At 37.1% G+C, this 72089-nt stretch overlaps 1 protein-coding gene and 1 pseudogene across 1 annotated transcript; both read right to left on the minus strand.

The window, feature by feature from the left end:
• Positions 1-20798: 20798 nt before the first annotated feature.
• Positions 20799-21780, minus strand: LOC149159574 (omega-amidase, chloroplastic-like; annotated as a pseudogene).
• A 176-nt stretch (positions 21781-21956) lies between these two features.
• LOC149159575 (protein DEFECTIVE IN MERISTEM SILENCING 3-like) lies at positions 21957-22583 on the minus strand. Its single transcript, XM_089434345.1, has one exon. It carries the CDS (start codon positions 22581-22583, stop codon positions 21957-21959), a length of 627 nt encoding a protein of 208 aa, XP_089290471.1.
• Between the last annotated feature and the right edge of the window lie 49506 nt (positions 22584-72089).

Below are 72089 nucleotides of genomic sequence, written 5' to 3' on the forward strand. Positions count from 1 at the left end.
CTGAAGCACAAAAGGTTTTGCAGGAATTACATGATGGACCAGCAAGAGGACATTTTGGAGCTGACACAATAGCCCACAAAATCATTCATGCTGGATATTATTGGCCCACCATGTTTAGAGATGCTCATGAATATGTAAGGAAATGCCGAAGTTGTCAAACTTCTAGTGGAAGACAAAGAAAGCCAGCTTTCCCTTTGCAACCAGTCAACATTGAACAACTATTTGAGCAATGGGGATTGGACATCATCGGAGAAATCACTCCACATTCTTCCAAACAGCATAAGTATATCCTTACTACCATGGATTATTTTACTAAGTGGGTTGAAGCAATTCCGTTAAAGACAACAAATTCTGAGGCAATAATAGGATTCATAGATCAATTGATCATTACCAGGTTTGGTGTCCCAAATGCTCTTGTTTTTGATAATGCATCTTATTTCTCAGGCAATGCTATGTTTGATTTCGCTATTAAAAGAGGATTTAAATTGAAATATTCTGCTAATTACTATCCCCAAGGTAACGGTTTAGCAGAATCTACCAATAAAAATCTAATCAAGATTATTAAGCGAACTATCAAACAAAATCATAAAAACTGGCATAAATCTTTAATATTCGCACTATGGGCTGATAGGATAACACAGAAAGCTTCCATAGGTTCGTCTTCATTCAATCTTGTGTATGGAAAAGAAGCAGTGCTACCAACAAATCTTGTCCTTCCTTCTCTAGCCCTAGTTCAGTTTATTGAGGAAAGCCCTTCTTCTTCTATTCAACTTAGACATGATCAAATCCTAAAATTAGAAGAGGAAAGAGAAAAAGCCAAGGTTACTCATGCAAAACATCAGCAAATTATCAAGTCATCCTTTGATTCAACCTCATCCGGTTCAAAACAGTTTCAAGTCGGTGATTTAGTTCTGAAATGGGACAAAGCCCATGAGGATAAAGGAAAACACACCAAGTTCCAGAAAATGTGGCTTGGGCCATTTCAGATCTGCGAGAAGATAGGCCATTCGACCTTCATATTACAAGATTTATCAGGTTTGAGAGATTCTCTCCCTGTTAATGGCCTTATCTTAAAGAAATTCTTCAATTGAGGAGGTAACCCCTTCTCCTTTTTAGTTTAGTAAAATTTGTAGTTTGTAGGACCATTAGGAAATAAAGTTGTAAGGTATCTTCCATTGACCTTTGCTATATGAAAAAGTTGCTCAAAGAAGTAGTGTTGATATTTGCTTTTAAAATAATAGAAGCCTTAGACAAAAGGGATAATTTCTAGGAAACTAGGTATAATTGCATTCTGAAACCACATTTCAATTTTTGTGAACTCTTCTCAAAATTTAGAAGTATTGTAAATCATTTTATGTTTTCAAATTGGTCACAAAAAAGGTTATCAATATCAAAACAAAAACTAATCCAATTTCAGCATCTTCAACTCTTACCCTGTCATCCATTCTCTCTTAAGGAGAAAATTGTCCATCCCATTCATCGAAGTTTGAACTACTCAAAGTGTAATTCTAAAATATTTGATATAAAAGATAAGGGGTCTTATTACAAGCCTGCTTACCATGATCATCGGGAAATAGTCTAACCGACATTACCAACACTGCATACCAAAATAGGGTAATGGCTTAAAATTATAAGACAAGGGGTCTCATCACGAGCCAGCTTGTTCGGTTAAATTACTACCAGTGAATGGCATTGTCACTCAGCTGGCCACCAAACCAGGACAATGACTTTTTATCTTACAAAATAACAGAAAAGTAAAAGAAATACAAAATATGAAAGCATGTTTTGAATTCATTCTGTTAATCATACTCTGAAGTGGATGGGATAATGGACAATAATGTGGTTAAAAGGTATCCCTATCGAAACTATGAACGTTTGCTGGCAGCAGAGGCTCTACCTATGACAGACGAGTCAATTCTAAAAGCTGATTTGGAAAGGTTTTCTATTTTATCATTATCAACCAATATAGGCCAATTTAAAACTTAGAATGTATCTAAGTTTAAACAAGAGAGGAAATTAGCAAAGATAGTTTTATTTTATTTGGAATGCATATATACCTAATTATATTAGAATTTTCCTCTTTGATGAGATTCCTATTTAAAGAAAGTTTAAGTATTTCAGTACTTTTCAGAGATAATTGTTCCTTCCAGCGAATCGCCAATTGTTGTGCTCTACAACAACCCCCCATTTCATACAAATTTTATTTTCATAACTATAATATGAAATGGGTCCCTTTTAGAATTAAATTGGTATCAACTTAGTATTTTTCAAAAGGTCCAAAAATAAATAAAATATTATAAACCTTTTGATAAATCACATAAGCGGTCTTATAATAAAAAATGAATAATCCCTTATTATTGCGATAAAGCGATCGCAAGATCGCATATCGCAATAACAAAGGATACATAACAAAAGGCCCATTAAGTTTTCCCTGATGCGACAATACACGAATGGTTATCGGATATCGGCAATGGCAAGCTATCATAACAAAAGTCCCTTTTCGCTCCGATGCGATGCGATATCGCTATCAGCGATCGGGGATGTACCATGCATGCATTTCAAAGCCCTCATTTAAAACTCCCGATGCGACTTGGCGATATCGCTATCGGCAATCGGGGATTCCGAAAGGAACCAATATAACAACTTAAGCTTTCCCCCGATCGCCGATTGCGATAAAGCTAAAAGCGCAGATTTCAAAAAAGATTGGTAAAGCTGGGATATTTTATGGTTATCTAGTATTAATGGCCTTTCTTTCCCGATAGCGATTCACTTGCACTCAACCGCCAAAACATCAGAGCCACGCTTAAGTGAATCATTTGGCCAATAAACGACATAATGAGCATTTAAAGGATTGACAGGTTTAAATGGCCATTTAATGAAACAGTAAGTCTAAAATCTCTTCGGAGATCGCATTCGTGGCCACCTTAATTTAAATCCTCCATTATTCATTGATTGATATATCTCGTTCTTCTTTGGTTTGTGCTATCAATTCTCCACATTACGTTCATTTTCACTCCTGTGCAGAGCTCTTCCGAAGCAGTAAATTCAAGCAGAATGGGGAAGAAATCTAAGAAGACCGCAACAGCTTCCGCTTCGCCAGCTACAGGGCAACCCACCGCCGATCCAGGAACAAACAGAAAAGGACTGATATCCGACACTACATGTCTAGGACTCGACAAAACTACTTGGCTAAGCACCTATAATTTAATTGAGGCCGAAGGGCCTGAGGTAACAACAGTGCAAGCCACAACAGACACGACTCGGAAATCTGATGCTACTCTAAAGGATTTAGCCGACTCTTTCCTTCATCGGATAGCAGCCCGGGAACAAATTCTCCCATATACAGATGTGGTGAAGTGGGCAATTGAAGAAATCCCAATCACAAACAGAACATTTTGCACCATGGATGGGAGAATCTTCGGTTCATTTCAACCTGATGATTTGAGGCAAATGTACCATTTTCCTGTACCGGAGAAGAAGTACAACAAGGCCTTCTTGGAGAAATTCAGAAATGAGAACGAAATTGAATCTGAACCCATTCGGGATTGGAGGCAAAACCCAGCAAAACACAAGCATGAGTCTTCGGGTAAGTACTCTGTCGATTCTTTGTGTTCTCCTTATTGTTATGCCGGGATAATGATGTGTAGATTGTGGGGGTTACATAATTCCGCAAATTTCACTATAGAGATGGTTCCTTTGATGGAGGCAGCATGTAATAGTGAAATAATGGATTGGGCAACTATATTGTCTGATAAGCTAGCTGACCGCAGTCCTTGAGTTTAGAAACAAATCCCGCATTACTGAAAGGGTCATTCCCCCATTCTACTATAGTGCCTATATCTTGGACACCCTGTGTTTTAATTCTGAATTTCCTGTGCTTGGATGGAGATGGACTCCACAAGACCCCATGCCCATTCATATATACCATCAGAAGTTATGGAAAGCTCACTATAAGCACCATTTATATCAAGTTTGCAACGGTTTTATGTTACCCATTCACTATTCCATTTTTGATAAACCTGCTCCTAAGATTTCCTACCAAGCGGGGGTTGACTTGACATCCGTAGGAAGATGGTTCAAAGAAGAAAAATTCACCTATGTAAGAGTTTTCGGCAGCCAAGCCAAACCTCATGTCCTCCCTTTGTACATACCTGATAAACTGTTAGCCAGGGAGGTAGCCTATCAGATTACATCCGAAGGAGTTACACAAACTCTAAAGAGCACTGATAAAATCAAGATACTAAGTCTACGCTCTGCATGACTTTAAACATGCAGAGAAAGAAGCTGATAAAATCAAGGCACTAAGTCTAGCCACTCTTCCTAATAGGCGATTTGATCCAAACAAAGTCGCCTACAATGCACTTGAACAGGAAAAATTAACTAAATTTGATCATAAAGAAGATATGTTTGATGACCTGTTCTCCTCAGCCGAGTCAATATTCCAAGTTAAATCGCTGGCTAGAATGAAGTATCAGGATGACGGGTTAGTTGAATTTAACAGACTTAGAGAACAGAGGTTGCAAACTCTGCCTCTAGATCTGTTAGCAACGACCCCAACGACAGAATCAAGCGAGCCTGAGCAGCGACTCACTAAGGAACCTCCTGCTACATCAAAAGAGCAGGAGGAAGTGCATGCAAAAGAGCAAGAGGAAACCCAGGGAAAAGAGCAGGAACAGAGCAGCACAGAGGTGAATGTAGATGCCCAGATTGACCCGAAATTGCTCCAGGAATGGCAGCAATTCGACTCAATCATAAGCAATCTTGAGAGCTCGAAGGAAGCCGAAACATCAAAAGCGGCTGACACACAGGAGACAACATCTAAACAGGTTCCAAGTGGAACCAGTGGCCTACCCAGTTCTACAGGAATAGAAATAATTCCTAAGGATCCCTCCGATCAGATTGTTTTGCAAGTAGAAGAAATTCCTCCCTTGGATGTCTTTTACAGCCCAAAGCACAAGGCTGTAGTAAAACGACAGCGAAAAAGGAGAAGGACTGATCAACCTTCCCTATTCCCTGAACAAACAGTGACGGGCAACGTGGTTTGGAAGGAGGAGTTTGATCCCTCTGATGACCTAACAAAACTGTCCCAATATGTTGGAGCCTATTCGGCAGCCACCATAGACAAGGCATCAGAGGTGAGTAATCTATTAAAAGGAAAAGACCAGGAAATCATTTTGCTACAAGCACAACTATCGGAGGCACAGCAGAAGGCAGAACAAGCAGAACGACAATTGTTTACACAGCAACAAATAAATAATCAATTGAATAAACAATTGCAGGAAGAGAAATAGAGAATTGATTCGAGTGCAGTTCAAAAGCAGAAAGAGCTGTCGGAAGCATTGGAAAAACTAAAAGCAATGAATGAACAAATGCTGAAGTCGAAAGATGAGCAAATTGCTCAACTATCAGCCCAAATAGAGAAAACCAAGAATCTTCCACAGCCAGCTGAATTCAGAGCAGAGGCATTACAGATAAACAAGGCATTGGTGACACAGATAAGGCTGTTATGTCAACAAATCGCCCAAGCAGAACCTTTATGTGACTTAACAGCATCAATAAGTGATAAATCGGCTGATGCTAGAACAGACTTGGAGCAGGCCGATGAGACCTTGACTAATTTTCTTGAGTGGCAAGACACTGATGAGGGATAGGCAGCTAATTTGCCAAAAATCCTAGAATCGCATAAAGAGATATTATTTATGGAATGGCAGTCCCAGTTAATGAAAGCAAAGAGAGCAGTTTCCAGATGCAAATTAACCACAAGTAATTTGGTTGAATTGATTAATGATACTCTCTACTTATCTAACATGATCTCTCAATGTACCCCAGGTAAATTGCTATCGGCTAAAACATTGGAGCAGTCATGTTATCAAGAGTTGGAGAAAAATGGGAGATTAATCGCAGGAATTAACAGTTTGACATGGGACACCTATTGGTTGTTCTTAGTCAAACCATACAGCCAGAGAGCCGCCCTCAAGTGCCTCACAGATGCAATCGGGTGTATCATTCCTGATATACAAGATGCCACCTATGCTGCCCAACTCAATTCTCGTCTCAACCGACCACCAGAAGTGGAACCAATGCTTGCGATATGCCAGCTCAGGTCTAAAGGAAAACAACCTAAGTGATGAATCATGCTGCTGACTGCCAGATTGCCGTGAGGAAGATATTCCGAATCAAGTTGTACCAATTAAGTAGGATTTTAGTTTCATAGTTAGTTAGTTTTAATCAAGTATTTATAGACCCTTTCATGTATTTAGAAAGGGTCGTAATTTTTTGTATATGACTTAAACTTGAAGTTGCACTACTGTACTTCAGGCATATTCTTTTATAAAGACTGGGCCAATTATTCCAATTTTGATAACGAAGCTTTTATGTGAATGTGCACTACTGCCTTTGTTTAAAAGTGTTTCTGCGTCGGAAGAAGGAATCCAAATAGCGATTGATATTGGGAGTGATTTGCAGCTCATATGGTACTACTATCTATGTCTGAGTTCATTCCTTTTATGTGAATTTTTGTTTGATCGCTCTTGCTATTATCAGATATATGCATGTGTTTTAACATCATTCTTTATACTTTCCACTATTGGATGTTTACAGCATGCTTTCCTTTTAATCATACATGTATCGGTAATATAAAAGGATAGGTGTAACAATGTGTTAATCACTTTGTTCAACTATTTGAACAAAGTAATCATTAAGTAAAGGAATGTCTATGTTTATTGCTTAGAGTCATCTATATGCCTATCGATGAACAGAGATCATCAAACGTTGCACTTTAAAGAATAGAAGCCTCCCGGGATAGAATAGTTATTTATATTTTCGCTGATAGATTAAGTCATCCATTCATTATCATTTATTAGAAATCAATCACTCATCCATCCCCTTTTATTCATTATTGGGAAACTGGTCCCATTATATCTAGTCGGAGCCACCATTCCAAACGGAAAAGGAGTTGTATTAAGGTTCGGACTGGGTGGTTATCCCCCAATGTTGATACAATGATTTTCGGGGCATCAACATTTTTGGCGCTAGAAGGAGGGCATGAACTATGAATGGCGAGAAAACCCAAATCTACAGACCATTCTCAGAGTAAATCTCCCTCCACCTCACCTCGTACTTCCCAATTGCATGCTGGTTCTCCAATATCCAAGCAAGAAGAAGAGGAATCAACTACCACTGCTCTCAGCCACAATACTCCAGAAAAATTAAGTCCCGAGTCCCCTGAAGTTCAGTTACTCATCCAGAAACTTCAAGGCTTCTTGATAACACCACAAAAATCTGAAGTATCTCAAAGCAATGAGACTTCGCAGTTCAATCTACCTCATCCCCTCACTAGACTTCAGAGCAGAAAGCTCGGTATTGAACCCACTGAGTTCCCTTTACCTAAAAGGAAAAGGGCCAAGAAGAACACTGAAGGATCTGACAGTGAAGCACTTTCATCCACATCCTCCATCTCATCTTCCCCTGTGCGAAGTCAACCATCCACTCCCTCATTACATATTGTTGTTCATCAGGGATTAGGAACTTCAACATCCCAACCTGCGCAATCCTCAATATCAACTCCTTCCCAAACATCTGGAATTTCAACAGTAGTATCATCCACTACTGGTGTTACAATGGCAGATCCATGGACCAGGCCTGGTGCGGTCAATATGCCTGCACCATTACATGCATTACCTGATGCTCCTGAAAAATGGCTACCCAAGTTTAACCCAGATGATGGAACACAAGCTAAGGAACATATTAATAACTTCATGTTATCAGTTAATCTCAAAGGAGTAACTGAGGAAGATGTTGTAGTTAGGCTCTTCCCTTATACTTTGCAAGGATCAACAAGATCCTGGTATTTTTCCTTGCCATCTGGTTCCATTACCAGTTGGACCACTTGCCAAGAACAGTTTCTCACTAAGTATGGAGATGATAGATCTTTAGCCACATTAATAAATGATCTCTCCAATCTTAGGATAGAGCATAGGGAACCAATTAAAGAATTCAATGCACGATTTAATAAACTATTGAATAAAATCCCAACGGCCTCCAAACCAAGTGAACAAATCAAAAGCGAATGGTATATAACTGCCCTACCTGCCAATATAGCTATTTTTGTAGACAAGGCTGCAAAGCCAACTTTAGCTGAAAACATGAAAGAAGCACTTGCTTTGGAGAAACGTATTAATGCTCTAGAGAAGAAAGCTGCTCTGGAAGATAGAAAAGCCAAAAAAGTTTCTTTTAAAGATGATTCAAAGAAGAAAACATCTAAAGATCCCTATGATATGGAAGGTCTGCAAAAGGTCCTTAAGACTTTGTCAAATGAAATGGTTGAAATCAAAAAGAAACTAGCAGAAACCTCAACTAAAAGGCCCTTTATAACTTTCAAGAAAACTGAATCAAAACCACCGAATGTTATATCTAATGCAGATTCAAACCCTGAAGAAGAAGAAGAGGAAACAATCTCACCAACTGATGATGAAGAGGAAGTTGTTGAATGCCATGGAATGTGGGATTTCATATTGCCTAACTCCAATACAGAAAATGAATAAGAAGCTTTTCCTGTCACCACTAGGAGTAAAGGTGCCCCTGAACCCATCCAGGCAACTTCAAAGAAAAGAAGTGCAGGTGCCACAACAATAAAGGAAAAGGTATCCACAAGGAATCCAGCTGCAACGGTTTCCCAAAACCAACCTTCAACCTCAAATATGCCTTCAACATCTAAAACATTAGTAGTATCTGATTCAATGGATTACAATATCGTTGATGATATGAAGAAAACTAAGGCAAACATTACTATGTTTGAACTTAGTAAACTAAAACATCAGCAGAAATTGCTTCTCAAAGAATTGAATGTTGTTCCTTCCTCACCTCTTCCCAGTGCTAAAGCTGCAAATGATTCAGGACAACCACCTTCTAGTAGGATTGAAGCTACTGATACAATTCTGATCAGAGACAGATCCAATTCCCATACTCCTCCTTTCCTATTAACCTATGAGATTTATAATCGTAATCTGCACAATTGTTTGATTGATTCAGGGGCATCCTCAAATATAATGCCAGCTTCGGTTTGTTCCAAACTGAACATTGAACCCCAGAAATCTGCAATTCACATTGTACAGCTAGATAGAACTAAGGTATAGGTTGTAGGAGAAATCAACTCTGTAATGATCAGGTTATCGGCCGATCCGCGAGTAGTTCAAAGAATTGATATCCTAATCGCCGATATACCTGAATTTTATGGTTTAATCTTAAGTAGGGATTGGTCCGAGAAGCTCCATGGGTATATTTCTACCGATTGGTCCCACATGTGGCTACCCTACAATGGAAAGCCAAATCAAATAAAAATCAATCGGGAAAAGCACATGACCCACACTGTCATAGATTTCGAACAGGAAAATCAACCCATAGCATTTAATAACAATATCTTAGGGAATTATTCGTCGGAATCATTCTTTGGCAACTTCACAGCCCAACCATCTCCTTTCTCAGTAAACAATTTTTCATCTCAGATTGAAAATTATTCACAAACAGACAGGTCAAGATGTTTTAATGATACTGAGAAAACTGTAAATACAATTGTAGATAATTCTTTATTTTGGTCTTTATATTTTGATGGCTCTAAATCTAATGAAGGCTCGGGAGCAGGATGTATCTTGGTTAGCCCGCAAGGAGAAAAAACAATGATGTCCTGTAGGTTAGAATTTGAATGCACAAACAACACAGCCGAGTATGAAGCCTTAGTCCAGGGACTGTACAAAGCAATTGGCCTTAAAGTGAAATATTTAAAAGTATTTGGCGATTCTGAAATTATTGTCAAACAGGTGAGAAATACGATTCATTGTCTTTCAAATCACCTCAAGCATTATCAATCGCTGGTGCAAGAACTCACCTCGCACTTTTCAGCATTCAATATCTCTTCCATTCCCAGGTCTCAAAATTCGGCAGCCGACTTGCTAGCCAATGTTGCTTCCAAACTCCTACCTTCCGAGGATTATAGCCCAGATAGATTTTCAGTAGAATTGCTTTTTAGGCCTTCAATTCCTGACAATGTCACTAATTGGAGAGTTTTTAATCACGATGAAGACATTTTACAATTTCTGACTTCCGAAAAGTCCTATGATGATCAGATTATAGAGGAGAGCGATCATGATCTTCAGATGAGAGAAAAGCATGAGGAAAACTCAATACCGAAGCCTGTGGTGAAGCTGGAGGATCTTTATGATATTAAAGACAGATTTAAACCTGTGATCAATACAAAGCTCCACAGTTCCACCTTGAGGTTTGAGTTGATTAATCTTGGCACTGAACAAAATCCTCAAAACATTAATCTAGGATTAGGACTTTCTCAGGAAGAAAAAACAGCATTCATTAGACTATTAAGAAAGAATAAACATATCTTCGCTTGGAAGTATGATGATTTAAAGACATATGATACATCTATCATCCAGCATACCATTCCTATGCTTGCAGAACAAAAACCAGTTCAACAAAAGCTCAGGAAAATACATCCGAACTTAGAGAGTCAAATTAAAACTGAACTTAATAAACTCTTAAAGGCCAAGGTTACTTTTCCCGAACGACACTCGAATTGGGTCTCCAATATGGTGCATGTTAGGAAGAAAAATGGTGATATCCGGATTTGTATAGATTTCAAAAATCTGAATAAGGCAAGCCTAAAAGACAATTTCCCATTACCTACTATGGAGCAGATACTCCATTCAGTAGCAGGCTCTGAATTGATGTCCTTTTTAGATGGTTTTTCAGGATACAACCAAGTTTTGGTCCATCCTGATGACAGACTTAAAACTACATTCAGAACAAAATAGGGAACTTATGCCTATCAGAAAATGCCTTTCGGACTCATTAATGCAGGAGCCACATTCCAAAGAGCGATGGATATAGCTTTCAAAGGATTGATCAATAAAACAATTTTTGTCTACTTAGATGATATTACTGTATTTTCTAAAAAGAGAACCAATCATTTGCATGATTTAAACCAAATCTTTCAACGCTGCAGAAGGTACAGTATTTCACTCAATCCTAAAAAATACTTCTTTGCTCTTGATCAAGGAAAGCTTTTGGGCTTTATTGTGTCCAAAGATGGCATTTATATTGATGTGAGTAGGATCAAAGAGATCTCTGAAATCCATTTTCCTCATAATAAAAAATCCATGCTGTCATTTTTAGGCCAAATCAATTTTGTCAAAAGATTTGTTCCAGACTTTTCTCACATTATTTTGCCACTACAAATTATGATTAAGAAAAATTCAGTGTTTAAACGGGGATCAGCAGAAAAGGAAGCGTTTGATTTAATCAAACAATCAATAATTAATGCCCCCGCTTTAAATACTCCTAATTTTTCTAATCATTTCACATTGTATACTATCACATCCAATTTGTCTTATGCAACAGTACTCACTCAGATTAATGATCACAACTTGGAAGCACCCATTTCATTTTATAGTTCAAACTTGCAGGGTGCCGAACTGAATTACTCCGAAGTAGAAAAACAAGCCTTTGCTATATATAAAGTTGTCCAACATTACAGAACCTTCCTTTTAAAAGCCCATACAAACAACTATTAATCCAAAGGGAATTAGGTGAAAAAAGGGCAAACTGGGTTACAACACTTCAAGAATATGACTTGGAAATCAAGCCAGCAAAGATTGTTAGAGGCCAAGGTTTTTGCAGGTTATTGGCAAGAGCATCCAACATTCAACAACCAGGTGATACAGAACATATCAAAGAAATCAATCAGATAAGTATTACAGATTCTGAATCCCAATATGCAGACTTGATCTTTTATTTAAAAAATGGATATGCACCTCCTAACCTATCTTATAAAAGCAAGAGGGCCATTAGATTGAAAGCAAGAAATTTTACAATTGTTGATGATGTACTTTTTAGGCAAAATTATGATTCATTCTTATTAAGATGCCTAGAAAAACCTGAAGCAAAAAAGGTTTTGCAGGAATTACATAATGGACCAGCAGGAGGACATTTTGGAGCTGACACAACAGCCCACAAAATCATTCATGCTGGATATTATTGGCCCACCCTGTTTAGAGATGCTCATGAATATGTAAGGAAATGCCGAAGTTGTCAAACTTCTAATGGAAGACAAAGAAAGCCAGCTTTCCCTTTGCAACCAGTCACCATTGAACAACTATTTGAGAAATGGGGATTGGACATCATCAGAGAAATCACTCCACATTCTTCCAAACAGCATAATTATATCCTTACTGCCACGGATTATTTTACTAAGTGGGTTGAAGCAATTCCATTAAAGACAACAAATTCTGAGGCAATAATAGAATTCATAGATCAATTGATCATTACCAGGTTTGGTGTCCCAAATGCTCTTGTTTTTGATAATGCATCTTATTTCTCAGGCAATGCTATGTTTGATTTCGCTTTTAAAAGAGGATTTAAATTGAAATATTCTGCTAATTACTATCCCCAAGGTAACGGTTTAGCAGAATCTACCAAATAAAAATCTAATCAAGATTATTAAGCAAACTATCGAACAAAATCATAAAACTGGCATAAATCTTTAATATTCGCACTATGGGCTGATAGGCTAACACAGAAAGCTTCCATAGGTTCTTCTCCATTCAATCTTGTGTATGGAAAAGAAGCAGTGCTACCAACAAATCTTGTCCTTCCTTCTCTAGCCCTAGTTCAGTTTATTGAGGAAAGCCCTTCTTCTTCTATTCAACTTAGACATGATCAAATCCTAAAATTAGAAGAGGAAAGAGAAAAAGCCAAGGTTACTCATGCAAAACATCAGCAAATTATCAAGTCATCCTTTGATTCAACCTCATCCGGTTCAAAACAGTTTCAAGTTGGTGATTTAGTTCTGAAATGGGACAAAGCCCATGAGGATAAAGGAAAATACACCAAGTTCCAGAAAATGTGGCTTGGGCCATTTCAGATCTGCGAGAAGATAGGCCATTCGACCTTCATATTACAATATTTATCATGTTTGAGAGATTCTCTCCCTTTTAATGGCCTTATCTTAAAGAAATTCTTCAATTGAGGAGGTAACCCCTTCTCCTTTTTTAGTTTAGTAAAATTTGTAGTTTGTAGGACCATTAGGAAATAAAGTTGTAAGGTATCTTCCATTGACCTTTGCTGTATGAAAAAGTTGCTCAAAGAAGTAGTGTTGATATTTGCTTTTAAAATAATAGAAGCCTTAGACAAAAGGGATAATTTCTAGGAAACTAGGTATAATTGCATTCTGAAACCGCATTTCAATTTTTGTGAACTCTTCTCAAAATTTAGAAGTATTGTAAATCATTTTATGTTTTCAAATTGGTCACAAAAAAGGTTATCAATATCAAAACAAAAACTAATCCAATTTCAGCATCTTCAACTCTTACCCTGTCATCCATTCTCTCTAAAGGAGAAAATTGTCCATCCCATTCATCGAAGTTTGAATTACTCAAGTGTAATTCTAAAATATTTGATATAAAAGATAAGGGGTCTTATTACAAGCCTGCTTACCATGATCATCGGGAAATAGTCTAACCGACATTACCAACACTGCATACCAAAACAGGGTAATGGCTTAAAATTATAAGACAAGGGGTCTCATCACGAGCCAGCTTGTTCGGTTAAATTACTACCAGTGAATGGCATTGTCACTCAGCTGGCCACCAAACCAGGACAATGACTTTTTATCTTACAAAATAACAGAAAAGTTAAAGAAATACAAAATATGAAAGCATGTTTTGAATTCATTCTATTAATCATACTCTGAAGTGGATGGGATAATGGACAATAATGTGGTTAAAAGGTATCCCTGTCGAAACTATGAACGTTTGTTGGCAGCAGAGGCTCTACCTATGACAGACGAGTCAATTCTAAAAGCTGATTTGGAAAGGTTTTCTGTTTTATCATTATCAACCAATATAGGCCAATTTAAAACTTAGAATGTATCTAAGTTTAAACAAGAGAGGAAATTAGCAAAGATGGTTTTATTTTATCTGGAATGCATATATACCTAATTATATTAGAATCTTCCTCTTTGATGAGATTCCTATTTAGAGAAAGTTTAAGTATTTCAGTACTTTTCAGAGATAACTGTTCCTTCCGGCGAATCGCCGATTGTTGTGCTCTACAACAACCCCCCATTTCATACAAATTTTATTTTCATAACTATAATATGAAATGGGTCCCTTTTAGAATTAAATTGGTATCAACTTAGTATTTTTCAAAAGGTCCGAAAATAAATAAAATATTATAAACCTTTTGATAAATCACATAAGCGGTCTTATAATAAAAAATGAATAATCCCTTATTATTGCGATAAAGCGATCGCAAGATCGCATATCGCAATAACAAAGGATACATAACAAAGGCCCATTAAGCTTTCCTCGACGCGACAATACACGAATGGTTATCGAATATCGGCAATGGCAAGCTATCATAACAAAAGTCACTTTTCGCTCCGATGCGATGCGATATCGCTATCGGTGATCGGGGATGTACCATGCATGCATTTCAAAGCCCTCATTTAAAACTCCCGATGCGACTTGGCGATATCACTATCAGCAATCAGGGATTCCAAAAGGAACCAATATAACAACTTAAGCTTTCCCCCGATCGCCGATTGTGATAAAGCTAAAAGCGCAGATTTCAAAAAATATTGGGAAAGCCAGGATATTTTATGGTTATCTAGTATTAATGACCTTTCTAATCCCGATAGCGATTCACTTGCACTCAACTTCCAAAACATCAGAGCCACGCTTAAGTGAATCATTTGGCCAATAAACGACATATGAGCATTTAAAGGATTGACAGGTTTAAACGGCCATTTAATGAAACAGTAAGTCTAAAATCTCTTCGGAGATCGCATTCGTGGCCACTTTAATTTAAATCCTCCATTATTCATTGATTGATATATCTCGTTCTTCTTTGGTTTGTGCTATCAATTCTCCACATTACGTTCATTTTCACTCCTGTGCAGAGCTCTTTCGAAGCAGAAAATTCAAGCAGAATGGGGAAGAAATCTAAGAAGACCGCAACAGCTTCCGCTTCGCCAGCTACGGGGCAACCCACCGCCGATCCAGGAACAAATAGAAAAGGACTGATATCCGACACTACATGTCTAGGACTTGGAAAAACTACTTGGCTAAGCACCTATAATTTAATTGAGGCCAAAGGGCCTGAGGTAACAACAGTGCAAGCCACAGCCGGCACGACTCGAAAATCTTATGCTACTCTAAAGGATTTAGCCGACTCGTTCCTTCATCGGATAACAGCTCGGGAACAAATTCTCCCATATCAGATGTGGTGAAGTGGACAATTGAAGAAATCTCAATCACAAACAGAACATTTTTCACCATGGATGGGAGAATCTTCGGTTCATTTCAACCTGATGATTTGAGGCAATTGTACCATTTTCCTGTACTAGAGAAGAAGTACAACAAGGCCTTCTTGGAGAAATTCAGAAATGAGAACGAAATTGAATCTGAACCCATTCGGGATTGGAGGCAAAACCTAGCAAAACACAAGCATGAGTCTTCGGGTAAGTACTCTATCGATTCTTTGTGTTCTCCTTATTGTTATGCCGGGATAATGATGTGTAGATTGTGGGGGTTGCATAATTCCGCAAATTTCACTATAGAGATGGTTCCTTTGATGGAGGCAGCATGCAATAGTGAAATAATGGATTGATCAACCATATTGTTTGATAGGCTAGCGACCGCAGTCCTTGAGTTTAGAAATAAATCCCGCATTACTAAAAGGGTCATTCCCCCATTCTACTATAGTGCCTATATCTTGGACACCCTGTGTTTTAATTCTGAATTTCCTGTGCTTGGATGGAGATGGACTCCACAAGACCCCATGCCCATTCATATATACCATCAGAAGTTATGGAAAGCTCACTATAAGCACCATTTATATCAAGTTTGCAACGGTTTTATGTTACCCATTCACTATTTCATTTTTGATAAACCTGCTCCTAAGATTTCCTACCAAGCGGGGGTTGACTTGACATCCATAGGAAGATGGTTCGGAGAAGAAAAATTCACCTATGTAAGAGTTTTCGGCAGCCAAGCCAAATCTCATGTCCTCCCTTTGTACATACCTGATAAACTATTATCCAGAGAGGTAGCCTATCAGATTACATCCGAAGGAGTTACGCAAACTCTAAAGAGCAAAAAGAAGCAGGTTTGGCCTCCTTTTCCTCTAAGATGTGGTGTCTATGCTCAACATGACTTTAAACATGCAGAGAAAGAAGCTGATAAACTCAAGGCACTAAGTCTAGCCACTCTTCCTAATAGGCGATTTGATCCAAACAAAGTCGCCTACAATGCACTTGAACAGGCAAAATTAACTAAATTTGATCATAAAGAAGATATGTTTGATGACTTGTTCTCCTTAGCCGAGTCAATATTCCAAGTTAAATCGCTGGCTAGAATGAAGTATCAAGATGACGGTTAGTTGAATTTAACAGACTTAGAGAACAGAGGTTGCAAACTCTGCCTCTAGATCTGTTAGCAACAACCCCAATGACAGAATCAAGCGAGCCTGAGCAGCGACTCACTAAGGAACCTCCTGCTACATCAAAAGAGCAGGAGGAAGTGCATGCAAAAGAGCAAGAGGAAACCCAGGGAAAAGAGCAGGAACAGAGCAGCACAGAGGTGAATGTAGATGCCCAGATTGACCCGAAATTGCTCCAGGAATGGCAGCAATTCGACTCAATCATAAGTAATCTTGAGAACTCGAAGGAAGCCGGAACATCAAAAGTGGCTGACACACAGGAGACAACATCTAAACAGGTTCCAAGTGGAACCAGCAGCCTACCCAGTTCTACAGGAATAGAAATAATTCCTAAGGATCCCTCCGATCATATTGTTTTGCAAGTAGAAGAAATTCTTCCCTTGGATGTCTTTTACAGCCCAAAGCACAAGGTTGTAGTAAAACGACGGCGGAAAAGGAGAAGGACTGATCAACCTGCCCTATTCCCTGAAAAACAGTGACGGGCAACGTGGTTTGGAAGGATGAGTTTGATCCCTCTAATGACCTAACAAAACTGTCCCAATATGCTGGAGCCTATTCGGTAGCCACCATAGACAAGGCATCAGAGGTGAGTAATCTATTAAAAGGAAAAGACCAGGAAATCATTTTGCTACAAGCACAACTATCGGTGGCACAACAGAAGGTAGAACAAGCAGAACAGAAATTGTTTACACAGCAACAAATAAATAATCAATTGAATAAACAATTGCAGGAAGAGAAACAGAGAATTGATTCCAGTGCAGTTCAAAAGCAGAAAGATCTGTCGGAAGCATTGGCAAAACTAAAAGCAATGAATGAACAAATGCTGAAGTCGAAAGATGAGCAAATTGCTCAACTATCAGCCCAAATAGAGAAAATCAAGAATCTTCCACAGCCAGCTGAATTCAGAGCAGAGGCATTACAGATAAACAAGGCATTGGTGACACAGATAAGGCTGTTATGCCAACAAATTGCCCAAGCAGAACCTTTATGTGACTTAACAGCATCAATAAGTGATAAATCGGCTGATGCTAGAACAGACTTGGAGCAGGCCGATGAGACCTTGACTAATTTTCTTGAGTGGCAAGACACTGATGAGGGACAGGCAACTAATTTTCCAAAAAGCCTAGAATCGCATAAAGAGATATTATTTATGGAATGGAAGTCCCAATTAATTAAATCAGAGAGAGCAGTTTCCAGATGCAAATTAACCACAAGTAATTTGGTTGAATTGATTAATGATACTCTCTACTTATCTAACATGATCTCTCAATGTACCCCAGGTAAATTGCTATTGGCTAAAACATTGGAGCAGTCATGCTATCAAGAGCTGGAGAAAATGGGAGATTAATCGCAGGAATTAACAGTTTGACATGGGACACTTATTGGTTGTTCTTAGTCAAACCATACAGCCAGAGAGCCACCCTCAAGTACCTCACAGATGAAATCGGGTGTATCATTCCCAATATACAAGATGCCACCTATGCTGCCCAACTCAATTCTCGTCTCAACCGACCACCAGAAGTGGAACCAATGCTTGTGATATGCCAGCTTAGGTCTAAAGGCAAACAGCCTAAGTGATGAATCATGCTGCCGACTGCCAGATTGCTGTGAGGAAGATATTCTGAATCAAGTTGTACCAATTAAGTAGGATTTTAGTTTCATAGTTAGTTAGTTTTAATCAAGTATTTATAGACCCTTTCATGTATTTAGAAAGGGTCGTAAGTTTTTGTATATGACTTAAACCTGAAGTTGCACTACTGTACTTCAGGCATATTCTTTTATAAATACTGGGCCAATTATTCCAATTTTGATAACGAAGCTTTTATGTGAATGTGCACTACTGCCTTTTTTTAAAAGTGTTTCTGCGTCGGAAGAAGGAATCCAAATAGCGATTGATATTGGGAGTGATTTGCAGCTCATATTGTACTACTATCTATGTCTGAGTTCATTCCTTTTATGTGAATTGTTGTTTGATCGCTCTTGCTATTATCATATATATGCATGTGTTTTAACAGCATTCTTTATACTTTCCACTACTGGATGTTTACAGCATGCTTTCCTTTTAATCATATATGTATCGGTAATATAAAAGGATAGGTGTAACAATGTGTTAATAACTTTGTTCAACTATTTGAACAAAGTAATCATTAAGTAAAGGAATGTCTATTTTTATTGCTTAGAGTCATCTATATGCCTATCGATGAACAGAGATCATGAAACGTTGCACTTCAAAGAATAGAAGCCTCCCGGGATAGAATAGTTATTTATATTTTCACTGATAGATTAAATCATCCATTCATTATCATTTATTAGAAATCATTCACTCATCCATCCCCTTTTATTCATTATTGGGAAACTAGTCCATTATATCCAGTCGGAGCCACCATTCCAAACGGAAAAGGAGCTGTATTAAGGTCCGGACCGGGTGGTTATCCCCCAATGTTGATACAACGATTTTTTGGGCATCAACACTACCTTGGGCATTTTATTTGGAAAACTTGGGATGTGATCTCGGCTCATGGGAGCGTATCTTCTTGCAATCCGATCCATTTTGAAAATCTTACTGCTACTGCTCTCTCTACAGTGGAGTCACCATGAAGCACCAGTTGCTGGATTCTTTAGTGAAAGGAGTTTCCAGGTGAATGATTTCAGTCGTCCAGTGTCTGATCGTCGCCCACCATCAACAATCAGATCGGAACTTGGGATATGAACTGCGGCAAGACAATCTACAAGTAAACTTTTGTCCCCAGTTGAGTCGCCACTATGTTAGCGCTCGAATCTGCCTCAGGCTGAAAAAGGAAAAACTCGAGGCAACATCAAACCAAGCTCAGCCTCGTAGCTAGCCCTACGAGGATAGGAGAGGGCTCTCTCCAGTCAATCTCGATAAAATGAGCAATCGGGTGCGAGATGACTAAAAATGGGAACTGATTTTAGGCTAGTAAATGGATAGGAAAGGGGTAATTTGATAAATGACTGGGTTTTCTGGGCAGCGTGGGATCGAGAATAGCGTGAGCAGGGAGATTAAATCTGAGACACAGATTATCTCAGGAGGCGAGACAGGCAATAAATTTAGCATTCAATTTTGAAATTATATGGAATGAAAAGAATGCTGAGAGGTTGACAAGGGCAATAGATGAATCCTTATCAAACAGAAGAAAACACAAAACATGAATACCTTCCCAAGGCAGAGCAGCAAACTGGATTCTGCCTTTCTCACTTAAAAGTATTCATTTAGAAATGATTATGAAATGAAATGGAAACATAACAAGCTACATATGAAACAAAGGAAAAGACAAATGCTAAATTCACACCACAAGAATCTCAGGAGTCAGAGCTATATATTTTCATTAAATCCCTGTCAAAAACTGTACAGTGAAGTTTTCCTTCACAGCTCTCCCACTGTTTGCCAGAACTCAGAACCCTTTACACATAATTTTTCCTATAATAAATAGACTCAGGAATGAGAAAACAGATCGATGAGAACAGGGGTTGTTTCACCTAAAATCATGAGAATAGGAAAAGTCTGCTCTAAAAAGGAGCAGCGTTACACTTTGTTTGTTGATGACCAATTAAAAGATGGAATATGGAACATAGATCCTTTGATTTTGCAATTGCAGCCAAAAATAAACCGTTGGTTCCTGTTTCTTTGCCACGGTAGATGTCTTTGTGGCATTTTAGGCTTTGACTTATCACCTTCCCCGTTTGAATTAAAACCAATTTTTTTTTTATAATCAGCATCCAGATGTCTAGTTTTACAAGCATATATCCCAACGTGTCCTGAGAGCCTTTCATAGCCGCTATATGCTCCATATTGTTTCCATTCTTTTTGTTGTGGTAGATGTTTCGCTTTAATTTGGCTTTACAGTTTCTGGCTCTTCACCTTCAACGCCTCAACATTGATCATCTGTTGCACATTCATTGCATGGTAGTTAAGATATTTCTCATACATCTCCATTCTCCGTTCAAACAGATTACAATATTTTTCATGACATTTCATCCGCCCCTCCTCAGTAATCTTAAGGTTTGAAATGATCATCTTATTGTTCTCAGACAAGGTTTCCTTAATGCCAGCTATTTTTGATGATGATTTTCTCTTTTTCCTTGGATATTGTTTATCTCTATCAGTAGAGGTATCACCAGGGCTCTGAAGCGGTGTCTCAGGCATTGTATTTTCATGCATTATCACTTTCTTTGCAGGTGTAAGGCAATCTTCAAATGTTTCCATGATCTGATGCGGATGTATCAACAATCATATCTCCAACATCATTTCCTTTCTGGCCAGAATGTTTATTCATTGCATTCATAGTCGTTTATATTGGATGAAACTGGCAGGTACTATAATCAATGTAGATAAAATTAGTTGTACAATAACATTTGCGAATATGAAAAACACGATCAATATTTTTTGGGTGTCAATGAGTAAAACGCGATCAATGCTTTTCTTTGTCCAATCTTTTAACATCAGCGAGTTGATACAAATCACCGTGTCGCTGCTTTTCAAGTGGCATATTCATCCTTCTTTCCTCTATTTGGGAATAGTCAATATTTGCTATGATTGTTGCTTCTTCATGGTCCGTTGCTGCAACAATTTCCCCAAACGGCTCAACGAGAGTGGAGTGGCCCTAGGCAACATAGCCTACATTTATGTCACGATCAGGTGAACATGAAGCAACATACAGCTGATTATCGACTGCCCTGGCTCTCTGTAGTAGCTCCCAATGAAGCGGACCAGTAGTCATGTTGAAAGCTCCAGGATAGCATATTAAGTGTGCACCTCTTGCTGCATACAGCATAGCCAATTTTTGAAAGCGGATATCATAAAAAATTCCAATCCCAATATGCCCTACATCTGTGTCTACGATTGTCGGGGTATTGCCAGCTGTAAGTGTTTTGGATTCCATAAAGGAAATCTTTCCAAGAACATCAATGTCAAAAGATGTATCTTTCTGTGTTTAGCTTTCAGTTCTCCATCTTTTCCAAATACACAACATGTGTTGTAGAGGCGATCACCACTGCGTTCTGAAATTGATCCACCAACTATTGTGATCCCTTTGCTACGAGCAACTTCAGAAAGCATGGATGTTGAAGGAGATGCACTTCCACCAGCATCTATGTCTTCAGCATATATTGGAAAACTAGCATTTGAATATGGACCATTCCATGTCTCCGGCAACACTACAAGCTGAGCGCCATTATCAACTGCAGCCTCGATAGCGGCACGAGCATGCGCTATATTCCCCTCCTTGTTCTCCATCACAGACAACTGGCACATGGCGAATTCACGCGTTTTTGGGCAATTGGAGTGAATCTGGGCAATTCTCAGGCTTCCGGGCTGTGTGCGCCGCACAACACACCCAATGCACCGCGCTGCACCAGTGTGCCGCGCCCATGTAAATTTCCACTGCGGAACAGGTCCCTATGTGCCATGCGCACCCAGTGCATCGCGCCAGTCATCCTATGCACTGCGCTGGCCAATTCCATCCTTGTTTCTTTTGTGGATCACCAACATTGAATCCCCCCTCATAAGTCCTTAAGTCCGCAAGGAAAATCACATGGAACCTTCCATTAATTTTTTCTTTTTGGGCACTTGCTAGCCCATGAAGACCTCTTTCTGTCCTTATGCTACCACAGCAATCATACAGTTCAAGTGCTTCAACCCCTCCATGAGACTTGCAGACAATTGCGAGCATATTCTCCTTTCCCACATACTCAGATAGTGCCCGACTGATGGCATCATCCTCTACTTTCCCTAACAAGGCAACAACTCCAACCACATCCTGTATGATAGGGAGTTTTCTTGATTGAACATTCACCCTACTTAAGTGAAGCCAGAGGGAAGCTGCAGTGATTCCCTGTCTATTGATTTCTTCTAAAGTATCTTCAACACTGTGTGAATATGGATTTGAATTTTCCTTCCCATCACTTTTTGAAGAAAAGGTACATTTGTTGAGCTCTCTTTCCAAGTCACTCAGAGAACTATTCACTTCACTTAAATTGGTTTCTAATTTCCTCAATTCATCCTCACGCTTTTTAACTTTGGTCCCAAGTTGCTTCAAATCATTCTCCCATTTCGTCATCTCACTCATAAAAGTCTCAATGTACAATCTAACTTCATTCACCATAGTTTGATTACTTATTTGTGATTGACTTGTTGTGCTCTCATCGTAAGCATGACAGATTGCTCCATCATTGAAAGTTTGATCCGGAACACTAACAATCTCCAACCATGGATTTGGAAGAATATCAACCTTAATATGCACAAAGAGCTCGATATGCTAGGAATGGAAAGCTTTAAATTGTAACAGTCTAATGTCTTCTGGAAGCATAATTTTGGGCACCGTACACTTTCCCTGACTGAATTTGTATTGAACAGAACTCAGATTATACAAATCAACTGTCAACGTATGCTGGAAACCATCCATTTTGGAATCAAGATTCCCTTCGTCGTCAAAGATACCAAACACAACATTCTTTAGAATAGAACCAGCATAAGAATGCTCTAGAATCGCGGGTACAACTTTGAGCTCCCTTGATAGAAGGTCAAACTCTTTGTTAAGCAACATTCTTGTATCTAAGGACACACGAATGCAACCTCCAGTAGCAGAGATTTCTTTACTCTGCCCTATGGCAATCAATACTGGATCGAAAAAATAGTAAAGGATGCCCATGAGTATTGCAGTTCCAGTCATTATTATTATGGACCTCTGGCAGATGACTCCGATCATGATGTACTGTTTAGCACCATAAGCTTGCCCACACACAGTCTGGACTGCTATTGCCATTCCAAGCATAATTCCATAGGCCAATCCTTGAATGGCCACACTAGCTATGGATGCTCCTGCAAGCTGCAACTCTCCAAGATGATCAGCAAACATTTGAGATATGGCAGAGGGCATAAAATTAAAAACACTAACTATTATAGAAGGGGCAGAGAGAATCCATAGTTTCTTGGATTCAATAATGGCAGCTTGAGCAACTCTGGACCAGGAAATATGTTCTTGAGATAACACTGATTCTATGAAGGCCGACTCCTCCTCAGACTTCTGCTGACTCTTGATATCCTCATGTTGAATCAATGGGTCCACAAGATGATCAACTCCATTGTGCTCCATGGAAAAATCCCAAATTAGTTTACAGGGCACAAATCGCAGTAGGATGTTTACTTTACAGGGCCTGAATCATAATTTCACTGTTGTTCCTCCTGTTTACATAGACTGATGGAGCTATTGAACCTAGCAAGATGACCAGGGCCTGTATTCGAAGTACTCCATGATGGAAGACTTTAAAATGCAAATTTATTACAAAAACAAATTTGTCGATTTCTTCTCCAAAACAGAGTTTTGGAGAAGGATCATTTTCGAGCATTACTGATGATGAAACTTTTGAAGTAAGAGACTTATTCAACCTCCCTCTGGCCTGCAAGTGTTATTTCACACTTCTGGAGACAAAACCCTGGACTCAAGAATTAAAATGACTCTTTTTGACCAAAATGGCATTTGATGACTGCAAATGACGAGAAATGAACCTTGGTGAATTAGACTCTGACAGAGGACTGACAAGACTGAGTCTAACAGACCATATGGTAATATGAGTCACACTTTGTATTTGTCAGCAAGTATATGATGTGATGTATTTAAGAGTTGACCTTGTACCTAGTATCTCCATGGGATGGAGTGTGTTGTATGTACTTGCATATATGTAACCTATAAAGGGCATATGGGTGTAAGACCTAGAGAGACATGCATGCCCCTCTATCATGTGTCCCTGATCACTTGGATAACTTGTCTAGTATACTACAATAACATCTATTAGGTAGTTCTTTAACACTTGAAGTAGCCCATATTGGTTGAAGAATCTAGGAGCTGAAGTTTCACATTTAGGGAAACTTCATCAAGAGGTTTACTAAACCATATATAAAAATGGACATGGCCTACTAGATCGATGGTTACAACAATTACGTACCCATGCATTCTGGTGGATAGTTGTTCCTTTATATGGACATCAACAATATGGTGATGTATGCATGATTAAGATATGAGATAATAAGCACTAGGTTGGACTAGATATGGACTTTTCTGTTGGGTAGGTTCTTTAAGTCAGAGTGATGCATTTGCTATAGAGAAGAAGATAATGAAGACCTTAAAGGATAAAATTATGGTAAGTAGTCATTAAGGGGGAGTGTTGGAATATGTAACTCCTACATCTAATATGTTTTATCACGTGTGTGGATCATTAGGATCTTTGGTCATTATTAGGTAGAGTTCATATCTATGTAGATGTTGTATTCTTAGTCTCTAGGAGGTTGTTAGACCTAGTTGGAGTTGCGATATATTCTCCAACTAGTTAGCTTCCTAGATTAGTGTGTCATTGAGATACTCTCAACTAAGTGAGTATGTGTTCAAGATAGTTTGTTTATCTTGTGACATCATTATTGTAGTCATATGTGTACTATTACATTGTTTAATAGAGTGATAAACACAATTTTGGTGTGAAATAATGTCTTCTCTCCCATTATAACAAAAATAATTGTTGATGAAATTTATAAAAAAATGGAGTTCAACTTTGCATAAAACAATTGAGGAAGTGTTATGAAATTGATTAAAATACTCAAGTTTACAGGAGGGTAGAGGTTATATGAGCCACAATAGAAGTGAATTAGAAAGGAATGTGATCAATTCTCCTTAGAAGAGCAAAAGAATTACATTTAGGGCATTGAATTAGAAAATCCATGATTATAAAGTTCTTAGCGGCCACATATCCATTGATTAGAGAATAAAATAAAATAAAATAATTAGAGATCCATAAATTCAAGTGTAGAAGATATTGGATATGGGTGCAATCGTTGAAAAGCTAATTCAAAAGGGAATAATTTTGATGGTTTAAATTTTGGATGGGTGTTTTAAAATTCTTCAAAACTTGAAAATAAAATAGGTTATTAGAATTGATTTTTTAAAACTAATGAATGTTGGAATTATGATGCATGTGTTGTACTTGATGGCAACCCACTTGTAGCAGAATATCTCACTTATACATAACTAGATGAATCTACAGAAGAGAGATTAGATGTGATAGAACACATGGGATGCAGGACAGCTAAAAGGAATCAGCTCATATATAATGTACAATGACAACTCATTAAGTTGACAGTTCTTAGTATGGCAAGTTAGCTTTGCCATCAAGTCCAAAGGGGGAGATTGTTGGCATTATTATACAAGTGTTGTCCTTGATGGAAACTCACACAGATGACAGATCATAGTGAAGTAGGTTAGTAGCAAAGAATTGATGATCAAACTACAAAGAATGAATAAAGAAGAGTATATATGCAGGTTCACTATATACCAAGTCGCGTACATATGCAGGTTATACGTAGGTTCACTATGTACCAAGTCGCATATATACACAGGTTCGCTATATACCAAGTAGGGTATACACGCAGGTTCACTATATACAAAGGCACGTATACACGTGGAATTTCTAATCAAAAGTCACGTATGCGTATGCACACACTTTCATGCACAGAAAAGCGCGTACATGTGGGAAAGCTTATTTTTGGGTCCATGGTATTTAGACCTATGGTTTTGGTCCTTGGTATTGCGTCCGAAGTGTTGAACCCAGGTATTGGGTCCCTAGTATTAGTTCTCAATGGTTTTGGACCATGGTATTGAGTAAGGCCTAAGACTATAAAAGGAGAAGAAGATCATTAGGCAAAGGCATGGAGAAAGTCTTGAATATCTGATGAAGTATGAGATCCAGTATGCAGGTTATGGGTTCATGATGCATTGCTTGATCTAAGCTAAGGAGGAATCTCAACAGTTGATGGAGAACAAGATCTAAGGATGGATCGGGATCTTAAGGCTTGGAATGTTTATCATTATATGGTTTGATTATGGATAGACTAGATCTAAATTATCGACACATGTTTTAATGTATGAATGTTATGATCTGGGTATGACTGATGTCTAAAATAGCCGAAAAGTTATGAGTAAATATTTGCAGATCTGTACGCGGGTTGGCTTTGGTCAAAGCATGTATGTACGTGGGTTTGGTTCTTCATAGTAGCGTATACATTATGAAATATGATAATTGAAGTTGCAGTTGGATCTAGTTATTGTTGCAGAGTTCTATTGTCTGTTCTGTGTTCTAGTGACTGTGTTGTTGACAGGGTTTCAGTGTTTTAGTATTGGGTGATTCAGAGATTGATGATGCAAGTGTAATTGATGGGTGTATGGTTGTGATGATTAATTTTGTGCTTCAATGTTGTTGATGGGTCTAGTATGAAAATTGGATGAAACGTGGCCTTCAGATTATGGTGTTGTGCTTCAGGAGTATCCAGTCTGAAAATTTATGAAACGTGGTACCTGGAGGAAGAAAGAGAAGGTTGTAGCCTTCTGTAGGTTGGCACCTACGTACTAGTACATCAGCTAGTACAAGAGCTAAGGGGGTGGTAGCTCCCTTCCAATAGCAGCTGGAAAACGAGTGAAGGTTGGAGCATTCAGTAGGCTAACACCTACGTACTAGTAAATGGATCGGCTAGTACAAGAGCTAAGGGGGTTGTGCTCCCTTCCAAGGGAAGCTGGAGAACGAGAGAAGGCTGTAGCCTTCTGCAGGTAGAAGCCTATGTACTGGTATAAGACTACACCAGTACAGAAATATTGTAAAAAGAAATTTCTTATTAAAAGAAGATCGAGATGACTTGCAGCAGGTGGTTTTCACCCACATTGGGTTTCCACCTTATATCATGGTGTTCATGTGTGCTTCTTGTGTGTGATGATCTGTTCTATTTTACTGCTCCTGTTTAGTGTTCATATGGTTAATAATGTTTTGATGCACTCATTAAGAATCAACTAATTGAATCATAAGTTTACTGGATATACGCTTGTTACATTAAACACAATTGCATATACACGCGGTTTGCCTTAATTGAAGTAGCGTATATGAATCTAAATATGGAAATGAAAAAGTTATATTGATTTGATAATACTGATTCACCCCCCCCCCCTCTCAGTATTATTTCCAACAATTGGTATTAGAGCAGGTCCTTTGGCAGAAGCTTGATCGCTTGAAGGAGATCCGTAGATCAATGGGAAAGAAGCTTAAGAAGAAAGCGCCTAAGAAGAAGAAGACATCTCAGAAGAGCTATGACAGTGGGAGAATCGATTAGGGAATATGTGGAAGAAGCACTTCAGATTCAAAATCACTTCAGAATGAAGACTAACAAGCAAAAGAACTAGCAGGTATGAATTTGTTATACTCCGGTGATACATTTATCCATCCATTTGAAGATGATGAAAGAGATAGCGAAACAACCGAATTTGCTCTTATTGGTGAGCAAGAAAGATATCAAATAAAGGCAGAATTTACAAGGCTTACAAACAAAATTAGAGATCAACAAGATCTCTTGAACAAAAGGGAATGTGCCTTCAAAGAAGAAGCTACCAAACTAAAAGCTCAACTAGAGGAAGGAAACAAGGTAAGGAAGTTATTCAAGGACAAGGAAGATCAATGTCAAAAGTTGCAAGATGAAGTGACATCATTAAGAAATGAAGTCAATGAAAGGAGCACAACAATCAAGAAACTCAGAGATAGATCCAGTTACTATGAAAGTCTTGAATCTACGATCCTCTTGCTAAAAGAATATCTTTAAGAATCAAAAGGGCAGAATAAAGAACAACTCCAAGCTCTTGAAAAACAAGAAAACGAAGTTCTTGAACTAAGACATCAGTTGGAAGAAGGAAGAAAAGCTGAAGAAAACATGAAGAAGCAGTATCATGAAAAGGAGGAGCAACATCAGGTTGAGGTAAATATTCTTAAAGATAACTTAGAAGAAAAGGATAAGCTCTTACAATTTCAAGATAGTACTAAGATCTTGGATGATATTCTTAGTAGTCAAAGGTCTCTTGCTATCAAAACGGGTCTTGGTTTTCATGAATCTGTTGAAGGAGAATCTAGTTCACAAAGTAAGACAAGGGACTCTAATGTAAAATCTAAAATTCTCAACAAGGAGATGAGAGGTCAATCCCATCAACAACCAAGGAAAGAAATTCTTCAAAGAAAATATTTTATTCCTAACTATGGAAATAATAGTCGGTCAATTCCTCAAATGAATAATGTTGAATGTTATGTATGTCATAATCTTGGACATGTTGCAGCCAGATGTAGAAGAAGAATGGTTCAAGACTATCACTCAGAAAGATCATCACGTTCCAGGTACTTTAAGGGATATTGCTTTGCTTGCAATATGTTTGGTCACAGAGCTGTTGATTGCTATAGAAGGAATATGAAACATGTAAGATGTTATGCATGTAACAAGCTTGGACATACAGCAAAGGAATGCAGGAACAAAGTACGGGCACCATACCAAAAGGAGAAAACATCATCACACTTGAAGATATGGAAGAAGAAGGAAGTACAGTCAGAAAGATGTGGCACAGCACAATATATAGACATAATAGACTCAGAGGGACCTGAAAGTGAAAAACTTCAGTGTCCTAAATCTCATACGCAAGTTTCATAAATGGAAGTCGTGTATATACGCGAGTTGGTTACTGCACGGTCACGTATATGTTAGTTTGAGGAAAAGAAGTGGGACAGGCTCAGGAAAAGGGGTCTGATATGATTCAGTCCATTATTTGCTCTGTTTCATAATGGTTACAATTTGTTGATGATGTGTGGAAATGTCTTGACACTTGTAAGATGTTTGAAAGTGTTTTGATCCTAAATTAATGATGATGATGCCTTGATACTTCTTGTTGATATATGCATGATCAAATCTGACAGTAAGCAAGATGGCACAGGTTCAGGGGGAGCATATGCTTTTAATAATGCATTGTTGGCATTATGGTTAGTAGCTTTTAATAATGCATTGTTGGCATTATGGTTAGTAGTCCTTGGTGATGATGCTTATATGGCTAAATGATATATCTTGCTATGATATGGTTATGAGTTGTCCATGACAAAATCTCTTGGGGTTACATAGTTGATGTTCAGATCAGATTTGTGGTTGATTCTCTGATGATGCATATATGGTGCTTACATGGTGATCTTCATAATGATAAGGAGAAGTACAAAGCTTGAATACACATATTCATTGCTTGATGATAAGTCACTCATATGTTGCTGTTGTCATATGCATAAAGATCATATAATACAGTTATGATGCAGGATTCCTATAGTTCTTGGCACTCATGTGGATGAGGATTGTTGCTGTTGATGATATCAAGAAGTCTTGACAAATGATCTTGAGCTCAAGATACATAGTGTTGGATACATGGATGATTACTCAAAGTTGCATTGTTGGAGACATGATGATGATGAGTTCTTACCTATATGATGATAGGTTGATACTTACATATGTTGATTGATGCAGATGTTCCCAAGTGATGATACCTGGATCTTGATGTTGATAAGATAGCTATGGTGTTTATGATATAATGTGAATGATTTTGTATGTCATATGCAGAATTCTGTTCAAAAGGATGAGTTGATGCAGACATACCTTGTTATAGGTTGATGACTTATACACTAATGAACATATACAGGTTGCTGGTCTAGATGCTATTGTCAGATGATTATGGAGTAGATCATACATTGTGTATGATAGTTGCTGATGACTATAATGATCTTATTTAGATGTTTGGTCTGTGTTATAAATGTCATGTAAAGGTCATATCAAGACTCATGATAGTTTTTCTCTATCTATTATAGTCATTTGATGAATCCCTTTTGGTCATATGATGTAATTTGTAACCCCACTATGCATGGGAAAGATGATGTAGTATTTCAGTCACGTATAAACAATTGGTATCCCCACTTGGGTGGGTGGATGAGTTAATATTGGTATATCCCCACTTGGTTGGGAGATGGATGTATGTTTGAGTCTTTGGTGATAGGAAGGTCATTTATGATAGATTCATGTTCTTCTTGTAGAACATCTTTTTGCAGACCTTGCTTACAGTCAGGGGGAGCATGAACAACACTCTTCAGTAGAGCAGAGATTTCAGCATGTACTCGGAGGGAGAATGGACAGATTGGTACATCTTGGCATATACAAAGGGGGAGCTCAATCAGCGATTTCAACAGGTACTCAGGGGGAGTATGGACAGCGGAATGTATATCAAGGAAGAGAATATCTTGGTTCACCCTTTGCCCTTGATGTCAAAGGGGGAGAGTGACTTGGTATGGTTTTTTCCATCAAGTCCAAAGGGGGAGATTGTTGGCATTATGATGCATGTGTTGTACTTGATGGAAACCCACTTGTAGCAAAACATCTCACTTATACATAACTAGATGAATATACAGAAGAGAGATCAAATGTGATAGAACACATGGGATGCAGGACAGATCAAAGGAATCAGCTCAGATATAATGTACAATGACGACTCATTAAGTTGACAGTTCTTAGTATGGCAAGTTAGCTTTTCCATCAAGTCCAAAGGGGGAGATTGTTGGCATTATGATACAAGTGTTGTCCTTGATGACAACTCACACAGATGACAGATCGTAGTGCAATAGGTCAGTAGCAAAGAATTGATGATCAGACTACAAATAATGAAGAAAGAAGAGTATATATGCAGGTTCACTATATACCAAGTCGTGTACATATGTAGGTTATACGCAGGTTCACTATGTACCAAGTCGCGTATATACGCAGGTTCGCTATATATTAAGTAGGGTATACACGCATGTTATACACACAGGTTCACTATATACAAAGGCACATATACACACAGAATTGCTAATCAAAAGTCACATATGCGTATGCATGCACTTTCATGCAGAATTGCTGATCAAAGGTCACATATGCGTATGCACGCACTTTCATGCACAAAAAAGCACGTACATGTGGGAAAGCTTATTTTTGGGTCCGTGGTATTTAGACCTATGGTTTTGGTCCTTGGTATTGTGTCCGAAGTGTTGAACCCAGGTATTGGGTCCTTAGTATTGGTTCTCAATGGTTTTGGACCATGTTATTGAGTAATGCCTAAGACTATAAAAGGAGAAGAAGATCATTAGGCAAAGGCATGGAGAAAGTCTTGAATATCTGATGAAGTATGAGATCCAGTATCCAGGTTATGGGTTCATGAAGCATTGCTTGATCTAAGCTAAGGAGGAATCTCAACGGTTGATGAAGAACAAGATCTAAGGATGGATCAGGATCTTAAGGCTTGGAATGTTTATCATTATATGGTTTGATTATGGATAGACTAGATCTAAATTATTGACGCATGTTTTATTGTATGAATGTTATGATCTGGGTATGACTGATGTCTGAAACAGCCACAAAGTTATGAGTAAATATTTGCAGATCTATACACGGGTTGGCTTTGGTGAAAGCACGTATGTATGTGGGTTTGGTTCTTCATAGTAGCGTATACATTATGAGATATGATAATTGAAGTTGCAGTTGGATCTAGTTATTGTTGCAGAGTTCTGTTGTCTGTTTTGTGTTCTAGTGACTGTGTTGTTGACAGGGTTTCAGTGTTTCAGTATTGGGTGATTCAGAGATTGATGATGCAGGTGTAGTTGATGGGTGTATTGTTGTGATGGTTAATTTTGTGCTTCAATGTTGTTGATGGGTCTATTATGAAAATTGGATGAAACGTGACCTTTAGATTATGGTGTTGTGCTTCAGGAGTATCTAGTCTAAAAATTTATGAAACATGGTACCTGGAAAACGAGTAAAGGTTGGAGCATTCAGTAGGCCAGCACCTACGTACTAGTAAATGGATCGGCTAGTACAAGAGCTAAGGGGATTGTAGCTCCCTTCCAGGGGAAGATGGAGAACAAGAGAAGGTTGTAGCCTTCGGCAGGTAGAAGCATGTGTACTGGTATAAGACTACACCAATACAGAAATATTGTAAAAAGAAGTTTCTTATTAAAAGAAGATTGAGACGACTTGCAGCAGGTGGTTTTCACCCACATTGGGTTTCCACCTTATATCATGGTGTTCATGTGTGTTTCTTGTGTGTGATGATCTATTCTATTTTACTTCTCTTGTTTACTGTTCATATGGTTAATAATGTTTTGATGCACTCACGAAGGATCAACTAACTGAATCATAAGTTTACTGGATATACGCTTGTTACATTAAACAAAGTTGCGTATACATGCGGTTTTCCTTAACCGAATTAGCATATATGAATCTAAATATGGAAATGAAAAAGTTATATTGATTTGATAATACTGATTCAACACCCCCCCCCCCCCCCCCCCCCCCCCCCCCCCCCCCCCCCCCCCCCCCTCTCAGTATTATTTCCAACAATGAATTTTAATCTTTACTAACATTTGAAAGAAAATGCCATAGACCTAGGATTGAGATGTGTCAAATAGTTTTATTAGCATGCACACTTCTTGCAAAGTTAGATCTGCCACAAGTAATGAGTAGAATTGAAGAATATTGTTGAAGAGGAGATATGGAAAATGGAAAAGGACCTTAAATTCATAAAAAATAAGAGGCTTATACATCAACATAGAAGACATGGAACCTAATGAGCATAACATGATAATGGAATTGCTAGAGTTAGTATAAAAGATAAGGATCTCGAAGATGGAGTTGTAGTGTTATAGAGTCGATAATGCGAGAGTGTTGAAAGCTCAATAGAAGAAAAATAAATAGAATATTCAACCACCCCAAAGATTAAATCATTTTTCAAAAGAAAATGTAATGTATTAAGTTTAAAATATGAGGAAGGAGGCAAAGTCCATTCAAGAAGAGAAAACTATGAAAGCCTTCAACACTCAAGAAGTCCTACCAAAATTCAAAGGCATCATTACTCATTGGAACATTCAACAAGTAATCCATATGCATTTAAAGAATCTTAAAGCAAATTAAAACTGTCCCCATTTAGAGGTCAAAGAAGAAGGTATGAGAAAAACCATTTACTAGGAGAGCTTAGAAATATCAAGCTACCATGCTTTTATGGTGAAAATAAAATAGGAGAGTATGTCAGAGTCTACGCATTGAAAATAATAAAGTACATTCAATTGCATGTTAAGCAAATATTTTTATTTGGTGTGATCAACTCAAGCATGTTAAATGCATTGATGAAAGGAGGATTTCTTAGAAGAAATTCAAGAAGTATTTCCAACAACAATATATTCCTAAGCACTGGTATGGCAAGAAGATGTATAATTGTTTTGGAATCAAGTTAGGAAATATGACCATGGGAAAATAGAAGAAGAATTTTATAGGAATTGGTAAGTAAGAGTATCCATTTCATTAAATATTTATAGCATTATACATAATTACAAATGATTGAATATATCAACTAGGTTCAACACACTATTTATTAGTCTACTATCCAAGGTTAACTAAGTAGAAAAGGCACTGAGAATGTCTGCTAAATGTAAGGCAAAATGCCAGTTTGACCTACCCATAAAAGGAAACTAGGCTTCAAAGTTTAAAAGGAAAAATAAACTAAAAACTGAAGAGTGCCTACCATTAAGGAAACTGAGCATGTAAAATTAGTTACATTGTTTACCAAAAAACTGATAATGAAGAGAAGGAACCATGCTAAAATAAAAAATTAAAAATGAATGCTACAACCTACTTCTATGAAGATGAACATAGCACAACTAGGGATGCCTTTAATGTACTAGGAGTAGTTTCCACTTGAATTTTTTCACCATGTTTTTCATTAGCCAAGAGATCAACATGAGTAGGATTATATTCTACTTCTTTATCAATTCTACATGGTCACACATATTTTTTTAAACATCATCCTAAGAAGGGAATGGGAAACCCACAAAAGCTTTTACGTCCTAGTAAAGCTGCACTTTTTGATGGAATTTAGTTTTCCTTGTGTGAATTGAAATTGAGTGTAGGAGAAAGTCACCAATGATGGCCTCAACTTCCTCTTTTGCAAGTAGAGAATAAGAAACATTGGTCATTTTTCTTTACCCGTTTGTCCAGACTAGCTGGAGTGGCTTGAAGATACACAAGATACACTAAAAGCACATCAAATTATGTGTTGGTTCAATACAATGGCAGGTCGAACGACAACCCATAATGCTAAGAAGATAACAAACAAAGGTCTAATTATCAAACTAAAACTCGAAATGGAAACACAGATAGAGGGATAAGAGATGGAAATGCTAAGAAGGAAAGTTAGGGTTTGCTTTCCCCATTAACCTCAAGCAAATTCCATTATTTTCCAACATTATCAAGAAAAGAGGTCAAGGAAACAAAGGAATCTTCCATAAATGTATCTAGTTGTGTCCTTGTTGATTCATCATGATGATCGGTGTGAGTTTCACCATTTCCTTACTATGCCATGAAAGCACCATGTCAACACCTTCTTCAACCTACACAGGCCCCATAGTTTGTATAACTATTCTATTCATGGAGTCTTCATTAGTTCTCATGGAAGCCACTCTCAAGGTCCTATCATAACGAAAACTAGAAGTTGACAGGGAAGGCCTTGTTCCATTCACCTATCTCATAACATTTCCAAGTACCTTATTTGGTGGATCTTGATCTACATAAGCGACATTTTTCTAGATGGTTCTGATGAAAAGTTTATTTAAATTTCGCGAATTGAAAGATAGGTTCATTTTAGAGAGGGTGACACCTTCATTGGCCAAATGGTCAACTACCTTGTTAGTCGATTTTTTAACATGGGAAGGAATCAAACCAGGAAATTCAATGAGGGATTAGAGGATCTCAAAGAGTTTTTCTAAATTCTAGGAAGCGGATATTTTGATGAGATGTGAAAAAGACTTGGTTTATTTGAGAAGTGCTAAGGACGAGTTTGGTGTTGCTTGAGAAGTTGGAAAAGGAAGCTTCTGTCAAGATTTGTTTGGATATTGTGATGACCTAAGAAACATCAAAATGGTTGTAAAACCTGTATTTTATGCTAAAAATTGATAATAAGAACAATTATATTGGAAGTATGATATTGGTCGGGGTCATGGAGCTACATTATGTTGAGATAGATGAACAAGTAGCCGAAGTGTTAATATCTCCCTAAGAAGTTTGAATATTTGATAAGCATGCTTGATTGGTGGATATCTCTGATTTGGTTGATAGAGAGAGATGAGTACCTTAGGCTGCGTGCTCATATGATGGTACTTGGGAGGATATCTTGGCCTAGTTAGTATTGAGATTTTAGTTATAGTTTTCCCTTGATAATGTCTATATCCCTGTGTGGGAGGGTATCTTGGTCTTGATGATATGGAGCTCCATTTTAGTGTTGATATATTCAACTTGATGATACCTATATCCATATGAGGGTTGGTATCTTGGCATGAAGTCCTATATGGTATTATATACAATTGGATTGATACCAGGTTTGTAGCCTGATGGTACCTATAGTGGCAATATGCCTTGATGACACCTTAATCCCTATTAATTTGGTATCTTGGCAGGTAGCCTTAATGACACCTAGATTGATACATTAGTATATTTTGGCCTTGATGGTATCTAGAATTTCATATGTTGTTGTACTCTTCTTGGAACATTTCAAATTGAGGTATTCCTTATATTGGTTGAGATATTATGAATACCTCACTAGTTAAGAGGAAGTGTTGAAATATGTAACTAGGTTTAGTATTCATAATGATTCATGTACTCTTGATATTGTATATTTGATGTAAAAGAAAAAGAAGAAATAAAATATTATTATTATGATTTTTATAAGCATGGGTTTCATGCTCAAGTCAAGTGGTCTTTCTAGGTCAAGCATGTTCTTCATGCTTCTAGGGTTGGTTAAGTCAAAAGAATTAATGTCATGAGTCAAAGAAGTCATTGTCATATTTGTAAGACCCTATTGGGAAACTTGTAACAAGAAATAAAATGTATTTTTGTGTCTAAAGTGTCAAAGTAACCCTCCAAGACCAAGTTGACCTGTCTAAGAGAATTCGGCCCAGTGAGGGGTAATTCGACCCCACCAAAAGCATATAAATAGAAGGACTTCGACCTCATTTGGGATACACATATATAAGTTCGATCTGAAGAAGAAGGAAGAGAGAAATCAAGAAAAATGAAAGGAAACAAGAAGCAAACACTAACAAAGAAGAGAAGACAATTTTTTGGTCATTTATGTTCACATATGAAAGGAAATTAGGGTTACTATTCTGCTGTAGGAAGCTGAAAGTTACAAGTCCAAAGTTTTGAAGAACTTGCAAGTCTAAACGTATGAAATTGTAGGACTGAGAGTTGATCTAGGGCTGATTTGAAAGATGTTGACCTTCATTGACTTTGGGAGGATTTGACTTATTACAAGGACTTTGTTGGAAGGTTGACTTGGTGCTTGGAGGGTGTCTTGGTCAAAGGTCTTGAGTCTTGGAATTCTCATTTGAATTGTGTCCATAAGAAGAGAAGAGATTCTTTTGGGTTTTCCTCTCTAGGAGAGGTTTTGGCCCTGGATTGTAGCCTACATCTGGTGTCCATTTGTCTTTGATGATATTCATGTTTTTGGTAGTTGTTTGATGATAAATAACATAATAATTACAAGAAAAAAAATAATCTAATCTAAGAAGTAAAATAACATCACAAGAAACTATCAAGTTAAGAGAAATCACTTTAATTAGTTACCATATTGATTTTTCTACATATGGGACATGGGAGGTGAGGGAGACAAAGAGGTTTGGGAAGAGTGAGGAGCAAGGAGAGGGGGTTGGGTGATCATAAGAAGAGAAATGTGAGAATCCTAGTTGCTAAGGATTTTAAGCTCCAAGGAGTTGCATTTGAGATCCTCGTCTTTATATTTCTAGGTAAGAAGAGTGTCGATGACGTTGCAATAGATCCTTCTCCAAATGTGAGAAGGTTGAACTTCGGTAGTTTTAAAGATGCACCTATTTGTTTCCTTCCAAATATCTCCTAATATGAAGCCATGGAAGAGCTACCAAGTCTTATTAGAAATGAAATTGTGGAAGTTGTTCCCTTTCCAATTTGAGATGGTGAGATGGATACAAGATCTATCTCTATCAACCTGTCTGAAGCTTAAATCCCCTTGATCCAAAAGGGCATGGCATGGACATGAGTTAAAAATATGTTCCAAAAATTCCCCTTATTATTTGGACATGATTGAGTAGGCTAGTCTAGAGTAACATCTTTCGCATAGCTCATCCCAAGGCATAATTTTACAGTGGAAAAGTCTATATTTTGGGTCAAAGGTTGAGTTTCTATATTTTCTCCCATATTGGATCTTCTGTTATGTCCTGATGATTGGCTATAAGGTTGTAGGATTCTAAAACATTGAAGACACCCTTCAATCCATATCCCCATATAAGTTTGTCAAGTTTGAGAGAGTATTATATTTTTCACTATGCAAGCTCAACATAAAAGGCATGAAGAGATCCTTTATTCTTGAGAGGGAGGTGATCTAGACAGAGCCATCATTTTTTTGTTCTTGGTGAGTCATCCAATAGTCCTTAATATAGTGTCCTTGTTCGGTAGTATATAAATTCTTTTGAGGAACATGTTGGGGAGAGTTTTGATAAGGGGTTGTTGTTTCCACGAGTCCTCCCAAAAGAGGGTTGAATCACCATTTTAAATATCCCAAAAGTTGTGCTATTGGAGGATGGATTTACTTTGACATGTTTGTTACATATTAGTGAGCTAGTAGAGAAACATTATGGTGAATCTAGTCTTGGGAAGCCTGAATTTTGGCATATTTATGTCTCCAGAGATGACTCCAAACCCCCCCTTATTTGTTTAAACATTTCCACCAAGTTTTGGCTCTAAGAAATTGATTTAAGATGTATGGTATTGAAGAGAGAATTTTATATGCTTTTCTGACAATACGCTCAAATTTCATAGGGTGGGTGAGATAATGGAACATAGTTCAGTTCTTAATGCCCTATGTTTACTAATTCTAATTATGTACAATAAGCTAAAACAACAAAAACGAAATATGTAAAAAAAGTAAATGAAATTAAAGAAAAAATTTACACAATAGGTACACTATATAGATGATCAAAATTTAGAGCAATAAACAAATTTATAAAATAAATTTAGCATATTTATAATTGTATTTCATCGGCCACAAGATCGTGTGAATATAATGAAAATGACACATTTGAATTCACAACTTTAGTAGCATATGCCAACAATTCTACACATAAGATTTAGACAATAAAGCATAAAAATTTAGAGATGCATGCAAAATAAATTTTTTCATAAAAATATGCAAGTACAACAAACTATTATGGAATATTTTTACGAAAATATTGGCCAAAATTTATTCTAGATGCCTAAGATGTAATAGGCTCATACATAGGAAACTGAATACCAAAAAAAAAATAAGGTAATTATCTAAGAAGGTTTGTACCCCTCTAATAAGATTGAATCAACAAATATTTCTGCAAAAGGTGCACCAATTAGCACTGATATGAAATATATCAGACTTTCTAACATCACAAATAATGTGGTAAAAATTGAACAACCTGAACAAATTAATCCATGAATGATGTGCTTGTTTCCTCCTTATCATTTCTTGAATGATTTTATTGTCAGCCAAAATAGGTAATCCATAGTACTTATGAAAATAATTTATCACGGGAAATAAAAACTATTAAAATTTAAGCATACCTCTCCTCACTCTTATTTTCTACTTCTCCCTTCCATGCCCTCTAGCTGATTTTATATTCTCCTTCGACATTTGGAGAAGGTAATTGTTTTAGAACTAATCTTCTTTCATTAAGTTAACCATTTTTATTTTAAAATTTGGGAGAGGGTCATCTACAAGGCATATTTTAATTTAATTTTAGCTAGTAAGTGGGGTCCCAAATGATCCAAAATGGATCTTGAATAAAACCTCTAAGTCTAAGTCTTCAACTATGTTAACAAAGGAAAGACCCAACGAAGTTATAAAACAAAGTATGGCGGAGAAAGATTGAAAGAATGATGGAAAACCCAAGTTAGAGTGAAAGCAGAGAAGTGCAGCCTTAATGCCCCAGAGCCGTTGGATCTATAGGATCAATGGACGAGATTGAATCGCATCAAAGAAAGCCAGTGGAGTATTGACCTCTGCCTCAAGTGAATTGCAATCAGTGATGCTATATGGACCATTGATCAGGCATGCAGATCAATGGTGGAGAAGACAGGACAATATCGCATCGCAAAGAACCAAAGGGGAGGACTTACTGTAGGCCGAAGACTCAGCAATATGTGATTTGTGACTTATCGCATCGCAATGAACCAAAGGGGAAGGACTCGAAGCATAGTAAAGGGCTGAGGTGCGATAGCGATCAGTGATATGTGATTGCAATATATCGCATTGCAACAATGCAAAGGGGTGATGCCAATAGGACCGCGGGTCATGCAATATGCGATGGATCGATGGCACCAATATCAACGATCGACGATCGACAAAGGAATGGGATCACAACAATACAAAGGGGCTATGCAAATGTGACTTTCGATTGCAATCAAGGCAAACCTGAAAGGGTTTATAGATGCGGCTTTATAAAATTTGAGTTCCGGTGTAAAACTTTTGTCGGGATTTCTATGTTTTCTTTGTATTTCTTGGTATTTCTGGGACCTTGGCCATTGAGCGTTGTGACTTACGACAGTAATAAAACAATGGAACCAATGGGATTATAGGTCGAATTCAATAACATTTGAAGTCCGACTTGGTCAGATTTTCCACTGTTTTTAGAGTATTTCTTGTGTATTTCTCTATGTGAATAGAGAAGTGATTCTTTAGGATTTTCACCCACGTTGGTCCTTTCCATTTGAAAACATGTGGCCACCATACCTTAGAGCGTTTTGCAATGGTTGTTTAACGCTCAACATGGATTTGAATGAACAGAAGCTAGGAGCCAGAAAGCTCGAGAATGGAGCTGAACAGACAACGCCGATAGGCTTAAAATCCACTCAATGGCAGCACAAAGGGGGAGGCCAGAGATAGAGGAGAGACAGAGATTCAGAGAAAAAGCACAACTATGAATAGTTGATTAGAGGCACTAAGAGGGAGAGTCTGTGCACTCTTTAGACTCGAGGTTTTTGAGTGAAATCCCTGTGTAATATCATTGTTTGTTGTGTTATGGCTCTAATTGAGCTCACACTTATAAACTCTGTTCTTGAAGACATAGTATAGAGGTCGACACTGGAAGCTGGACCAGGAGATGTAGCCAAGAATTCTGGTGAACTCCTTGATTATTTGTTGTGTTGATATGTGTGTCTGTTATGTTTTCTAACTGTTAAATGTCTATATTATTCGCAATATTTTCGATCCATTGCACTAAATAATATATGCATTCCTACACATGAGTCTGTAATACCTTTTCTACTTAATCTAATATCCATTATCGGATCAAGTGGTATCAGAGCATTTGGTTTTGGTTTTGTTAAGGTTAAACAAGCTTTTGCTAGATTTTGAATGTTAACCAAATTAAAGCTCAGACTAGGAGAAGGAGAACTTGTTGTGGCTAATCCAGAGATTGGAAGAGCCTATTCCCAGAGGAGAATGGCAGAAGAAGCTCCATTGGGATCAGAATCTCAATTTATAGAAAGTTTTATGACAATCCGAGCTATGGTGGAAGAGATGTATCTAGAGTTTAAGAAGGGTCGAGGTGAAAGCACTGCAACACCCAAACCAGACAAAGGAGCAAAGGAACCTTTTCTAGTTGCCCCTCCAGAAGGAAAAGGGAAAGGGGAAATGTCTCCTCCACCATCTCCTCCATCATCACCATCATCATCCTCATCATCTTCTAGCTCTTCTGAGAAGAAGAAGAAAACTTCCTTAATCAAATTAGATGTGAAGTTTGATTTGCCAATTTATGATGGAGAAATCAATGCAGAAAAGCTAGATAATTTGATAAGACAAATTAGTTTATATTGCAGGGTACAGAATGTTGATTCAGAAAGGAAGAAGATTCAGCTGGTTAGCGTTCGACTTGGAGGAACTGCACTAGTATGGTGGGAAGGCAAGACACAAGCTGATCTGCAAAAACCTGGTAAAATCATTTCTACCTGGAATGAATTTGTTTCTGCTATCAAAAAGCAATTTTATCCTTTAGCTTACATGCAACAGGCAATGATGAGTTGGAAAACTCTTCGTCAGTTGAAGGATCAAAGTGTACAAAGTTATACTCAGGAATTCAGAAAGAGAGCTTTAACTCTAGATATATCATTAGACTCACCTGAGACTTTATTGAAGTATATAGGTGGTCTTCATAGCTATTTAAAGCATATTATTCTCATGCTTAATCCCACTAGCTTAGATGATGTATCAGTTCAAGCTACACATTTAGAAGCTAGAAGTGAGAATGTAAACCCAAAGGTTGGGGGATCATCTAAATATTCTGTAAGCAAGATAAAGGAAATGAAGAAACTGAAATGGAAGGAGAGGAAAGCAAACATTGTAAAGAAGGATAAACCTTCATGCACTCATTGCAAGAAAGAAGGACACGATGAGGCACACTGCTGGTTTTTGCATCCAGAACGGAAACCTAAGAAGTTCGGTGGTAAGGAGAGAAAGAATGTTGCTGCTATTCAGCAGGACTTGGGATCAGATTCAAGCGATGAAACAATAGTTACAGCCACAGGTATTAAAGGTAAAGATTCTGAAGCATCCACAAGTAATTTTGCACAATCTGTTGATAATGAAAATAATGAGAGGGAAAGAAATGAACTTTTTCGTATTAGAGTGATTTCCAAGCATAATAAGATTGATACTTTGTTTGATAGTAGATCACAAGTAAATTTGATTTCTAAAACAATTGTAAAGAAGTTGGGATTACAAACAAAACCTCATGAGAAGCCATATCCATTAGGTTGGGTGTGTGATAAAACAAAGCTACAAGTAATGAGACAATGTAAACTTAGGTTTTCTATTGGATCAACATTTGTAGATGAGGTTGAGTTAGATATAGCTCCAGTGGATATATGTGGTATTGTTTTGGGAAGTCCATACTTGTAAGATAGGAAAGCTATTTTCTATAGAGCTAAGAATAAGTATCAACTCACTAAAGATGGAGTAGAATTTATTGTAAGAGCTCATACACTCAAAGGTAACTATTCTCTCATAAACTTAGGACAAATGAAAAGAATTGTGAATTCAAGTAAGCAACTTTTACTAACGGTTGCAAAGGCAAAGGATCCTGAAAAATCCAATGCATTTGAAGGTTGTGATTCTAAACAAAAAGCTGATTTAGTTAAATTTGTTTCAGAATATGATGTTCTATTTCCAGAACCAAAAGGTCTGCCACCCAAGCAGGAAATAATACATGATATTTAATTGCAACAAGATGCTCCATTACCTAACATTGGAATGTACAGGTTGTCAACTTTAGAGAATGCAGAGATAAAGAAGCAGGTATAGGAGTTTCTCAATAAAGGGTTTATATGACCAAGCACATCACCATGTGGACCTCCAATCATGCTGGTGAGAAAGAAAGATGGTTCGTGGAGAATGTGCATTGATTATAGAGCACTAAATAAAATAATGATCAAGAATGGTTATCCTCTTCCTCGTATTGATGATTTACTAGATCAATTAAAAGAAGTAGGTTACTTTTATAAGTTAGACTTGTGAAGTGGTTATCATCAGGTCAGAGTTGCAGAACAGGATGCATGGAAGACTACTTTCAAGACAAAGCAAGGACTGTATGAATGGTTGGTTATGCCTTTTGGCTTAACTAATTCTCCTGCTACATTTATGAGAGTTATGAATGATGTACTCAGACCATTTATTGATGATTTTGTAATTGTTTATTTAGATGACATTCTTGGTTTTAGTAAGACATGGGAAGACCATGTAAAGCATGTGAAGCAGACTTTAGATGTTTTAAAAAGAGAAAATCTATATGTAAAACTGTCAAAATGTGATTTTGGTAGAACATCTTTAAAATATTTGGGTTATATTGTAGGGGGTGGTGAATTGAAGATAGATCCCTCTAAGGTTGAAGTCATTGTGAACTGGCCTAAACCCAAATCTGCTACAGATTTTAGGAGATTCCTAGGGGCAGCACAATACTGGAGAAAGTTTATTGCTAACTTTTCTTTGATTGCAGCTCCATTACATGCTTTAACAGGATTGAAACAGGTGTTTAAGTGGGGAGGCAAACAGTAGAAAGCCTTGGACACCTTAAAAGAGAAAATCAATACAGCACCAATGCTAGCACTTCCAGATCTTCAACATCCATTTGAGATTGAGACAGATGCCAGTGACTATGCCATGGGAGCAGTGTTGATGAAACATGAAAAACACATATGCAATCATTCTAAGACATTTACTTCTGCAGTAGTTAATTATCCCACATATGATAAATAATTGTATGCATTAGTACAAAGTGTGAAAAATTGGAAACATTACCTAATGGGTAAAGAAATAATCATACATACAGATCATCAACCACTTCAATATTTGCACTCACAAACTAAATTGCAACAATCAAGACATTATAGGTGGATGGGTTTTCTATAGCAATTTCATCTTTTCATCAAATATAAGAAAGGCATACACAATAAGGTTGCAAATATGTTGTCAAGACCAATCATAAATGCATCTACTATACTTAAGCATAACTCAGTAATGCATGAAAGTTACATTGAACAATATGCTCAAGATGTAGATTTTAAAGATGTATATGCAACTTTAAGTCATGGCAAGCAAGCAGAAGAATTGGATTATTATGTAAAGGACCAACTCTTATATCATTTGGGAAAGTTATGCATTCCACAAACTGAAAGAGTTAACATAATCCGAGAAGCACATACTTCTCTCATATCAGGTCAGTTTGGTGTAAGTAAAATAGCTGCACAATTGCAAAGGTTCTGTTATTGGCAAAGAATGCATGAGACAGTTTCTAGATATATCAAAGGGTGTACTATGTGTGCTACAAGCAAGCCCAATAATCGAAATTAGACTTGTACACTCCACTTCCAATTCCTTCTCGTACTTGGGAAAGTGTTTCCATGGATTTTTTTGGGGGATTGCTAAAATCTAGGAAAGGTCATGATTATTTGTATGTTGTTGCTGGTAGGTTTAGTAAAATGTGTATTTTGATACCATGTAACAAGTAGGTTACAGCTGAACAAACAAAAAAGTTGTTCTTTCAGAATGAATGGGTTCATTTTGGGTTACCAACTTCTATTGTATCTGATCGAGATTATCGATTTGTTGGAAAGTTTTGGTCAAGTTTATGGTTGTTGATGGAAACCAAGTTGAAGAATAGCACAACATTTCATCCACAGATAGATGGTTAGACAGAAGTGGTCAACAGGACAGTAATCTAGTTTCTTAGAGGTTATTGCAACAAGCATCCCAAGCTTTGGGATGAACATTTGTGTTATGTGCAGCATGCTTACAACTGTGCCAAGCACTCTTCTACTCAGAGATCTCCTTTTGAGACTTGTTTTGGTTTTATGCCAAAGTTTCCCTTGGATTTTGTCTTTGGTAAAGACATAGCAGTTGATGGACATAGTGATGTGGAAAAAGCAACCAAGTTCATTGAACAAATCTAGGAAATTCACCAGGCAGTACAAGAACAGCTGGAAGGAAGTCAAGCCAAGTACAAGGCAAGAGATGACAAGCATCAAGTTGAGCATAGTTTTCAAGTTGGTGATCAAGTCTGGCTGTACATCAGCAAAGAAAAAATGCAGGGTGAAGGTAAGAAGCTAAAACCAATAAGGTATGAACCTTTCAAGATACTTGATAAAATTGGTGAAAATGCTTTTCGCCTTGATTTTCCAGTTTATATGCAGATCTATTCAGTCGTTAATGTAGAAAACTTGAGATTGTATGAACCTTCATTGATTAAAGATCCTAAAGAGCAAAGTCAGTTGCCTTCTATTGGGGATTTTTTGCCTGAGTATCTCAATGAGTTACAAGAGGACACAGTTTTGGACAGGAAGGTAAGAACTACATGTCAAGGGGATGTTGAGTACCTGAGAGTAGGACTCAAAGGTTCAACTCCAAGCAAAGAACGATGGATAGAAGTTATACAAGTGAGGGAATTGTATCCTCACTTGCTCGAATGCTAAAACCTAACTTTTGGTGGTCCAAAAGATTTTCAGTGGGAAGGCGTGATCCAAAATGGATCTTGAATAAAACCTCTAAGTCTAAGTCTTCAAATATGTTAATAAAGAAAAGACCCGACGGAGTTATAAAACAAAGTATGCTGGAGAAACAGTGAAAGAAAGATGGAAAACCCAAGTTAAAGTGAAAGTGGAGAAGCGCAGCCTTAATTCCCTAGAGCTGTTGGATCTATGGGATCAACAAACAAGATTGAATCGAATCGAAGAAAGCCAGCGGTGTAGTGACCTCTGCCTCAAGCAAATTACGATCAACAATGTTATATGGACCATTGATCGGGTGCGCAGATCAACAGTGGAGAAGACAGAACAATATCGCATCTCAAAGAACCAAAGGGGAGGACTTACCACAAGCCGAAGACTCAATGATATGCGATTTGTGACTTGTCACATCGCAATGAACCAAAGCGGAAGGACCCAAAGCATAGTAAAGGGTTGAGGTACGATATCGATCGGCGATATGCAATTACGATATATCGCATCGGAACAATGCAAAGGGGTGATGCCAATAGGGTTGTAGGTCATGCGATATGCAATGGGCCGATATCGGCGATCGACGATTGGCGGAGGAATGGGATTGCAACAATATAAAGGGGCTATGCCAATGTGACTTGCGATTGTGATTTGATCAGACCCGAAAGGGTTTATAGATGCAACTTTATAAAATTTGAGTTTTCATGTAAAGCTTTTGTCAGGATTTCTATGTTTTCTATGTATTTCTTGGTATTTCCGAGACCTTGGCCATTGAGTGCTGCGACTTACAACAATGATAAAACAATGGACCCGATAGGATTATAGGTCGAATTCAATATCATTTGAAGTCCATATTGGTCGTATTTTCCACTATTTTTAGAGTATTTCTTGTGTATTTCTCTGTGTGAATAGAGAAGCGATTCTTTGGTATTTTCACCCACGCTAGTCCTTTCCGTTTGAAAACAGGTGGCCACCATACCTTAGAGCATTTTGCAATGATTGTTTAACGCTCAATAGGGATTTGAATAGACAGTGGCCAAGAGCTAGAAAGCCTGAGAATGGAGCTGAACAGATAGTGCCAATAGGCTTAAAAGCCATTCAATGGCAACACAAAGGGGGAGGCCAGAGACAAAGGGGAGACAGAGAGTCAGAGAAAACGGACAGCTACAAATAGTTGATCAGAGGCACTAAGAGGGAGAGTCTGTGCACTCTTTAGACTCGAGGTTTTCGAGTGAAATCCCTATGTAATATCAGTGTTTGTTGTGTTATGGCTTTGATTGAACTCACACCTATAAACTTTGTTCTTGAAGACATAATATAGAAGTCAATACTGAAAGCTGGACCACGAGATATAGCCAGGAAGTCTAGTGAACTCCTTGATTATTTGTTGTGTTGATGTGTGTGTCTGTTATGTTTTTTTACTTTTAAATGTTTGTATTATTCGCAATCTTTTCGATCCATTGCACTAAATAATATAGGCATTCCTGCACATGAGTCTATAATACCTTTTCTCCTTAATTTAATATCCATTTTTGGATCACCAACAATGCCTTCTTTTATCAAAAATTCTTTAAATCCTTGTGACTCTCATGAGTATGAATAAAGTATATAGAAGACATCATAAAATAATATCATCATTAAATATGCCATAAAAGCATGCATATTGAATATCATCCATCATCACATAAAAAACCATATAAATTCACCATTGTGCCTCTCACTCGCAATGCCATCAAAATATATAGTATCGTCTAAAATTAATATGTTGTCCCAAAAATATAATAGTGTACCATAACTTGAAATATGTCCAAATAAAGTCAAGCAAAAACATAATGATAAAATATACTCAAACAACATATGCCAACTCAGGGGGTCTGCAAGGACTAACCATGTGTCTTTCTTCTTCATGTTTTCCTTGTCCTTGTACTTGTTGAGTTTCCCTGAGATGCGCTATTAAAGAAATTAATTATATGTGTAATCAAGGAGAAATATTGATGGGTTTCATCAATAAGTATATTTTGAAACCCATTGTGCTATCCTTCGGCCCTTAAACTGTCCTTTTCTCGCATTAATTTACATTTTGTAGCAATAATGTGCTTAATACAAAGCCTAAAGGGTGCTTGTCATATTTCATGGCCTAATGTGGTTAATATGCAGGAAAAAGAAGCATTTTTGGAGATATTTACTATGCATGGGCACGTTGGAGGCATTTAGAGAGAATATAGGAGGCTTGTCCACTACATTAACTCTCCAACTCGACTTGAGTCCCAAGATTTCTCATCAACAGCTCAAAATCCACTGGTAGCCGAGGAACTAAAGTGCATGTGAAGATCCAAGGGAGCTATATCCACCAATTTCAAGATTTTGGAGGGAAGCAATCCTCCTCTCAAGGGAGATGCCCCTCAGTTACTTTTTTTATAAATAAACAATCCTAAGGGCTCATTAGGATTCAAACTTTTTGAGCTAGGAAGAGTTATTGAAGGCCAAGTACTTGAGACTGTTATCTTCATTTTGAGACTATGTATTTGCACTCTATTTTATATTAATGAAAGGTCCTTTGTTGATCTACATCTAAGTTAGCTTAAGAGGGTTGGAACCCTTGGGTTAGGGCCCAACCCAGAGGCTTTAGTCCCTCTCATGTATTCTTTCCTTATTATTGTTCAATTCATTGTATTTATTTCCTTGTTTAAGTAGGAATTATATTGAAAAAATTGTAGTTGTAGGTTTGATCACCACCTCTCTTGTGGGAATGTGTGGTTGAAAAGTCTACAACAACAAGGAAAAAATATGTGTTTATGATTTCTTGGAAATTGTTAGGTTGGATTGAAATTATTTTGCATGCTTGGTTTATGTACCTTAGGAGTTAGCAACATGATTTGGAAAATATATTAGATGCATGTTGTAGGATAGAATAGATCTTGAAGAAATAAAATTCAACTCATCCTTTCCACTTTGATTAATTTTACTGCAATATTGATTAGTAGATGTATGTTCTTGATTTCTAGTCTACAGAGGCTACTAGTAGCTTGTAGGGGTTGGAACACTCATCCACATCCACTAAGACATATCCATTCTCCCCTTGGACACCTCATACTACTCTCAATCTATTCCACCGAGATCATCTTTTCAAGGCCAGTGAAGGACACCATGTGCATGAACATTTGTGCAAGATAGGCCTCTAAGGGGGCACTACGCTTGGAAAAAGGCCTCACACTTCCTTCATTCATCCTCATACGCCTTCCTTCACCTTCAGAACACCTTATTTTCCCTCATAAATCTCTCAACCCACTCCTATATTAGAACAGGGTGCTCCTATAGAAAAACAGAGCCTCTTGTAGCACTATTCAAATTCAGCCAGATTTCCCCTAGGATCTTAAATTTTGCATTTTGAAGTTGAATAATAGCCCCCAAAATTTGATTCCATGATTAGGGAGACTCCAAGAGCACTCCAAATCTGTCCTTCATCCTCCGCAAACACAAAAAATCAAGTAGATTAGACTTAGTTTTTTTGAATCCCCTAGTAGATTAGACTTAGTTTTTTTTTTTACTCTACTACTAAGAACAGATTAATACCAAATAGTGCCATCATCCCTAGAATTTATGGAGTTCCCAAAATCCATAAATCTGGAATTCCTCTCAGACCCATTGTGAACACCATAGGATCACCTACTTATTGGTTAGCAAAATACCTTGCAAACAAGCTTAGACCTTTATCAGGTAACACTCCCTCTTATATCAAAGATTCTGCCTCTTTCATAGAATGGATTAAAAACCTAGAAATCAGTGACAATGATCTCCTAGTTAGCTTTGACGTAGTGTCTCTCTACACTATGATTCCTGTAGATAAAGCCATAGAAGTTTTAAAGAATATTACAGACCATGAAACTGTAGATCTAGTAGACATCTGCCTAAAATCTTCATACTTTAGCTTCAAAGGTAAAATCTATGAGCAAACCCATGGAGTTGCCATGGGTTCTCCTTTATCTCCTCTGATTGCCAATTTATATATGGAACATTTTGAACAAATGGCCCTTAAATCTTTCCCCTTTACACCTGATGAGTGGAAAAGATATGTAGATGATATTTTCGCTAAATGGAGACATGGTTTAGATAAACTTAATGAATTCTTATCCCACTTAAACAGTCTCTCAGAACACATAAAATTCACTATTGAGATTGAAAAAGACAACCAGCTCCCCTTCCTAGATGTCCTCCTTACCAAGAAAAATGGCAAACTAAGCCACCAGGTCTTCAGAAAACAAACTCACACTGACAAATATCTTCACTCTAATTCCCACCACCATCCGAAGCAAAAAGTAGGAGTCATCAAAACCCTAGCTACCAGAGCTTCAAGAATCTCTGACCTTGATCATTTAGAAGAAGAACTTAACCATCTCTGCAAAGTCTTCATCAACAATGGCTATCAGAAAAACATTATCCAAAAGATATTCAAAGAATCCACAACCAATAACCAAAAAAGGAAGACTCTGGAAAACCCTAGAATCTCCTTACCCTATATTAAAGGAACCACTGACAAAATCGCTAGAATTCTCACCAAGCATAACATTATGGTTGCCTTCACACCCCCTAACACCATCAAAAACATGCTAGATTCTGCCAAGGACCTTATTGACCCAAAAAATCACAAAGGGGTATACTCAATTCCTTGCTCTTGTGGCAAAGTATATATAGGTGAAACAGGGAGATCCTTTGGCATTAGGCTAAAAGAGCATATTAATGACATCTCAAGAAATAGGTCAGAAAAATATGGGCTTGCTGAGCATGCTTGTTCCTCCTCACATTATATTTCCATGGAACAAGCAAAATTAATTCATAAAGAAGACCATTATTTAAAAAGAAGAGTAAAAGAAGCAATTGAAATCGAAAAATCCTCCAATAATATGAATAGAGACGACGGTCTAAAGTTAAGTGATACCTGGAAACCCCTATTAAATAAAATAAAAAAGCAATAATCATAATAATTAATAAATATATAATAATAATAATAATAATAATAATAATAATAAATAATAATTATAATAATAATAATAATAATAAAAAATAAAAATAAATTAATAATAATAATAATAATAATAAATAATAATTATAATAATAATAATAAATAAATAAAAATAAATTAATAATAATAATAATAATAATAATAATAATAATAAAAATAAAAATAAATAATAGATTTATTTTATTTGAAATTTAAATAACAAATATATATATATATATATATATATATATATATATAATATAATATAATAAAATTACAATCAAATAATTAAACAATAATAATATATAATAAATATAATTAAAACCTATCTGAATAAATAGGTATTTATTAATTTATTTTTATTCACTTATAATAAATAAATAAAAATAATTAATAAATTAATAAATAATAATAATAATAAAAATAATAACAAATAAATATTAGATTTATTTTATGTGTAATTTAAATAATAAACTATATATAAATAAACAATAATATAATAAAATTATAACCAAATATATAAATAATAATAATATATAATAAATATAACAAATACCTATCTAAACAAATAGGTATTCATTATAAATAATAATATATAAATAATAAATTTATTTTAAATATAAATAATAAATTATATATATATATATATATAGATATATATAAACAATTATATAATAAAATTATAACCAAATAAATAATCAATAATAATATATAATAAATACCTATCTAAATAAATAGGTATTTATTAAATTATTTTTATTTATTTATAATAAATAAATAAACAATAATATAATAAAATTATAACCAAATAAATAAATAATAATAATATATAATAAATATAATAAAAACCTATCTAATTAAATAGGTATTTATTAATTTAATTTTATTCATTTATAATAAATAAATAAATAAAAATAAATAATAAATAATAACAATGATAATAATAAATTTATTTTATTTGAAAGTTAAATAACAAACTCTATATATATATATAAACAATAATATAATAAAATTATAACTAAATATATAAATAATAATAATATATAATAAATATCTATCTAAACAAATATGTACTTATTAAAAATAATAATATATAAGTAATAGATTTATTTTATTAAAAATATAAATAATAAATTATATAAAATTTATAACCAAATAAATTAACAATAATAATATATAATAAATAAAATAAATACCTATCTAAATAAATAGGTATTTATTAAATTATTTTTTATTTATAATAAATAAATAAAATAAATCAATAAATAATAATAATAATAATAATAATAATAATAATAATAGAGTTTTTTTTATTTGAAATTTAAATAATAAATTATATATATATAAATAAAGAATAATATAATAAAATTATAACTAAATAAATAAATATTAATAAATATAATAAATAGCTATCTAAATAAATAAATGAAATAAGTAGTAATTAAAATACCATTCATAAGCCGACTACTAATGAAGACAACATCAATATTTTTCAAATAACTATTAATAAGCTCCGTAATTTTCACGCTCTCTCTTCTCAAAAACAAATCTCATTGCCCTGATGATGGGCTCACTAAGCTAGTCTGAAACGTTGGTTTCAAATCTGTTCACAGGTTTTTCCTCAAAAAAAAAAAAAAAAAAACCCTAGTCATGTGTTGTAGACTGAATTTCTTCTTCTCAAGCAATTTGAAATTAGATTAAAAAATTAATGCAAATAGAACATTGATTTGATTAGTTTACAAACAGAGTATCATGATTTATTTATGCAATTAGTGTATCATTTTCCTTTCTTGTAGTTACAAGTAGCCTCTACATCTAATGAATGGTACTTTCATTTTTGTATTTAGAATAATGTTCATATGCTTGCAATTATGATATATTTTCATAGTTGTCTTTGTAGTTAGCTAAAAGAGTGGTATGTGCATGCCTTGATCTGATTCAATGACTGAGGGTGACATGAGTAAAAATTAACCTACTGTGCATATAGCATTGTCACTTCTAAGTTTGTAAAAACACCAGGTTGATAATTTAAGTTGAGAGCATTGGGAGTTGTAACATCCTTGATGCAATACCAAAGCTCATCACTTTTTTGCATCATTGATGGGGATGTGTCCAAGAAGGTTTTATTTCTACTTAGAAGTTGCTTGTTTCTTTTCTTTTTTTTGTGCATTAGTATAATTGGTTTGAAAGCTCCAAAAACGAAAAAAGATAATAAAAAAAAAAAACAAAAACAAAAAAGAGAAAAAATAGAGTTATTTCTTTCATGCCTCGTAGGAGTAGGGATAATCAAGGGAAATTCCTACCAAAAACCCCCACCCCTTCAATAAGCCAACCATCATTCTTCTTTGGTGACTATGGACTTCCCTCTCCAACTGTAAGGGAGTTAGAAAACCCTCTAGGTGAGGAACTTGAAATTTTTGAGGAACCCATAGGAGAATAATAACCCACCTTGCCTACCCACACCATGGCTGAAAATAGATAGAATGAGACTTTTCTTATTCAAGAAACCAATGGGGATGCCAAAATTAAGAATATAATTCATGTTTCCCTTCCAAATTTCCATGGTCTAACCTCTTAAGACCCCAACACCTTCATGTTTGAATTTTCTATTGTCTGTAGGACCTATGATTATACCTTTGGTGAACAAAAGTTGAAGTCATTTCGATCCACCTTTAAAGACGCAACTTTGCGTTGGTTTATGGGCTTACCTAGAGATAGCATCACTACCTGGGCCCAAATGTAGCAATCCTTTAATGAGAATTATAAATATTATTATAGGTTCAAAGAAACAAAGGAAGAAATCTTTGGGATGACTCTAGGACTACATGAATCCTTAGAAGACTATGAGCAAAGCTTCCAACTCAATTATAGGAGAGTTAACTATACCCTTGACCCTGAGTCACTCAAGCTATTTCTTCTCTAAGGGATAAGGGGGGATGTAATGGAGACCCCCAACATGTTGTCTAGAGGGGACATCTACCAGTTACCTTATGATGACATCAAGACAGTATTCAAGAATCACTCTAGGCTGTTAGGAAAAAGGGTAGGTCTAGCCAAGGCTTGGTTAGTTCATCTCCCTCTGCATGAACCATCAAACATAACATCAAAATTATGTTGGAGGACTTCAAGAGTGAAATGTTGCAAACCTTTTCCCTACATATGGATACTATGAATATCAAAATGAAGCAAGAGGAAGCAGAAAGAGCACTAGTTATCTTTTACCTTAGACGCTCAAAGAGACATCCTAGAAATAAGTTCCCAATGAATGTTATAGAAATTTTCTCTATCTATGAAGAAAACCATGCAATAGACAAATTTCCATCTCTACTAGGCCTAAAAATTGTATACCTAGGGGTAGAAGGTGGTTCAGAGAAACTTTTCTTCATTAACCAAAGGAGGCCCTAAGGCCCCCATCCATATCAATAGGGAATGCAAGGTACACATTATCCCCCTTATAATCCAAATCATAATGCACTTTTCCAGTCTTGGTACCATTCCCCTTAGCCATCATGTCCTATCCCCTCTCCTTGGCCTTATACTCCTCAATATCCTCCTCAACCTATCAACCCTCCTTTCCAGCCATATCCACCTTAATCTCCTCAATGGGGCAATTCCTCACAAGGGTGGAGGCTTCAAACAACCCAACCTCCTGCTTTAATTCCTCCACCACACCTCAACCACATCTTCCTCATCATAACCCACCTAAGCAACCTCAACTGCCTGCTCAACCCAATCTGAACCCAAACAATATGCAGGCACAATAGGTGTACAGTGGGGAGACATACTATCCTGCTTATGTTATGGAAATACAAGAGATCAACCTTCAGTCTGGGAAGGTACTTCCATATTCTCACCCACCTTCTCCACCTAAAGAGATTGAAGAAGAGAAGGAAGAAAGTTCCCCTCAAGTCATTGCACCTCCTTACCATGAGAGGTTGATCCAACCTAAGCATCACACCCCAAAAGAGGCATAACTTCTGGGAGAATTGAATATTTTGTGTGTCAAAATACCCCTTCTCTAGGCCATCAAAGATGTCCCCATTTACAACAAGCTTATCAAGGAAGATTGTTTCAAAATATCTGGGAGAAGAAGAAGAGATACCTCCACTATCAATGTTGTTGGGCAGCTATTTGATCTAGTGCTTGGGAGGGTGATCTCCCCAAAGTATTTTGACCCTGGTATCTCAGCAGTGGATGTGCATATATGTATAATTATGGTCCCTAATACCTTAATTGTCATTAGGGATGCAATAAATGTTACAACCAAGGAAACCATGCTCATGCTCAACCTCCAAGGGGACTTGAGGAAGACCACTACAATACTGCAACTTGCAAACAGATCCACGATAACTCCTAAGGGAGTTACTGAGGATGTAATGGTGTCCATTGAATCATGGGAGTACCCCATGGATTTTCTTGTCCTCCAACCCAAAACCAAGTTTAATGGCTACCCTTTCATCCTAGGAAGACCTTGGTTGTCCATTGCTGATGCCTACATTAGTTGCAGGGCTAGGAACATGACCATCAAGAATGGGCATCTATCAAAACATATTGTGTTGTACCCTCCTACTCAACCTTCTATTGAGCATGACTTTCCCTTGTGGTTAGAGGATGAGGAAGAGGAAGAAAGTTATCAAGCATCCATCTACCCCATCTCCACTAGACACTGTTATGGAGGGGGAACTTGATGAAGATGACCTTATTGAACATATCTTACATAATCAACCTCCCACTTCCATGATAGTTGATGAATTGATGAAGGAATTTGAGAGTAACCCTTGGAATGATTTTTTCTCTATTGACCATAACCTATAGCATGCCAAGGTTGTAGATATTAGACCATCCAGAACTATAAAGATCACTCCTCTCTCTTTGTTGAGTAGGAAGAAAAATTATGCAATGTGTTGAGGTAACACCTATATTTTTTTGCTTGGTACTGTAAATATATGAAAGGTGTGCATCCCTTAGTTTGTACTCTTCATATCTACATCAAAGAAGGATGAAGGTCTATGCTCCAACCCTAGAGAAGGATGAACCCAGCTCTTAAGGACATTGTGAAAGAGGAATTACATAAGCTATTAGATGCAGGGTTTATATACCCCATGTTGATTATCGAGAACTATACAAGGCTACAAAAAAAGGACCACTTCCCTTTTCCTTTTATTGACCAAGTCATGGATGGAATTGCAAGGAAGCGATTCTTTTCCTTCCTAGATGGGTTTAGTGGGTACAACCAGATATTATTCAGCCCTGAGGTCTAAGACAAGACTAAATTAACATGCCCTTGGGGTACCCTTTCCTAAAGGGTCCTTCCATTCGGTTTGTGTAATTCCCCTACCACCTTCTAGAGGGAAGTTTTGAGTATCTTTGTTGACATTGTTCATGAAATTATTGAGATATGCATGGATGAATTCACTCTATATGGTTGTGAATTCTAGGAAATATGTTTCTAACCTATGTGAAATCTTAAACAAATGCGTTGAGATGAATCTTTCATTAAGTCTCGAAAAATGTGATTTTTTTATGAATGCAGGGATTGTCCTAGGAAATTCCATATCCAAGGAAGGGATACAGGTTGATCCCAATAAATTTTCCATCATTAAAAGGGTCCCTATCCCTCAAATGCAAAGATATGTCAGGAGATTCCATGGATTGGCTAGGTATTATAGAAGGTTCATTAAATACTTTAGTAAATTGGCTTCACCCTTGTTTGGACTATTGGCTAAAGATTCAGAGTTATGTTGGACAGAAAAATGCCAAGAGGCCTTTGAAGTTCTAAAAGAAAAGTTAGCCACTATACCCATCCTTAGGGGTCCCAATTTGGAATTACCTTTCCATATACACACAGATGCATCAGGTAAAGTTGTAGGGGAAGCCTTAGGACAAGTGGAACATAAATTTCCCTATGTTATCTATTTCATTTGTAAGAACCTTTCTAAAACTGAGCTAAACTACACCATCATTGAGAAAGAACTCTTAGATGTGGTATAATTTTTTAAAAATTTTAGGCACTACATCATTGGATATCAAAATTTGTCCACACTAGTCATGCATCCATTAAGTATTTAGTGAATAAACCTAATGTCAATGCTAGAATAATTATATGGTTGTTATTATTGAGGAAATTTGATTTGATTATTATTGGCAAACCAGGGAAAGAGAATGTGGTTTCATATTTCTTGTCAAGACTGACCTTACCTGTAGAGAATAAGGAGATAGTAGATGATCAACTCCCAGATGAACACCTCTTTTCCATCTTGGTGATATCTCTTTGGTTTTATGATATATCAAACTAGTTGGTTGTTGGGAGGTTCCCTCCTAATCTATATTCCAAGGAGAAAAGCTAGATCATTAGGAAAAGTTCCCCATTCAATTGGTTTTGGGGAAATATTATCAAGTTAGGACCAGATCAGATTTTGAGAAGGTGTGTGAGAGAAGAGGAGGTATTTGACATCCTCTTAGCATGACATGATGAACCTTGTGGAGGCCATTTTGATTCTAAAAGAAAAACCTTCAAATTTCTACAAGTTGGTTACTACTAGCCCACTTTACATCAAGACGCATGAAGGTACACCATCAGGTATGATCAATGCTAAAGGATGGGTAATCCCACACCTAAGGATGAAATTGCATTGCGACCTCAAGTGAATCTAGAGCCATTTGAGAAATGGGGCATGGACTTCAATGGGCACATTGATCCCCCATCAGGACAAAAGAAGAATATCATTGTGTGCACTTATTACCTAACTAAATGGGTTGAAACAAAGGAAGTCAAGGCATCAACTAGGTAGAAGGTGGTTGAGTTTCTGAGGGAGAATATTTTATACAAGTTTTTATTTCCCATGGAGTTGGTAATCTATCAAGGGAAACAATTCACCTCAAATCTGATCGAAGACATCATCAAGCAGCACCACATCAAGCACAAGACATCCACTTCCTATCACCCTCATGAAATTGGGCAAGTGGAGGTCACAAACAAAGCCTTGGAGAAAATTCTAACCAAGGTTGTTAGCAGTAGTAGAAATGATTGGGCAGCCATACTTATAGAATCCACTTGGGCCTACAATACCACTTGGAATACTACCACTAGATTTACCCCATTTGAATTAATCTATGAGAAGAAGGCCATGTTGTCCATTGAATTTGAATATAATACCCTAAGGATGGCAGCTCAGTTAGACTTGGACCTCACTGCAGCACAACAAGAGAGGTTTCTCCAACTCAATGGTTTAGATGAATTTATATTACATGCTCTCCTACACACTGAGGTTGTCCATCTACAGAGGGAGATTTGGCATGACAAACACATTAGGGAGAGAGTTTTTCAAGAAGGCGATTGGGCACTTCTGTATGATTTAAGATTCAAGGATTTCAAAGGAAAATTAATGACAATATGTTTGGGCCCATACTTAGTGGGAAAATGTCATGAGAATGGGTATGTCCAAATCCAAACAATTGATGAGGATGGTGTCCCATTTCCTGTTAATGGTTATACCTTTCCTGTTGATGGTTATAGGTTGGAGTTGTACAAGAGATCCCTGTCCAAAGAAGAGTTTATTAGTTCAATTAGAAAGGAGATGAATATGATTAGGGGGATCAAAAACTTCAGTCCAAAAAGCTTATGAAGAAAGAAAAAAAGAAATAAAGGGCCTCGATGAAAACCTCCATTGAGGCAGCTAAGGCCAACTCTAGGGTTGAAAACGTCCATGAGGAAACCCAAGAGAAAAAAAAAAAAAAATATGATGAAAATATCCCCAGGTGAAAAACTTCTCTAAGGAACCTAGGGAAGACATGTAGGTTGAAAAAATTTCCAGAGGCAGTCGAAATGTCTCAAAACACACACACATACACACAAGGATGAGTCCTTACATAAATTTTGCTAACATTTTTCTTTTACAGGACTCTAGACAATCAAGAAAGTAGCAGTTGAAGGAACAGAGTCCACAGTCCATTTCTCCATCCCCCTAGCCCAACCACTACACTTTCATCATCATTCATCCACCTCCCTACCTCTATCCATCACTTAACAAGCAACTGCACCAATGTTTCCTCAACCCATCACTGCTACAGGACTTTCATGAACTGTTACAGGACTATCATTAATTGTTACAAGATCAACCCAAAATGTTACGTGATTGAGATCCACATAGAAAATGGGACCAAAAGTCATGTTTTTCCTTAGGAAAATGTTAAGAGGGGCCCACTCAACTCCCTTCACCTCTCCTCCACTCCATTCATCCAATTCCATCCTCAATATTCCACCTATGACCATGAAGAAAACGTAGAAAAGGACTTTGTTGTCACTCTTTTTCACACTTTCACCAACACCATAAGATTTTGTGACTCTCCTTAGGCTCGTCATGGTTTATCAAAGGCCTTGCATGCAGTAAGAGGTCTTGGGGAAGAACTGTGTAACTGTTACAAGAAAGAGTCTACTCATGTAATATCCTACAAATATCCAACCAAATCTTGAGCAACGAATTGTTGCATCTACAAAATGAAGATTTGGCCACCTCGAGGTACCAAGAGGCCATCCATGAGGCTTAGATAAGTCACACCATCCCTAAGGAGTAGTTGTAAGGTCATCAATCCACTCCATGCATCAAATCAAACACTGGAAAAGACCTACATAAAAGAGAGATTGTTTCAGTCAAATACATCATCACAATGTTTTGTTTAATAAGGACTTGTGCACAAGCAAGAAAATGGATGAAAACACCTCTAGAGGACAATTGATTGACCATTAGTACAACAACAACATGCATGCATCTCTAGTAACTCAACATCATAGGTAGGATTTGGTATGACACCCTTCACCTCTTCCCTATGCGTATAATGGTAAAAAGTGGGTTAATGAGCGAGAATAGAGTTTTTAGGGGCTAGAGGTGGCTAGTAAACTTGACCACCTTCGATTAGTAAAATGTAGTCTACTCAGCCATCCATGCAACATGGAAAAGTAAAATAAGTGGGATTGATAATCATGAGTGGGGACAATAGTTCAAAGAGGACAATATGGGCAAAGGCCAAGTCACCAAGTGTGCCAAGCCATTACCACAAAAAGAATAAAAGGACAAGGCTCGATTTCACTCGTACTAATGCTCATTCCCAAAAATAGTTAGAAGATCCCACCAAAAAATCGTAGGTCAAGTTAGATGCTACTAGAGGCTACATAAGGTGTTATAGAAGATCCATAGACTTCTTCTACAGGAGCTACATGACTAAACACCACTACTACAAGAGTGCCTGAATTGCTACAAGAACATAGAGGAGGTGTTATAGGATTGAACTAAGGGGAGAAAAGGAGCCCAAAACACCAAGAATTTTCCTCAAACCCCCATGAACATGAAGGATTCATCTTGAAAAGGGTAAGTGGCATCCTCCCTCCTCACTTTCCATACAATTTCATAAATAATTCTACTTGCTACATGAATCCTGTAGAAAACCCTTGTAAGAGTCAATTCCTTTGAAAAATTCATTTTCTCACATCAGAAAGGAAAGAAAAGAGCAGAGGGAGTTTTTCACTAAAGTAAAAGGGTATCATCTCTCTCCTTCTCTCACCCAAAAAAATCATCAGCCACCCTATCTCTACCCTTGCACCCTAGACTACTCAAAGAGAAACTTTGAACAATTCCATTCAAATAATTCAAGGAATAGGTAGTAGGAACCATGGGGGGAGGGGGGGGTGTTGTGGTCCAATTGAAGAGAGCATTTAGACACTAAAAGAATCCATCAACATCCTCCTGTTAGAGACATTTTTCTGAGACATCAGTGGATGGGGTTCTTTGATCAGTTAAAGGGGTATGATGATGAGGTAGCCCATGAGTTTCCCATGGCCCTCAATTCTCAGGGGGAAGATAGTGATGTAGAAATTCCCACTATAGATCAATAGATTATGCAATATACTAAAACACAATACAAGATCTACTTCTACAACACTTTGCGGAAGCTTAATCGAATTGAGCAAGATCAAGAGAACACATATAACTGAGAATGAGAAATCAATCACACATAACACAGAAGAAATAACTCAGGGAAAGCCTCAGCCTAAAACCCCAATCTCTGTATTATCATACAAGTGGAAATATTGTTCAAGTTACAAAAAGAATCAGCTCACAAGCTATCATGCTCTCTTTGCGTGTCCTCCTGAAGCGCTCCAAGCCTCCTATTTCATTGTGCAATTTTTCTTGGGGTCTAGTGCTTCCACTTGTGTGAATTCCCACCTCACACAACTCACTTGGCTTAGAAATAACTACACAAACCTAAAGGAGATAATTCCTTCTGCATGGATGAGTTTCCTATATAGGAAAAATCCTCCAACTAATAGTACATTGTCCCTTCCTCTGATCTCAACTGGGTTTATGTCTGAACTGACATGCATGAGTTATTTATGACAGAATATTCAGTTATCTAAAGTGCAGCAGTTACATGCATGCAAGAATTAACTAACTGAACTCACAATTAATTCAACAAATTGTTTGAATTAATCTAATCGGACTTGACTCAGTTAACTGAGCCAACTAATTACAACTCAATATTACAACTCATCATTATCTCTTTAACTGATGGATAAATTCCTCAATTAATGGAGAAATTGTTGCATGTCCCCACATAGACTTCATGTTTGATTTTCTACAACTAATTAACTCATGGTGAATTAATTAATTATTTTACAAATAGCTGCTAAGATCAAATTCAAATTTTACTTCACTATTTTAGTTCAGGGACTAACTAAAATAGGAAGATATCCTGAAATGCTATTTATAGAATGTTAATTTTAGCACTTCCATTTTTTCATTCCTTGTTGCTATGTTCAACGCTGGTTGAACTGCTATTTATAGGAGTGATATTTTTCTCATTTCTTGTTGCTATTTTCAACAAGTGCTGCCATTGTTGTTAAGGGACTTTCCATCCATATGAACGTAGAAATCATCATTAGATTGACCACCATACCCTTAGGAGTTCGATGGGGAAAAGAGGATAAGATAGTAAATGTCACAACCAAGAAAAACTTCTTCCTCCATAAAAAGAAACATGTTGAAGACAAAAATGGAGTGAGAAGAGAGAGCCTCCCTTACCCTTGGGATGAAGTAGCCTATCACATCCTCAAGTACATATCTTGTGAGGGGAGGTTGAGCATTGTGTATGCCTATCAATTTAGGTTTCTCTATGAGCTAAGGTTCTAGACAAAGTTACCAATTCCAAATAGGCTTAGTGTTCCACATTTCCTCTTACAGTCCATCATTGAAATGAGCCAGAAAGTGAGGGAAGGGAAGCACCAACACATTGCCCATCATGGCCTCATCAAGCTCATTGTCATGGATGCCTTAAGCCACCTCAAGAACCCTATGTTGTGGGCTGACTTTGTGGACATGGATAGGGAGGCCTTCATTGAGACACAAGCCCTTACCTCAATGCAGCAAGAAGAGACACCAAAATCCAGTGTTGGAGGTAGGAAAGAAGGAGAAGAGGCCCCTGAGGAGACCTCTAGATCTCAAAAGGTTAGAATATAGGTGAAACAAATAATCCTCTCACCAGGCAACACGGAACAAGAGGTGGTTTCTACCTTGGCCACACATAGCACCCCTATCAAGCTCAAGAGAAGGGCCCAAGGCAATCCCCTTGTACTTTAAGAAAAGAAAGAGGAATGTGATAAAATGAGGGAAACCTCAATCTCCTTCAACTGTTCCAATAAAAATTAATGATTCAGCCAGCCAAGGAGGAGAATTGGGACCCATTGAAGGGAAAATTGAGGAGTTCACCTCCCCTAAAGTCAAGGGTAAACAAACTTTTCCACCAATAAGGAGACCCACCACTAGAGTAGTTACATCTAAGAAGCTCAAACCATAAGCTAGTTAGCTATAGGACAAGGCATAAAAGCTACATGAGAAAGCATAGGAGCTACAAGAAAAAAAATGACTGCTACAGGAAGGAGGAGATTTGCTACAGGAGCAACAGAAAATGCTACATGGAAGGGCAGCCACAGAAAAGAAGGGAAGAAGAAGGTCTCCAAGAAATCAAGGAGCCTAAACCACAATCTGACCTTGGATCATACTAAAAATTTGTTTAGGGAGGAATGATTATATCCGAGAAATTTGCAGGACCCCTCTTATTCGAATTGGAAAGAGAGAGGGGCAGAACTCAGATATGGATGTAGATTGAAAAATCAAAGAAAGTAGAGGATGTGGGTATTATAGAGGAGAAATGGAGCAAATTGGGAGAGAAATGGATGACCTAAGATTGAGAGAGTCAAGCATGAGAGAATAAATGCAATTAGAAAGTCAGAGACTAAAGGAGAAGCTACAAGAAAAGCAGGTACAACTTGCCACCATGGAAGTTTTGTCCATGGAAGCCATACAATGCAAACAACCATCCAAGCCCCATGGCATCTTCCTCAAGGAGGAGTGGTTGTGATTCCACATAAATACATTAGCATAATATGTCTCTGTACCATTCCAAGATTACAAGAAGTTCGTTAACTTTTGTTAGAAGGTAAGTACTAAGGATAAAGCTAAAATGGTTGAGTTATATATGCACAATATGATCCTCAAAAACATGAAATTTTTGGACCCCAAATCAAGATTGGGGGACATGAAACTAATGCCACTATCCTCTTGGCTGACCCATGAATAAACAAGGGTTGAAGAAGTGAAGAGGGTAATGAACAAGGAGGAAAGTGAACATTTGTACATCATAGCAGAGTTAGTGAGCCCCAAGGATGTCATCAGTAACCACAGCCTCATCTCCATTGATCCCTAATTGGATCCTTGGTACATGGAAACACAAGAACAAGTTATCCTCCATTTCAAGGACACCTTTAGGTTGTTGGGGATTGAGAGCTTGCAGGCTTGCCAAAGGAGATGGCATGATCTTCCTCATAGTTTGAAAATCAGAGAATATCACTCTCCTAAAAGACTAAGGAATTCCTTGGAGAAAACCCCACTTTACAAAAGGATCATTCAAAGATTAAAGATCAATTGGATAGGGCTCAAACTCAGTCCACCCTCAATGGTTGACCTACAGGAGAGAAGAGACTAGGTAGAATAAAGAAAAGAGTGGGAAGACATACAAGCAACTGTAGGATTTTATCCATAGGAAGGGAAACCATATGACATGCCTTGGGATTTCAAAGAGGTCACCAGGGCCATGAATGAACTTCATATTAGTGAGTGAGTTTCTCAGAGAGTGAGAAACACCTTCAATATGGGGGTGATGATGGGTCCCATCAATAGGTATATTTTGAGGCCCATTGTGCTATCCTCCAGCCCTTAAAATATCTTTTTCTTGTATTAATTTACATTTTGTAGCTGTAATGTCCTTAATAGGAAGACTAAAGGGTGCTTGTCATATTTCATGGCATAATTTGGTTAATATGTAGGCAAAAGAAGAATTTTTAGAGATATTTACTATGCAGGGACACATTGGAGGCATTTAGAGAGAATATAGGAGGCTTGTCCACTACATTAACTCTCCAACTTGACTTGAGTCCCAATATTCCTCACCAACAACTCAAAGTTCATTAGTATTTGAGGAACTCAAGTGCACGTGAAGATCCAAGGGAACCAAATCCACCAATTTTGATATTTTGGAGGGAAGTAGTCCTCCTTTCAAGAGAGATGCCCCTTAGTCACTTTTTGTATAAATAAACAATCCTAAGGGCTCATTAGGATTCAAAACGTTTTGAGCTAGGAAGAGTTATTGAAGGTTGAGTACTTGAGACTATTGTCTTCATTTTGAGACTATGTATTTGCACTCTATTTTTAGTTAATGATAGGTCCTTTATTGATTTGCATTTGAGTTAGCTGAAGAGGGTTGGAACCTTCAGTTAGGGCCTAACTCGGAGTCTTTAGTCCCTCTCATGTATTTTTTCCTTGTTCTTGTTCAATTCATTGTATTTCTTTCCTTGTTTAAATAGGCATTATCTTGCAAAAATTATAGTTGTATGTTTAATCACCACCTCTCTTATGGGAAGTGTGGTTGAAAAGTATACAACAACAAGGCAAAAACATGTGTTTATGATTTCTTGGAAATTGCTAGGTTGGATTGAAATTATTTTGCATGCTTGGTTTATGCACCTTAGAAGTTAGTAACATTATTTGGAAAATAGATTAGATGCATGTTGAAAGGATAGAATAGATCTTGAAGAAATAAAATTCAACTGATCCTTTCCACTTTGATTAATTTTTCTGCAATATTGATTAGTAGATGTATGTTCTTGATTTCTAGTCTACATAGGATGATAGTGGCTTGCAGGGCTTGGCACACTCATCCAAATCAACTTAGATATCTTCATTCTTCCCCTAGACACAACATACTACTCTCAAGATCTGCCACTACGATAATCTTTTCAAGGCCAGTGAAGGACACCGTGGGCATGAACATTTGTGCAATATAGGCCTCTAAGGGGCACTAAGCTTGGAAAAATACCTCACACATCCTTCATTCATCCTCATCCACCTTCCTTCACCTTTATAACACCTTCTTTTCCCTTAGAAATCTCTTGGATCCACTCCTACAACAGAACAAGGCACTCCTGTAGTAAAACAAAGCCTCGCATAGCACCCTGTAGCACTATCTGAATTCAGCTAGATTTTCCCTAGGATCTTTACTTTTTCATTTTGAAGTTGAATAATGGCCCCCAGGCTTTGATTCCATGATTAGGGAGACTCCAGGACCACTCCAAACCTATCCTTCATCCTCTGCAAACACAAAACAACAAGTAGATTAGACTTAGTTTTTTGAATCCCCTAGCCATGTGTTGTAGACTGAATTTCTTCTTCTCAAGAAATTTGCAATTAGATTAATGATTCATGCAAGTAGAACATTGATTTGATTAGTTTACAAATAGAGTAGCATTGTTTATTTCTATAACTAGTGTAGCTTTTTCCTTTCTTGCAATTACAAGTAGCCTCTACATTTAATGAATGGTACTTTCTTTTTCTGCAATTATGATACGTTTCCATAGAAATTATCTTTGTAGTTAGCTAAAGGAGTGGTCTATGCATGCCTTGATCAAATGCAATGACTGAGGGTGACATGAGTAGAACTTAACCTACTCTGCATATAACAGTGTCACCTCTATGTTTATACAAACCGCGGGTTGATAATTTAAGTTGAGAGCCTTGGCAGTTGCAACATCTTTGATGCAATACTAGAGCTCATCAAATATGTTATAAAATAATTTACCTCAAGCACGAGATGAGAAATCAAAAAAGAAATGAAATATACGATATCATGTTTGACATAATTTTTTGGGTGTCTTTAAAACACACATAGGGGATAAGAAATTACATGAGGGAAGGGAGTTTTGAACATGCAATCAAGAAAAATATTGTAAATAAAATGAGTTTGATGATAGAGTAAAGTTGGAAACAAGAGGGAACACATGTTTATGTTTGAGCAACTTGTTTGAAGTAGCATCATAACATCATTAATTGTACAAAGAAGATATGGTATATGGTATTGTGGAAAGAATGTACCATATTGCCCCTGTTATATATAAAACAATCGGTAAGCCAGCCCCAAGGGTTAGCTCAGTTGGTCAAAATTAGTGCCTCGCCATCGGCAAGTTGAGCGCGGGGCTAGATTCCCTTCTAGGTCGGTCAGCCCAGATTTTTCTGTGGACGTAGCGCCACCCGTTAACCAGGGTGTCCGTGAACCACAACATAAAAAAACTAAAATAAAATAAAAACAATCGGTAAGCCAAATATGATTATAAATATATGAGATGTGATAGGGAATTAAATTAAGTTTATTGTCATTAGATTTCATTGCAACCTCATATAACTTAGCACATATGAAAGCATGGCAGAAAAATATTTATTTTGACTATGACAGTTGAGCGCGGGGCTAGATTCCCTTCTGGGTCGGTCAGCCCAGATTTTTCTGTGGACGTAGCGCCACTCGCTAACCAGGGTGTCCGTGAACCACAGCATAAAAAAATTAAAATAAAATAAAAACAATCGGTAAGCCAAATATGATTATAAATATATGAGATGTGATAAGGAATTTAATTGAGTTGTCATTAGATTTCATTGCAACCTCATATAACTTAGCACATATGAAAGCATGGCAGAAAAATATTTATTTTGACTATAATGACAGAAGAGTCGAATGAACATGAGCATGTGATTAAAATATGATAGAAAGTTGGTCCAAACAATGTGATGAATGCATGGTCATGCCAAACATATAACGTGTTTTGTAAGTCATAAAAATATAAGCATGAAATTAAATGAAAATCATGTAAGTGCATATAGAGGTAAGCATGTCAAAGACAATATGAAAAAGAGTGAAGAGAGCATCCTATCTTGAGCTTTGATTTTTTTGCTGATTGTGACAATAACCTTTTGAATTTTCTTTTCATCAATGGGATTTACAAGTAAAACATATATTATGCAAAATTTGTTGCTCAGAAAGCCTTTAGAGACAATCTTACGGCCTTTATTTTTCTTGAATGTGAAACTTGGCTCAATTTTTATGAGCAGGCATCTTTAGAATGAGCCAAGGGGACGGCACATTGGCGTAGGGAGATGAAAAGTGTTACTGATGGTGGAAGAGATGACTATGATAATAGCCACCCCTTATGAGAGGTTTCCATGTTTTAGAAAAAATTGTAATCACCAACTACCGTAGCATGGTTAAAGTTTTGAGTGTGCCTTCAAATTTAGTGCAATAAATATGCTTCCCATAGTTAGTGAACTACCATCCATATTCCTTACTACGTATTTGTTGATAAATCAAAACGATGGACCATATAACATATCACTATGTTGTGAATCAAAACAACCATTTATAAACATAAAATAATGTTATACATCAAAGCGAATAGCCACATAAAGTAATATACCACGTTGAACATACCATTAAAACCTTGTTTTGCCACCATCTTGTATAATATGTTTACAATATATCATGTCCATTGGAGATATAATAGTTTCATACCCTTTCACTCAATGCATAACCAATATTGTGTGAGTGTTTTACATAACACCAATATTAACATTTTAAATTGCAATCCCAATGCATTTATTTTTGTGATGTCATTTAGTATATGAGAATCAAAATGTGATTAATCACATAATGTTTACAGCGCCTATGTGATAAAGGGCTTATCAAACCCGTAGATAGTGTGTTATTGTCAGTGACCTATCATGCTGAGAAGAGATACATTCATATGATAGTTGTGATAGCCCTTTTTATATCCCCTTGTAATTATTCTTGTGAATTTTAATTCATGTAAATATTGTGGAAATGTAAGCACAGTGATTGGTTGCAAGGAGTGGACACATAATCAGAGGTTTTGAGGAGGGGTTGCTTATGAAATTGGTTAAGTCAAAGTTGTTTATTTAATGGCCACTGACTTTTTGACTAGGTTTTAATGGTCGACATGTCAAGAAGGGAGGTGGAATATGGGCTTCCTGAGCAGAGGACAAGAATATACACCCTTTATATTTCCGTGTGGATTTCATTGTGTGTTCAGAATTGCAAGGGCCACAACGGGGTCAATGGAAAAGGAGGATTCAAGGGGAAAGAAGGGAGAGGTTCATTCGCATGATTTTAGAGATAGTATTGTGATATGTGAGTAGCAAATTGTATGCAAGAATCAAGCATGGTGGAATTTTGGTAAAGTTCATAGACATGGGTAGTGTGTTGTGGGTAATGTATGTCAGGTTAGTCATACAAGGATCCACAAGTGAACTTGTAGAATAAATGGAAGAATTTTGGAACAAGCGTTGGTGCTAGAGTGGGAGCATGTTAGGAAGTGTTGTTCAAGAGGTGAATAGGTGGAGATATTATGTGTTTTGAAGCCCTACCATATTGCACAAGTGGAAACTCAATGTACTCTAGACCCCTGGTTTGTAGAGGAAACAATCCATGTGTGTTTTCTATATCTACGAGATTAGTAGATGGGAATTAGTGTGATATGCATTCCTGGTTGAATAGCTGAAGGCATTGGGTGATATAATCCCGAACAAGGTGGTGGAGGTGGAGTAGTCTCTGGATTCCTGTATCATCTATTGATTGGCATGGATTTTAATTCTTTTGAGAACTTTCTCCTTAGACTCTGAATCTTACTTGGTTCTTGTCATATGTAAGAATTTTTGTAGTGTAGTTGGCCTACGGTAGGGTGGAGAGTTGAAGTCCCTCCCTCAGTTTCCAATCATTAAGTTATACAGGTAAGTGTACTCGCTTGTATTCTATTGCATGGTGAATGTGAAATGATGTTGTTATGGATAATAAAAATGGTAGTATATGCACTGCTTATGTAGGAATGGCAATATTTCCGGTCATCCTTAATGAGATGTAATTGTGAATGTTTTCATGGTTTGATTGTTGATACTACTCTAGGTTACATAGTTAATTTATAATGTGTGGATCTTATCGTTGGCATGGCAAAGGTTATTTTTTGGTTTTCATTTTTTTTATGGATTTCATGTTGCATTATATGTCTTATCATTAGGTTGATGGTGTTGTGTTGCACCCAGTTTGAGTGTGGTGTGTTGCTAATGTTCTTAACATGCGGAGAAATGTTAGCCATTGTTTGGCTTGTCCAATTCCTGGTAAAAGGGCATGTTTATAAGCTCTATTTTGACTAGATTACATCCATGGAAATGGTTGAGGTTTAGAATCGAAATGAGGGACTCATTTCTATAAGGATCGGTAGTCTGAGTAATATTGGGCTCCAAGGAAGTCTGGGGCTAGTCCCTATAATCTTGATTATGCGTTGTAGGGTAATGAGCTTGTGTTTTGGATAAACAATCGTAATAATGTATAAAGGAGAAACTATAAGTTATAAGGCATAGATTTCAGAGAAGGCGTGACATGAAAAGTTACCTGTTACTTACTATTGAATTCTCTTGTGTTGTAGAGATGTGCCAGAGGGTTCTCCCTAGTATGGAGATGGCGCTATTGATGTGTAGTGTGGGGTGTGATAGAAATTTTTCCCCATTAATAGGAGGAAATATGTATGTCTCAAAAAATAGATATAGGTCTCCGCAGGAGGAGGAAGTTGTTGTCGAGGAATGGATACATTAGAGGAAATTTCAACCTAAAAGTTCCTATTGCTACATAAACTAGCGGGACATCTAAATAACCAAAATTTAGAGGGAACAATAACACTTGGGACATAGCCCCACTACCACCACAAGCTAAGTCCCCTAATGTTCTCGAATTTTCACCGATTGGAGTAGTCTTAGTATTACTCACTTGTGATAGATGTTTATCTATGGTTGGTTTGAAGTGATGGAAGGTGGCTCATTCAATGGAAGGTTCAACAAATGCACAAACAATCCCTTTGAAAAGAGTCTACACAAGACCTAGGGTCGAGATATATGACGAGATATGAGTGCATCCAAGGTCAAGGTAGATAAGAGAAAAGAAAATTAATGATTTACTTCAACAAGTACGAAAGAAAATTCCTTCAAAGAAATCCCTAAGTTGAAGGATTAGCTTCTAGGTTCCCTCTCAATGCGATTGCTAGGGCATCAAATTTCCAGAAATTCCATTGTGGGAAGTCCACCAAAACTTGAGGATCACTAGAGGAGACAGAAAGGGAGAATATTATCCAAGAAAAATTCAAAATTCCTCCTTCTAAAGGATTTCACACTAAGCTTTAGGGAGCCTCCTCATCCTTAAAGGGATGAAAAAAAGGTGAATTGAAAGATAATCTTCAATTTTAGAATGATCACAAAGGATTACTTATTATTTCCTGCCCATTGGGAGGTTAGGAGTCATGAAAGATTTCAATATAGATACTTCACTCTTTAAGGAGACCTAAAGGAACCAGCTTCGCTAGCCTAAATGGAAGCAACTTCAATACACCTTTATATATTTATACTTTGATGACACTTGTTAATGGAGTTTCAAGGATGCAAATGCAATAACTCCCTAGGAACATTCATTCATTCACTATCTATGAGTGATACATACAAAATTTGCCAATAGTTACAAATTGTAGAGAATATTTCATCAATTAGGGCACATTAATAACCATTAGACAATATTCCATGCATTAGACATTAATAAAATGAGAAATTCATCAATAAAGAGCACTGAAAAGATAGTGAAGAAAATATCCATCCATAACAATGCCAAATGGAAGCTCCAATAAAGATAGCTAAATTATCCAAACATCAAAATTCATCCAAAATATCTAAAAACCATCCAAATATTGCAAGTCTAAATTCTTTTCCTAGGCCAAAAGTCCAAAAAAATATGATTTGAAATGAGAGAGAACCTCTCTTATTTATACAAAACTTATGAGTTCAAATTCCTAAAGTGCAAGCCCCTAAACATAGCAAATGATGTGCAAGACCCTTGGTTACAAGACATCCAAGATAACTAATCAAATAATTATTATTTTATCTCTCTCTAACCCACATAGGGTTGACGACATGCATGAAAATAGCTCTCCATGTCAAGCGTTGAGGCCTCTTGTGCTATAAATTTGGCAAAGGGCCTAAGAAATAACGATAGAGAGGGTGGTACCCTCCTTATGCTATAAAGCATCTCTAAAACCCCTATTTGGGCCTTAGGGCTCCAAATGGGTCTCATGAGTCTCCAAATGGGTCAAAATTAAGTCAATGCTCCATCAATGAGGGCTAGAAGATGACATATGCCCTCCCATGTCTCCCTAGAAAATACATAACCTCCTATGGGCCTCTGATCAACTGCCACGTGCTGGGTTCAATGTGTAGCCAGCTGGGCAATGTGGTCCAAGTGCATCATCATCTCTTAATAACTATGGCACAAACAAGCAAATGGTGCTGCTAAAGAAGGCCATGGTGTGGAAATAAATGCTCTGCATGGATGGAGGTCCATGGATCTCAACACTCATCCAACAAATGCCAATGTGATCCTCTGGAAGGTTTGGTCCCATATGGGGAGGCAAAGTCCAAGATGAAAACCTACCTACAATAATGCATGAGATCCAATGCATCTCCTCACCTTCCACTACAATGATTCATTAGTGCAATTGAGTAAACAATTTGCTAATCAAGGGCAAAAGTGGACACTTCACAGTGGGTTTTTGTTCCAAATTTGGGGCTTTGAACATGTACTAGTGTTACCTTCCTAGGTAGGAGTGGTTAATGAAGGACCCTATTATGTGGTTTCATCGTCTAAGGGAATGACAGGTCTAAGGTACACCCTTCAAATGGTAGGTGTCATGTGAAATAATGGTGAAACATAGTGTGGACAAAGGGTAGGCTCCAAGCCACATGTCATGGTACAAGGATAGCTATGATGAGGACATCCCACACCTTATGTATTTGAATGCAAAAGGGATAAATAATGGTACATGAGTTACCCCGACCTTTGTTTCTCCACCTCTCTTCATTTTCCTTTTTCCTTTTATTTATTTTTCTTCATTTTACTGCTCAGGGCTCAAGGGGATGAGATCAAGATTGTGTAAGATACAACAGTGATTAACCCCTTAAGGTGGGGCAGTTCATCACCCACCAGGGGTTTGGACATTCATGGGTTCCTTAATGATGCAAGGGGGCACTCATAGCGGCCCTAGGAACCAGGGTGATTTCCATAATGATAGAGGTTAGAGCTCATGTTTGGATTTTACCCAGATGTTAAATTATATTATCCTCACCATCTTTCGCATTTTGTGGTACATTTCCT

The sequence above is a fragment of the Pinus tabuliformis genome, chromosome 5_2, assembly GCF_031772625.1.
Source record: "Pinus tabuliformis cultivar Carrire ecotype Pingquan chromosome 5_2, CPIR1, whole genome shotgun sequence".
NCBI lineage: Eukaryota > Viridiplantae > Streptophyta > Pinopsida > Pinales > Pinaceae > Pinus > Pinus tabuliformis.

Coding starts and splice junctions, on each gene's coding strand:
- LOC149159575 (XM_089434345.1), bottom strand. CDS start 22,583: ATGACGAAATGGGAGAATGATTTGAAGCAACTTGGGACCAAAGTTAAA.